Consider the following 72,089-nt stretch of genomic DNA (forward strand, 5'->3'; position numbering starts at 1 on the left):
GGATCTTTTTCCGACCACAATTCTTACGTCGTGTTTCGTGACCATGTGAGTTACACCCCTGCCTGCAGAGATGTTGAACACTCCACCACAAATCACCTACAGATCCAGCAACTTCACACAAACGTATGGCCATGCACATGACCAAACACGATTGCCCCTTTTGCCACTCTGTAACATCCTTGCATTTACCTATGTGTACATAGAATGTCCGCTTGAAACATAAATGGCCCTCTGATCTCTACTTCCTTATGCTTACGTAGGGGCAGTGCGCATGGAGTTGAGCATGTGACTCGATCTTTCATCTGTTAAGATTTGATGATTCATCTGTGCTTGAGTAATGGGGTGATTAATTTTTTTCCCAGTGAGCTTACGTACATATTTACTTTCACAGCAATTTGTCGTGTTTTTACTTTTTAATAAAAATAACTATGAAGCTTGTGCTAATGATGCTGATTGAAAACTTGCATGATCTTATGTGTGTCTGTGAAAACTGTTGCAAAAAAACTTAAAAACTTGTAAGCACAATGGGCGTGTGACCTGATGTTAATCAATTCGGAGAAGTGCTACAACAGAAATAAACAATTTTGCTTATTGTCATGATGTTCGGTTTCCACTACTATCGTTGACAGCGAGGTAGCTTGCGTTTGCTGATCGATCAGGAACATTATTTCCTCAAAGTACCTCATGGTGTAGTCATGAACAAGTTCCAGCCAAAGAGGTATGTTGTTGATATAGGTCAAGGGTTCCAGCTCAGTTTCTGATATTTGCCATTTACATTTTTCAGTTGTTTGCGGAAATTCGTTTGGAGCGAATATCTCTTTCTTTCTCGATGGGCTTGACATGTACTGAACAAGACTTGGAACAAACGTCAGTATTTTAAAGCTCTGCATTCTTTTCCACATATTGTGAAAACTGTTAACACTATATAATTTCAGATGGTCAATAATATTCCACAATTCTCATTACTGTGCAACAAGCATTGAGCGTGTGTGTGGGGGAGAGGAGGCTTAATACATTTTTCTCATTTTTTTTCAACAGAAGTATTTTTAAAAGCTGTGTTGTTATGCAAACGCAATTAGTTTATTTTTATATTTACCCTGACATGTTTCGACACCAATGTGTTATCTTCTGTGGGTCAATCATTTTATTTCTTAGAATTACATCTCTAACTGATCTGTATTATTATACACCGGTTTTAGTGCTCATTTTCGTCGTTTCTTTCATTTTTGACAGCATGTCACCTGCAAAGTTTTTTGGCCTGTTTCTTTTCTCTGGTTGGTGTCTAGATCAACTGCTATTTAGTGCATTGTTTTCACTCAGTTTTTCACAAATTTCTGCTCACTATTTCACCTCACATGCACTTTCACAAAATGTGGCGAAATGTGGTTTGAGCAGACACTTCTGACACCATAATCAGTGAGCACTGAGTATGGTTCAAATGGCACTGAGCACTATGGGACTTAACATCTGTGGTCATCAGTCCCCTAGAACTTAGAACTACTCAAACCTAACTAACCTAAGGACATCACACACATCCATGTCCAAGGCAGGATCCGAACCTGCGACCGTAGCAGTCGCACGGTTCCGGACTGAGCGCCTGAACCGCTAGACCACTGCGGCCGGCACTGAGTATGGTGTCAGAAGTCTGCCCGGTTAGCCGTGAGGCCTAACGCACTGCTTTCTGGGTGGGACGGCGTGCCGGTCTCCGTCACGAATCTGCCTGGCGGATTAGAGTCAATGTCTGGTGTGCCAGCCAGGTTGTGCAATGGTTTTTAATGCGGTTTTCCATCTGCCTCAGCGAATGTGGGCTGGTTCCCCTTTTTCCGCCTCAGTTACACTATGTCAGCGATTTCTGCACAGACACTGTCTCCACATACATGTACACCATAATTACTCTACCACGCAAACATTTGGGGTTACTCTCATCTGGTGTAGGACGTTCCCGGAGGTGGGTGAGGGGGTGGGGGGGGGGGGTGTCCACTGGGGATCAAACCGCACAATAACCCTGGGGTCGGTGTGGGGCGGCGGTGAGTGGACTGCTGTAGGCTGTTGTGGGGTTGTAAACCACTGAGGGCTACAATGGGGACAAAGCATCTCCACAGTTTCTAGGTCCCCAGTTCCATACTGTACAATACAATACAATACAATGATATCAGAAGTGTGTGCTTAGATCACATTTTGCCAAATTTTGTGAAAGTGCATGTGAGGTGAAGTAGTGAGCGGAAATTTGTGAAAAACTGAGTGAAAACAGTGCACTAAATAGTGCACTAATTAGTAGGTGCTCGAGATACCAACCAGAGACATGAAACAGTACACAGTATTTTGCATCTACATCTACATCTACATCCATACTCCGCAAGCCACCTGACGGTGTGTGGCGGAGGGTACCTTGAGTACCTATATCGGTTCTCCCTTCTATTCCAGTCTCGTATCGTTCGTGGAAAGAAGGATTGTCGGTATGCCTCCGTGTGGGCTATAATCTCTCTGATCTTATCCTCATGGTCTCTTCGCGAGATATATGTAGGAGAGAGCAAGATACTGCTTGACTCCTCGGTGAAGGTTTGTTCTCGAAACTTCAACAAAAGCCCGTACCGAGCTACTGAGCGTCTCTCCTGCAGTCTTCCACTGGAGTTTATCTATCATCTCCGTAATGCTTTCGTGATTACTAGATGATCCTGTAACGAAGCGTGCTGCTCTCTGTTGGATCTTCTCTAGCTCTTCTATCAACCATATCTGGTACGGATCCCACACTGCTGAGCAGTATTCAAGCAGTGGGCGAACAAGCGTACTGTAACCTACTTCCTTTGTTTTCGGATTGCATTTCCTTAGGATTCTTCCAGTGAATCTCAGTCTGGCATCTGCTTTACCGACGATCAACTTTACATGATCATTCCATTTTAAATCACTCCTAATTCGTACTCCCAGATAATTAATCACAATTAACTGCTTCCAGTTGCTGACCTGCTATATTGTAGCTAAATGATAAGGGATCTTTCTTTCTATGTATTCGCAGCACATTACACTTATCTACATTGAGATTCAATTGCCATTCCCTGCACCATGCGTCAATTCACTACAGATCCTCCTGCATTTCAGTACAATTTTCCATTGTTACAACCTCTCGATGTACCACAGCATCATCCGCAAAAAGCCTCAGTGAACTTCCGATGTCATCCACAAGGTCATTTATGTATAATGTGAATAGCAACGGTCATACAACACTCCCCTGCGGCACACCTGAAATCGCTCTTACTTCGGAAGATATAGGTCTATAGTTCTGCACATCTGTTCGACGTCCCTTCTTGAAAACGGGGATGACCTGTGCCCTTTTCCAATCCTTTGGAACGCTACACTCTTCTGGAGACCTATGGTACATCGCTGCAAGAAGGGAGGCAAGTTCCTTCGTGTACTCTGTGTAAAATCGAACTGGTATCCCATCAGGTCCAGTGGCCTTTCCTCTTTTGAGCGATTTTAATTATTTCTCTATCCCTCTGTCGTCTATTTCGATATCTACCATTGTGTCATCTCTGTGACGATCTAGAGAAGGAACTACAGTGCAGTCTTCCTCTGTGAAACAGCTTTGGAAAAAGACATTTAGTATTTCGGCCTTTAGTCTGTCATCCTCTGTTTCAGTACCATTTTGGTCACAGAGTGTCTGGACACTTTGTTTTGATCCACCTACCGCTTTGACATAAGATCAAAATTTCTTAGGATTTTCTGCCAAGTCAGTACTTAGAACTTTACTTTCGAATTCATTGAACGCCTCTCGCATAGCCCTCCTCACACTACATTTCGCTCCGCGTAATTTTTGTTTGTCTGCAAGGCTTTGACTATGTTTATGTTTGCTGTGAAGTTCCCTTTATTTCCGCAGCAGTTTTCTAACTCGGTTGTTGTACCACGGTGGCTCTTTTCTATCTCTTACGATCTTGCTTGGCACGTACTCATCTAAAACATATTGTACGATGGTTTTGAACTTTGTCCACTGATCCCTAACACTATCTGTACTTGAGACAAAACTTTTGTGTTGAGCCATCAGGTACTCTGAAATCTGCTTTTTGTCACTTTTGCTAAACAGAAACATCTTCCTACCTTTTTTAATATTTCTATTTAGGCTGAAATCATCGATGCAGTATCCGCTTTATGATCGCTGATTCCCTGTTCTGCGTTAACTGTTTGAAATAGTTTGGGTCTGTTTGTCACCAGAAGGTCTAATACGTTATTGCCACGAGTCGGTTCTATGTTTGACTGCTCAAGGTAGTTTTCAGATAAAGCACTTAAAAAAATTTCACTGGATTCTTTGTCCCTGCCACCTGTTATGAACGTTTGAGTCTCCCAGTCTATATTGGGCAAATTAGAATCTCCACCCATAACTATAACATGTTGGGGAAATCTACTCGAAATATTTTCCAAATTATCCTTCAGGTGCTCAGCCACAACAGCCGCTGAGTCAGGGACCCTATAGAGACATCCAATTACCATGTCTGAGCCTGTTTTAACTGTGACCTTCATCCAAATTATTTCACATTTCGGATCTCCGTCAATTTCCTTCGATACTATTGCACTTATTATCGCTATAAACACGCCTCCCCTTTCACTGTCCAGCCTGTCTCTGCGGTATACATTCCAATGTGAGTTTAGAATTTCATTACTGTTTACATCTGGTTTCAGCCAACTTTCTGTCCCTAGTACTATGTGGGCATTGTGACCGTTTATTAATGAGAGCAGTTCTGGGACCTTTCTATCGACGCTCCTGTAGTTTACTATTAGCAGATTAATATTGTTATTCCCTGTTGCATTTTGCATACTCCTACCTCGCCGCGTCTCTGGAGGCGTCTTGTCGGGCCTAGGAAGGGAATTCTCTAACCTAAAAAACCCACATGCTGTCAAAATAAAAGATTAAAACGAGCACTAAAACCGATGTATAATAATACAGTTTAGTTAACCATGTAATTTTAAGAAATAAAAAACTAGACCCACAGAATATCACACATTGGTGTCGAAACATGTCTGGGTAAATATAAAAATAAACTAATTGTGTTCGCATAAGGCTGATTTTCAAAACAACCCGTTTTTTAATCTCAAAAACGGAAGAACAAAAAGAGGAGCTTCAAACCTTAGTAAAATAAGTATTTTTTCCATAATGAGATCCTGTATAATTTAAATAATTTATGAGTTTGCGAGAGCGTATTCGCTTTACTGTGAAATTTATGTTCTAGACCAACAGATGTCGGGCCAGCAGCAGCTTGAAGTAATGTTGCTTGAACGCACCATGTTGCGGCGATTTTCTGTATACGTATTTTTGCGTAGTATATTGCGCAGATATTTCGTCGGTTTTAGTGTTACTCTGATAACTGGAACGAAATAAACAAAGCAGTAGATCTCTGGATTCAAACTTGTTGTTACAGAGATATTAGTAATCATGATACAGGCATGGCCGCGAATACGGTGAAATTTTTACGTGTCGTGCGAAATGTTGCGAATGGTTTGAAAGCTGTGTCTTCCGTACAAGTTTATACTCCATTGACGAGTAGATGCTGGACAAATGGTGACTTTAGAGTTGATACTTCTAGGTTCTACGCTTCAGAAGGTACAAGAAACCTCTGTTTACTTCGTTTAACCAGCCAACTCCATTCCTTTTTGCCGGTGGAATTTTGTGCTTACAAGTTTTTACTTACCTGTAGGAGTTGGAGTGGCGACGTCAGATAAAACAGAAACTGACGAAGATACGAAGAAGAGAGAAGCATCATGGAAGGCAATGAAATACGGATTTATAGCATTTGGAGTTTCGTTTGGTTTTTTGGGCTCCTATGCAATTTATGAATTAGGTAAGGTTATGAATAGTCGGTTTTGTTGCGTTAGCAGTAGTGAGTCATTTCAGTCATTTAATTTCCTCGCCATAAGATATTTCAAGGCTAATCAGTGTTGTACTTGCTCGGATCATAAGTCCAGTAGGCATTGTGGCCAAGCAATGCAATATAGTGAGTGGCATTTTCATGTCAGCAGTGAAGATAGTGTGAAATACTAACTGCTCACTGTTCACACATCAGTAATTCAGTCAAAGGCAAAATTTTCCGTCTTCAGAACTGTAGCCTAACAGGAGAAACACTTTCGTTAGGGAAAATGTTATACACTTCTAGACAATGTAACTTGTGTTAGTATTAGTGTTAGTATTACTTGAAAACTTTTATTTGCTTCATCCAGTGCTATTTTCCAGAGACATATCGATAAGCAAAACGTAATTGCAGGCAGTATAATTATGTATGCAATTAATATGGAGTATGATCCGCACCCCGAGAGGTGTGATTAAGGAAGCTGATACTGTTAATCTTTCACTTGCAGGTAGTCTTTAGTTGACGAACATGGGTTAGCCATGCCAGCTTTTTATCAGAGCTACAAAAATCGGTACTATCCAACAATGTCCGATGCCTTCAGTACAGAGAAAGTTGTTATTTAACATACCAAAAAAGCCATTCCCTTGGGAAGATATCAGTTATATAAAAACACTAATAATGAAAAGAACATCATGCAAAACAGTTTCAATAAGCAAATTATTAAGCACATGTTGCATAAGTAGTAACCATTAGGTTGCTCCTTGGTTTCATAGTCTTAAGTATATGGCTCCATGCTGCCTGTTTATTCTTCTTCATCCCCATCAGATAGCTAGTGACCTCTGTTGGACCAGTGGTCACCCCTGTTCGGTATGTCGATGACTTTTGCATTTTGTGTAGCTGTCAGTCTGTAGCCTTGGCTAAATATCAGCTCCAAGGAGCTTTCTGAAGGGTCACTGTTTGGACTCTTTCGTATGGATTCCAATCCTCTCCCATGAAAATGCAAGTCTTGTATCTGTCATATCGCTTTTCATTCTGTCTTCGAACTGTACGTTGGCACCCGGCACTTGGACATTGTCAGATAGTACTGATTTTTGGGACTCCTCTTTGATAAAAAGCTGATTTGGGCTGCTCTGTTTTCTCAGCTAAGGAGCTGCTGCAACCAAAAGGTTAACAATTTCCATTCCTCTCCCACACATCTGGGGATGCGGGTCATACTCCTTGTTCGCTTGGGCTTTGGTCTCATCCCGACTGGACTGTGGTCATCAAGTTTACGGCTCAGTAACATTTTTAGCTTTGAAATTATTAGGTCCAGTACATCATTATATGCGGAACTGGTCACTTTCCTGACTGGTCCTGTAGACAGTCTCCTTGCCAAAGTGGGATCTTACCTCTTCATTTTTGGCAGTACCAAATGTTCCTTATTTACACAGCCACCATACGGCAATCTCCTACTTATCCAATTTACTAAATTCGTTTTTCATACAAGGGACATCAATCTCCTGACTGTCACCCTCAGTTGTAACACATCTGGAGAACCTTGCCATCTACCCACTTAGAATGTGCTGTCGATATTTTCACACCCAACTCTCCTTGTTTAGTACCAAGACTTTTGATTAGGATTGACCTATTTCAACGATCTCAAGTTTTAGTTGCCCCCGTTACCTTTTGCCATCTGTTTGTATAAATTCTTCTGGAGTATCAGGCAGGGATGGTGGTTATTGCTGAAACAACTGGTTTTCAGTTATATTGGTTTTATTACATGCCGGTTTAACCTTGTTGTTAAAACAATTCAAAATAAATGTTTTCCAAAAAACCAATTTTTATTCTTGTTATTTCTGATGATAAAACGTAGAATTTGAACAAAAATTGCGAAAATTTTGGTCTCTTCGTTTCAAGACAGACAGAATGAAAATATTTGGCGTATATTAAATTGGCGAATAAAAGAAAACATAGTGTATTCACTGTTCACAGCTTTTCTCGAAAAGTTGTAAGTGGCTGAATACAACAAAACATTACCCATCTCCTATTGATTCCGATTTTTTGAAACTCTGCTCAAAATTATGTGGTAAACTGGGATCATACCACTATTTGGGAATTATGAATAGTGAGTGTAAGACTGAAAATTGAGGTTGAAGAACTGTTTTCTCGTGTTAATTTGACCATTTTAGAGGACTATAAGCGGATAAAGGCATATTATGCAGATACAATCAACAGGTCAGCTACTTTGTATTTTTGTCATATAGTACAAATTAATTGTTGTTAAGTTTTTAATTTATTGCTGTTTACAGGATTTCCTTGCTCTTTTATTATTCATAGAAATAGAAGACAATCTAGGTTGGTGCCATTCTGCAATATGATGGATGTGCAGTGATGACAGCGAGAAACTGCTGTATAGATCGGGTTGGGGCGAGTTTTGTGCACTGCACCTACACGCACACCTTAAGCCACAACACATGGCCATATGGACATTATTGTCTCAGCTTGATGCTAAACCATTTCTCATGCCATGTTTCTGTTGTTCCTTTCTGTCAGCATTGTTACTAAAATAGCACTGATCACTGTTGCCATATTCTGAAACAAAGCAATATTTCGAACCATTGCAAATTCCACAAACAAAAATTACTCTTAAAAAAAATAAATAAAAAAAAGTTTATTTAAAAACGAAAAATTCCACCACTGCTGCTGTGGCTAATTGATATTTCGGTTTTTTATTTGGTTAGTAGTAAAAAGTAAAGAATGCCTGTTGTAACAGAGACCAAACAAATACTGAAAAATACTGATTATTCAGAAGTAGTAAAACACCGGTATCAGTTTTAACTGGTCGGTTTTTCCCAACCCTAGTATCAGGGTAGTACCATCATTTACACTGTTGACTCTGAAACCTGATATAAGATGGGATATGTTTTTACATCTCTTGCTGGTTAATAACAACACTCATTGGTGGAATATGTAGTGCTTTTATGACAGAGCTGATAGCTATTAATAGAGCTCATTGTTTTCTTAAGTAGACCATCTTCAATTGCATTTTATTTTGCAGTGACCCAATGAGCAGTCTCCTGGCTATCGATCAGTGTTACTTTTGTCACCCTGTAATATCTGCTGTTGACTGTCTTCTATCTGACCTTAGTTGTACTGGCTGATGAGTTGTCCTGCTATGGGTCGCAAACCATGCAGTTATTCCTTGTAATGAACTGACTGGCCATTTGGCTAGAGGAACAGTTACTTGTTAACATTCAGTTTGATGATGCCAGATTTGGATTTGGTCCAAATAAGAGCTTTACTCAACAGGAAGTGGAACATCATCTGGTGGGCTAAAGAACTCTATGCTATCAAGGAGACCACCACTGCAGGATGATCCTCTTTCTGTTTCTCCAGATAGGAATCCAACTTCATATGCCACCTTTGCATTGACCATACCAGACTAACCCACATTTATATCTTTTGTAATCCGCATTTTGATTGTGGAGCTTTAGAGGCATTAGTCACTTGCAGTGGGAATGCCCCTTCTGCCCCTCCACACTAAGTTTGGTTTTCCAGATTCTTTCTCTACTGTTGGCAGATGATGTATGGCATTTCCTCTGAGAAAGTGGTTTTCATTCTCAACTGTAATCTTTTAAATTGTTTTTGAGGTCTAGAGAGGGTGGTTTGGGGCTTTGCTGGGCTCAGGGCCGCTCGTCCCTACTTTCTCTGCCAGCTGCCCTGGCCATCCCTCTTTTATTTTGTGTTACTCTTAGGTTTGGTTACCCATTATTTTTTCTGCTGCAATGTATTATACTTCTTAATAGGGCCCTTTCATTTTGTTCTCTTATGAAGACAAAGATTCTTTATCCTTGATACTAGCAGTTGATGATATAACGGTTGAGCAAGTTTTTACACTTTCTTTGAGTGTGCCCTCTAGATGCATCTTTAACATTTTGACCGTAATGGATTGAGGATGGGATGTTTGTGGGACGCTGTTGAGTCCTGGAGGCACTCACTCGCCCCCACTGACCTGATTATTATTTCTCTCACCTTCTTTTACTATTTTTCATTATGTTTTTAGCCTTTTCACTTTTACTGTTACAAACTTCCCAGTTACAAGGCATGATTTATTCCTATACTGTCTTAGACCTTTTCTTGGTTTGGTGAGAATTGAGATGTGGGCGAGATATCTGTAGCCACAGATGAGTCCTGTGGGAGCTCTTGTCTGCTCAGTGACTGGCATACTGGCCTGACCAATACACTTTTACTTCTCTTTAAATTGTGTCCCATCTCTGGCATTGATATTGCCTTCAGTGCCTTGATTTTACCACTCCTACATACAATCACAAATTGATTTGATTTGTGGCTGATATGATTAACTCCACAGGGCATATCTCTTGACTGATAAAGACTGATGACTTCACTGTTCAATCCCATAACCCTGCCAACCAACCACCCAACCAATATTCATCTGGCCCTCATTTAGGTTCCCCAGTTCTCATTGATCACTTTAGTGAATGGCAAGTTGGTTGCTTCAGTAAGCTGCATGCAGTTTGCTACCCATTCCTATAGCATTCTAAGACAGTGTTGCAAGTCTAATGACTGATGGAATATGGTACCATATATTTACTTCCTACCTTTTTGAATTGCACAGGAAGATAGCATACCCTCAACACATCCTCTAGTCTTTGCAGTCCATATGGCCTCAGTCTTCCCTAGTCATCTGTAATAATGACCGTTCCACTGACAAGATTAGTTCTTAGCTTTCTTCTCAATGTACCTCCTGCTCCCCTGCAGCAATTTGTGCCCCCCCCCCCCCCCCCCCCCACACACACACATACACACCTCTTTATTCATATGTGCAGCATGCAACCATCGCTCCGCACACCTCAGAGCATTTTTGCTTGCCTCCCTGTTCCTGTCTTTGGGTCGACAGAAGCGTCCGATCCAACGCGTCGGCTTTGACCCGTGACGTAAGGGTGTTGTCGTGTGTGACGTCATGATGGTGCGGAGTTTGGTTTGAGTGTGGCTGTCTCCAGTTCTATTTTATCTTATTTTACTTACTTTTCTGATCTGTTCGTTCTATCTCGTGAGATTTTTTTTAAAATTTAAAAACACTTATTACTTATTTTAATTATCTGTTTCCTTGAATTTCTGTTTTAGTTTATTATATTTATCTTTCTGATCTGTTCGTTCTATCCCGTGGGATTTTTTTTTTTTAAAAAGGCAAAAAACACTAATCAGCTACTGAAGCATCTTTATCTTCTATGGGTTGCAGGGGTTACGACCCCTGGGGAGGTGGGTGGGTATTCATGCATGGCTGTCTTCACTTGCACGTTGTAGCTACGCAAGGCGTCTAAATTTGTTTATATTTAGTTTGCCCCCCACCCAAAACTCCCCATTTCCCGCGCTTGTCCCGTTAGTGTCATTAGGCTTCTTGTGGAAAGTGTGTGTGTTTGTTTTTGTTTCCGCCATATTTGTGACGTCACGGGTCAAAGCAGACGGGTGGGATCGGACACTTCCGTATTTCCCTGTCTTTCACCACTGCATTCCCACCCTCTCAATATTTCTTGCTATTACCTGCTGTATTCTTCTTTCACACTGATCACACATACTGTGTCAGACACACTTACCTCATAGAAGAGCTGCAGAATCAGGTTACTCTCCCTCCCTCCCCACCAACTTCCAGTGTGTGTGTGTGTGTGTGTGTGTGTGTGTGTGAGAGAGAGAGAGAGAGAGAGAGAGTGAGTATCGTTAGTGAAGCTTGTTTGCTTCCTGTAAGTTTGTGGCTTACTCAGTGTGTTGAATAAGCATCCATTTTCTGTAAGTTTTGTGTGTGATTTAAAAATTCCTATTTTCAGGGTCACCTGAGACAGATGAGCAAGGAAATGTAGTTGAGGATGAATTTAGTAGTATGCCTCTCCCAATACAGTACCTCAGGAGGACATGGAGGCAAATGAATTATTTCAAAAAGGTAGGAATGTTATGCACACTCCATAACTTGGAACTTACAAATTTTTTGGGTAGTTTTCTTTTTTTTCTTTTGCCTGTCAGTTTTCTATTCAGTGAGGGCCTGCTTTAGTCCTAAATTATTTTTTGTTTCAGTTTTTGTGTGTTTCAAACATTTAAGCAATTGTTACCTCACGACTGTTATTTTATTTTTAGACACACAATTCGTGTTTTTGATAAATTGTAAGATGATAGTTTTCTAAACTATTTTTGTGTCAGAAATATTGGTTATGATATGTGTATAAATCCTGGGCACTTGATCACTAAGTCAGCTTTTGTGCATCACTATGCTACTACCATCAAGTAAGATGAAGTTACAAAGCATACTGTCCAGTTTTGTGTGTGACTTTCATTCTTTGTTATTGTAAAGTGAATGATGAAATGCAAACTGCACAGTGAGTTATGCAATGACATAGCAGTAGTATGCATGTTAATCACGAGTCTTACATAAGATCTGCTGAATGTTTTTGTTTCATGTAAAGCATTCACAGTACCTGTAACGAGAAGGTCTCCATTGAAACTTTGTAAAGAGTTTTTCACTTCCCAGAATTAGAAAATGGTGATTGTTATTGGTGCATTCTCAATTTGGAGTTAACGTTTTGGTAAGACTGCAGTGGCATTCCTCCATCCCCCCTTCTGCCCGTTCCTCCCACATGTTACTTCAATAGTAGTGCATCTGTTTATGCAGCTGTCCAGACCTGAGTTTTGTAGCATCTCCACAGGAAAGCAACAGCTGTGAAAGTATTGCCTGAAGCAGGCACATTCAGCAGCCACAATGTTTTGGTTTTGTGCATAAAGAAAATGAAAGTACAATATATTGAGGGGGGAAAAACCAACCTTTTTCTTTCCACTGGCACACAAGCTAACTTTCAGAACCAGGGAATGTGCCATCCAGAAAAAAGACAATAGAAAAAGTAGAAAAATTTATACCAAGACCAGGATTCAAACATGGGGCTCCAGCTCACAAGGCAGATGCACTAATCACTGTGCCATCCTGGCACATTGGCTTTGCACAACTGCACGGGCTATGCCGGCATGCCTCCCTCCTCAATCCAGAATCCAATTCACAACTTAGATTTAAGAGGGAGGCATGCTAGGGCAATCCACACACATGTACAAATCCACTGTGCCAGGATGGTGCAATGGTTAACTCATCTGCCTAGTGAGCAGGAGACCCGGATTCCAATCCCAGCCTTTGTATAAATTTTCATTCTTCAGTCTGTGTATGTATACATCAATACTTGATTGATAGATATAATTTCAGGAGGCAGAGTTCCACACAGCTAGCTCTTATAGGCAGCTGTAAGAGAGTAGTGAGGCTGTGACACTGCTACAATCATCCTGAGGGCCTAGTGCTTAAAGCCAAATTAGCTCCATTGGCCTAGCTCTAATGACTGTCTTCTTGGTTGAGGGAGAATGGCCTATTTCTGAACTGTGTTATAGGGTCAGCTTTCTTCAGAAGCATTGACACGGTTGTGTATGATTGATGCAGCTGGAACTCAGGCCAGTTTGGCAGTTTGCGCTTACAAGCAGTTAGTAACCACTACGTTTCCTCCGCTCTATGATGAAAAAATACAGGTGTAGCATCTGCACTCCATTTTCAACTTGCATAAATGTGAACACAGTTCATATTTACATTAACAGAATCCAAAAATACATTAGCTGCAATGAACTCTTTGTTATTATTGAATAGTGTGTTGTGGATTTTTGGATCACTGCCCCAGACACATGGTTTCTCTTTTTTGTTATTGAAGAGTGTGTTGTGGATTTTTTGATCACAGATCCAGACAAATGGTTTGGGTCGGTTGTCATTCTCAGTGTCACTGCACTCTCACCAAAGTTGTTCTGGCTGCCTGCTATAGCCTGTAACCATCTGAAAATGTTGAGCATATTGCGGGAGGAAATGTTACGGTATTCATACAGACCCTAGAGCCAAATGTTCAGCAGTTCTCCTAGAGAGCACAAAGTGTCACAGATGTTGATGTTCATTCCAGATTTAGACAAACATTAATTGATTAACATGGTGTGCATGCACTCACACTATATGTTGAGTGTAGGAATTCATATTTGACATTAGTTTAAATATATGATCTTAATGACTCACAAGCAAGGTGTTTTAGACTCACTCGTCATCTTTCATATACATAAAATGGTGGAGAAGTAGAATCTAGAGGGAGGAAATGATTGTAATGAATGTACTGGACACTCAGTTAACATATATGGCAAAATGTGTGGTCTCTCTCTACCAGTTATGGCTAGGGTGATGAGGGAAAGACTGTTTGTGCTCATAGTATTTTTGCATTTCTTTCCTAACAGTGGATGGAAATCCAGCCATCCTTGGCAGCCTTTAAGTAAGGCACTGCTTCATAACATGAAATTTTCTGCTTAAACAAGATTATCAGTTTGTGATTTTTGGAACCTGGTTTCTATTTTAAGTGAAGATTAAATAAATACAATGTACATTTCAATGCTTCATTGTCTCTGATCTCATTCCTCTATTAATAAACAGAAAGGGCCAAGAGAGACATTTAATGACTTACTCATTTTTTCCTGTTTTAGTTCCCAGTTGGTTTATGTTTAATTCTTGTAGCTATTATTTTGAACTCAGCTTGTTTGCCTTTTAATTCTTCAAACAGTAAAAACACCAAATTTACACTGGATATGCAATAATCTCATATTTTAGAACTTACCACTGTTATTTCAGACACATATATTTTCCCCCGTCACTTTTATGTTTTTATTGCTCGCTGGTTCCAATTGCCAGACTAAACACTTTCATTTTCCTGTAGATTACAGCAATTTTTGGGGGTAAGTGCAGTCATGTGGTTTCTTTTTATTATTCTTCATGTATGAAACAAAAAATACATTGTGTGCTTATAAAGATATTCTTTCAGCTGATAAGGGAGCCATCTCGAGAAAAACTTCTTCCGGATCCCCTGACATATCCCTACCAGCAACCTCCATACACGCTTGTTTTGGAAATGAAGGATGTACTAGTTCATCCTGATTGGACAGTAAGTATTACATAATTTCTCTGACATTTTTAATTCTTCTGTGGCTTACTAGTTGTGGGTCTAAGATTTTTGTTGGCTGAGGGTACCACAAAAGCTTACATGTACCCTTAGTTGCAGCATTGTGATATTAGAGTGACTGTTGTAAACACAAAGTAAACCAGGAAGAGTTGTTTGGTTTATTTAATGTCAAATGTAACCACTAATATTTGAAAGTGTGTTCTCTGTTCCCTTTCCTAATTCATATTTGTATATCAAACAATGGAAAATCTTGGACTGAATACTGAATAACAATATGAGCTACAGTAGACACTGCTGTTTACTGTGCCCACTTCCTGCCGCCACACACACACACACACACACACACACACACACACACACACACGTTCATGCAAAAACAACTCCTGCACTTGCCTGTTTTTTTTTCCCTCCACTGAGGCCCAACTGAAGGAAGTAACAATCTCATCTGGGGTGGATAATGGGGGATACAGAAAAGGCATTGGGCAGAGAAAGGAAAGGATACCATGTTAGGGGTGTGGGAGATGCAGTACTGCTGCTTGCGGAGTGTACAGGGTTGTGATAGAGACAGATTGGTGGCCTGTTAGTTACAGCATTGGGAGGCTATGCTATTGAGAGAAAAAAAAAAGGAGAGGAGAGAAGAGAAAGGGAAAGGACTATGCAGCTGTGCTTGGGGGAGTAGAAGGCATGTGAGAGATTAGAGCGGTAGCAGGGAAGAAGGTAGAAATAAGTATAGGACAGGGACTAGGGAAGGTTGAAACCAGGACCATAATGAGAATGAAGGATGTGTTGCAGGGAGTGTTTCCATTTGCCCAATTAAGAAAAATTATTGTTGGTGTCAAGAATTTAAAGGGCAGAGTTGTGGAGCAGTCGTTGAAGTCAAGCATGCTGTTGCGCGGCATGCTCACCAACTACATGGTCCAGTGGTCTCTGGGATGCATTTTGGTCGTGGCCATTCATCTGGGCAGACAGCTTGTTAGTGGTCATGCCCACGTGGAATTCCACATAGTGGTTGCAGCTAAGTTGGTAGACTGCATGACTATATTCAACTGTGGCCCTGCCTTTCATGGAATAGGAAATGACTGTGATAAGATGAGAGTAGGTGGTAATGGGAGAATGTATGAGACAGGTCTTAAAGCTAGGTCTGCTACAGGGGTAAAAGCCATGCAACAATGGCAACAGAGTAGGAGGAGGTTGGACAGTGGTATTGCATAGGCTGGGTGGGTGGTAGGATGGTAATGTAGGAGGATAGTTGGGGCGATATTTCTGATTTCTAGGCATGACAAAAGGTAGTTGAAGCCCTGGTAGAGAAACTGATTCAGTTTCTACTATCCTGGATCAGATTGAGTCATGAAGGGCCAAACAGTTGCCCTCCCCCCTCCCCCCCCCCCCTTTTACATATGGACTAACCACAAAGGAGTGCACTCTTCATGGCTCAGTATCAACCAGGACAGGAGCAACTGAATCACGTTCAACTCTTCTGTACAGCCACTAACCACCACACTTGAGGTCGCTACTCACCCATGTTGGGACTCAGTCCCTGAAGACAACAGTGGTCTTGTGTGTGTGAGTGTAAATGGCTACAGAAAACTACTATTTTTGTAACAATGTGAAATTTGCAGGGTTTAGGCACAAAGAAGTCTTCCATGAACTAGGCCTGTTGAAGATAAATGTGTGTATGTTCTCAGTGAAAGGTGAAGCAGAAGAGAATCAAAAATATAGCAGATTAGTCATTTTTACAGTGGCAGTAATGAGGAGGAAAGGCTGGCCGTCCATAAGGAGTGTAGAGGAGATATCATGTACAGGGAGGAAATTAATGTGAGAATTATGACTGTGAAAATCTCAAGATATGCCCATGGAATTATCTTTGTTGGAGTTTATGCACATGCAGATGATACTGACAGTAAAGCCAAAGGTACATTTCATGAAAAAAGGGTGTTATAAAGCATAAGCACCTACAAAGAAAAATTTTAATGGAAAAGTAGGAGTGGCTACCAATAGTGGAGTAGTGGAAGATTTGGAGATGACACAGTAAATGACAGTGGAGAAAGATTAGTTGACACATGTGAGACATTGTCCTTGAAGATTTAAAATGGTTTCTTTCCTCACCAAGAGATCCATATGTATCCATGGAAGGATCCTTCCATAAATATCTTCATCACAGCACTGCACTATATTTTTCATCATCACTGCACTGCACTGAACAGATATTTGGATTTTGTGCATGGGCAGTTGAATTTAGTGAAACTAAACTTCTAATTGTTGTTGTTTATAGGTCCACTAACTCTGACTTCAGAGCATTTCTGTTTGAGCTAGAGAGGGTTCTTGGTTCACTTTATAGGAAGTACCAGAAATTAGTTACATGTGGTGACTTCAGTATTAATTTCGTATATGATTGTGCAAGAAAAAGCATGTTGGTAGATCCCTAAACTTACATGATATGATGCAGACTGTGTCTTTTCCAATTAGAGTGCAGGGGAACAGTAGCATAGGCATAGACAAAAGTTTTATTCACTCTTCATTACTAGTGGCCATTCTGTTAGTAAAGGGGCTAATGGCCTTTCTACATCTACATGGATACTCTGTAAATCGCATTTCAGTGCCTGCAGAGGGTTCATCGAACCACCTTCACAATTCTCTATTATTTCAATCTCGTATAGTGCGCACGAAAGATTGAACACCTATATCGTTCCTTACGAGCTCTGATTTCCCTTATTTTATTGTGGTGATCGTTCCTCCCTATGTAGGTCGATGTCAACCATATATTTTCGCATTCGGAGGAGAAAGTTGGTGACTGGAATTTCGTAAGAAGATTCCGTCGCAACAAAAAACGCCTCCGTTTTAATGATGTCCAGCGTAAATCCTGTATCCTTTCTGTGACACTCTCTCCCATATTTCGTGATAATACAAAACATGCTGCCTTTTTTTGAACTTTTTCGATGTACTCCGTCAGTCCTATCTGGTAAGGATCCCACACTGCGTAGCAGTATTCTAAAAGAGGACGGACAAGCGTAGCGTATGCAGTCTCCTTAGTAGGTCTGTTACATTTTCTAAGTGCTCTGCCAATAAAATGCAGTCTTTCATTAGCCTTCCCCACAACAATTTCTGTGTGTTCCTTCCAATTTAAGTTGTTCGTAATTGTAATACTTAGGTATTTAGTTGAATTTACACTTTTAGATTAGACTGATTTATTGTGTAACTGAAGTTTAATGAGTTCCTTTTAGCACTCATGTGGATGGCCACACAATTTTCGTTATTTAGGGTCAACTGCCACTTTTCGCACCATTCAGATATCTTTCCTAAATCGTTTTGCAGTTTGTTTTGATCTTCTGATGACTTCATTAGTCAATAAGCTACAGCGTCATCTGCGAACAACCGAAGACTGCTGCTCAGATTGTCTCCCAAATCGTTTTTATAGATAAGGAACAGCAAAGGGCCTCTAACACTACCTTGGGGAATGCCAGAAATCACTTCTGTTTTACTCAATGACTTTCCGTCAATTACTACGAACTGTGACCCCTCTGACAGGAAATGACAAATCTAGTCACATAACTGAGACGACATTCTACATCTACATCTACATTTATACTCCAGAAGCCACACAACGGTGTATGGTGGAGGGCACTTTACGTGCCACTGTCATTACCTCCCTTTCCTGTTCCAGTTGCATATGGTTCGCGGGAAGAACGACTGCCGGAAAGCCTCCGTGCGTGCTCAAATCTCTCTAATTTTACATTTGTGATCTCCTCAGGAGGTATAATTAGGAGGAAGCAATATATTCATTACCTCATCCAGAAATGCACCCTCTCAAAACCTGGACAGCAAGCTGCTTCCATAAGCAGGCAATTGCACTATGAGCCGCTTGTGTGGTACAGTGTCAAAAGCCTTCCAGATATTCAGAAATACAGAATCGATCTGAGATCCCTTGTCAATAGCACTCAACGCTTCATGTAACTAAAGAGCTAGTTGTGTTTCACAGGAACGATGTTTGCTAAACCCATGTTGACTGTGTGTCAATAGACAGTTTTCTTCGAGGTAATCCATAATGTTCGAACACAATATATGTTCCAAAATCCTGCTGCAGATCGACGTTAACGATATGGGTCTGTAATTTAGTGGATTACTCCTACTACCTTTGTTGAATTGACCTGTGCGACTTTCCAGTCTTTGGGTACGGATCTTTTGTCGAGCGAACGGTTGTATATGATTGTTAAGTATGGAGCTAAAGTATCAACATACTCTGAAAGGAACCTAATTGGTATACGGTTGGCACCAGAAGACTTGCTTTTTATTAAGCGATTTAAGTTGCTTCACTACTACGAGGATATTTACTTATTCATGTTGGCAGCTGTCCTTGAATCGAACTCTGGAATATTTACTTCATCTTCTATTGTGAAGGCATTTCAGAAGGCTGTGTTCAGTAATTCTGCTTTATCAGCACTGTCTCCTATAGTACCTCTATTGCTATTGCATAGAGAAGGCATTGATTGTTTCTTGCCGCTAACATTCTTCACATACAACCAGATTCTCTCTGGATTTTCTGCCAGGTTTCGAGACAAAGTTTCATTGTGGAAACTGTTATAAGCATCTCGCATTGAAGTCTGCGCTAAATTTCAAGCTTCTGTAAAAGATTGCCAATCTTGGAGATTTTGTGTCTGTTTAAATTTGGCATGTTTGTTTCATTGTTTCTGCAACAGTGATCTAACCTGTTTTGTGTACCAAGGAGGATCAGCTCCGCCATTTGTTAATTTACTTGGTATAAATCTCTCAATTGATGCCGATACTATTTCTTTGAATTTAAGCCACATCCGGTCTAGACTTATATTATTAATGTGGAATGAGTGGAGATTGTCTCTCAGGAAGGCGTCAAGTGAACTTTTATCTGCTTTTTTGAATAGGTATATTTTTCGAGGATTTGGGGATTACAATATTCAGTCTCGCTACGACAACCCTGTGTTTACTAATCCCTTAATCGGTTTTGATGTTCATTATTAACTCAGGATTATTTGTTGCTAAGAGGTCAAGTGTGTTTTCTCAACTGTTTACTGCTCGAAATAATTTTCAGAGAATGCATTTAGCATGATTTCGAATGATATTTTATGCGTACCTCTGGAATTGAACATGTATTTTCGCCACCATATCGAGGGTAAATTAAGGTCACCACCAACTATAATAGTATGAGTTGTGTACGTGTTTGAAATCAAACTCAAGTTTTCTTTGAACCTTTCAGCAACTGTATCATCTGAATTAGGAGGCCAGTAAAAGGATCCAATTATTATTTTATTCCGATTGCCAACAATGACCTCTGCCCATACTAACTCACTGGAAGTATCTACTTCAATTTTCCGACAAGTTAAACTACTTCTGACAGCAACAAACACACCACCGCCAACCATATTTAGCCTATCCTTTTGAAACACTGTTAGGTTCTTTGCAAAAATTTTGGCTGAGCTTTTATCCGGCTTTAGCCAGCTTTCAGTGCCTATAATGATTTGAGCATCAGTGCTTTCTATTAGCACTTGGAGCCCTGGTATTTCCCAACACAGCTATGACAATTTACAACTGTTATACCAATGGTTCCTTTATCTATGTTCTTCCTGTGTTCCTGCACCCTTTGTGACTGACGCCCTTCTTGTGTTTTTCTGAGATCCTCTAACCTAAAAAACTGCCCAGTTCACACCACACAGCCCCTGCTACCCATGTAGCTGCCTCCTGCGTATAGTGGACACTTGAACTATTCAGCAGAACCTGAAACCCAACCACTCTTTGACGCAAATTGAGGAATCTGCAGCCTTCATGGTCGTAGAACCGTCTGAGCCTCTGATTCAGACCCTCCACTCAGCTCTGTACCAGAGGTCCGCAATCGGTCATGTCGACTATGCTGCAAATGGTCAGCTCTGTTTCATCTTGCAAGCAAGACTGGCAGCCTTTACCACTTCTGTTAGCTGCTCAAAACCAGAGAGAATCTTTTCTGATCCAAAGTGACACACATCATTGGTACTGACGTGAGCAACCACCTACAGTTAGCTGCACCCTGTGCTCTTCATGGCATTCGGGAGGGCTCCACCCGGTATGCACACGGAGTGCACATTGGTTTTCTTACCCTCCTCGTCAACCAAGTCCCTAAGGGGCCCCATAATGCGCGTAATGTTGAAGCTTCCAACTACCAATAATCCCACCCTCTGTGATTGCCCGGATCTTGCAGGCTGAGTGGTTTTCTCTGAAACAAGGCAGGTGACAGCATTTGGCTCAGCGACGGTGTCAGCCACAGACAGACCTGGAACCTGTTTGTCAGACAAACTGGGGAGGCGTTACGTGCGACCGCCTGGGAAGTCTTTCGCCACCTGCTTTGCCCCGATGCAACCTCCCACTCGACCACAGGTGAGGGATCAGCCTCAGTGCGAGTAGTAACTTGGTTGGCCACCAGTGAGGACCGATCGGAGGACTCGGGTGTGCTGGACATCCGTTGGATCCTCATGGCTGGCCCACAACAGTGGTGCCCATCCACTGCAGCCTCGAGCTGTGTAACCGAAGCCATCACAGCCTGAAGCTGAGAGCGAAGTGTCACCAACTCTGCTCACATCTGCACACAACAATCGCAGTCCCTGTCCATACTAAAGACCGTGGAAAACTAAACTATGCAGATAAACGGACTATCAGCACAAGCTATGCAACTCTGCTGTAGACCCTGACGAAAACACAGGAAATGTGTCTAGTGATACGCAGATATTCAAAAACCTAACTACCGAAGCACTCAGATGAAACTAAATAATTCGCCCCTGATTAGGAACTTGCAGTATGTCACAAAATCAGTTTACTTTCTGATGCAAATGAAAGCACGAGAACTGTGGCTATCTTCTCACATTAAACACCTATCATCATTCCACAACCGCAATACTAGATCGGATATGTCTAGCATCTTGGCTGTACCTTTACATAACACAAAATCTTTCTCCGTGTCATTCTCCATCTCAGCCATACGACTATGGAACACGCTCCCCTGTGATCTGCGTCATATCCAGAACCACTCAACATTAAAGAGGGAACTCAAAACTTACATATTAGGAATGGTATAGCCACAATTGTTGTGCCCCTCTCATCTCTTTCTTTCTCCTCTCCATCATAGCTTCGAATTTTACCATTCTATTTGTCTTCCTCTAACCTATCTACCTCTTCTATATCTCTTTCATCCCATTCTATCGTCTTTCCCTCTCCTTCCCTCTTTCCTGATGGAGCAGCCGTTTGTTGCGAAAGCTTGAATTTTGTGTGTGTATTTGTATTTGTTTGTGTGTCTATCGACGTGCCAGTGCTTTCGTTTGGTAAGTCACATCATCGTTGTTTTTGGATGTATTTTTCCCACGTGGTATGTTTCCCTCTATTATATTCATATCATCAATTTGAACCCAACAATTACGTTTATTATTGTCGCTGTTGCATTTCGAAATCTTTTCTGTCGTCTTATTTTCTCTTTCTGTTTTTGCCAGTAGTTTCACTTTGTATTCACCTTCTCCTTTTTACCGTAATCTACTATACATTTTTATCCCGCCTATATATACTCAATAATACGTCACCCACTTCCAAACCATAACCAAAAAATTTTTTTCCGCTTTCAACACTACCGCTGCTATAAAATCCACTGTTTCTGGTTCACAAACAGTTCCTTTCACCTATTAAACAACCATATCGGCTAGTTCTGATAACTTTTGCTTTATTTCCATTTCCGTTTTTCCCACATCACTGATAATTTTTAGCCACTTCCCACAGGTTTTAACGTCATTATTTCTTCACCAGACAATTGTTAGCCTCATTTTCATAATCTACCACCACAAAACCACTCCTTTTAATACATTTACACGCAGTTTTTTCGAAATTTTCCCGAATTTCTCCATCCTTTAACGTGTTTTGGCGGCAACACAACCACCTAACCTTTGTGCACATCGTTTTCTACCAACCCAAGTTCACCACAGGATCAACATACCCCAGCTTTAACCAACACTTTTTCGTCTTTTTTCACAACAGATCTCCAGTTACTTTCTATTTCACCTTTATCTCTCCCCATATATTTTATTTTCACTTTCATTTCAGCCTCATGTTACACTTTCCACCTTCTAATACCATGTCACCCTCACAACACCCCCACAACGATCCCATTAAGTTTTATTTACATTCCCTCCGCAAACATGCCTTCACCCTAGCCAGATTACGCTCGCATATTTTATTTTCTCAGGCTTGTCTGACATTTGGCATTGCCCCCAAAGGCCTCACACTTAAAGTTCCCATCTCTGGCTGCAACCCTTCTTTCTATCAGTCCCTATACCAGTTCCAAACTGAACAATCCATTGCCCTCACCCACCTAATCCTTCTCCTACACATCAACTCAGCCAATGAACACACCCGTCAACTCCTATCCTTAATAAAAGTCCTCAATCTTTCCTCTCCCACATCCACACCGGCTGTTCAGAGCAAACTCCTACAGGCCAACCGCAAATTAGAACAGCATGCCACCCTTCACCTCAAAAAACTATCCAATCTCCTGGTTTCCCACCTCCGGAAAGGCAACTCACTCACCCTTCACAACCTTTCCAGCAAACCTCAACCTCCTCTCATTGCACACAAACCCAGTCTCTCCCATCTACTCAATCTCCCACTTCCAGCTCCACTCCCCCCAAAACCTCAAAATTCCAATCAACACAATCTGGAACCACAACACCCTAATTCAGTAGTTAACCTTTCCTCCAAACCTCTCTCCCAATCCGAAACCTCTGTCCTATCCAAAGGCCTCACCTTCAGCCCCACTCCCAGATTCAACCAAACAGCCCTCGTCAATGATTTACTGTCCTACACTTGTACTCTCTGCTGGAAATATCACTTTGCCATGAAGAAAAATGATCCTAATCCTACTCCTAATGATCCAACTCCCCAAGACACTATCCAAATTGAATCCTGCCTGGAACAGTTCCGTCCTCCGTCACAGCGGGACCCACCTCCTCTTCCTCAAAATCACCCTCTCCAAACCTTCCAGGAATTTCTGACTTCCAGCCTTGCCTCTCAATCCTTCTTAACAAAACCTTAATCCTACTCCCAACATCACCACTGCTGAAGCCCAGGCTATCCGTGATCTGAAGGCTGACCCATCCATCGTCTTTCTTCCGGCGGACAAGGGTTCCACGACCGTGGTACTTGATCGTCGGGAGTATGTGGCTGAGGGACTGCGTCAGCTTTCAGACAACACCACATACAAAGTTTGCCAAGGTAATCCCATTCCTGATGTCCAGGCGGAGCTTCAAGGAATCCTCAGAACCTTAGGCCCCCTACAAAACCTTTCACCTGACTCCATCAACCTCCTGAACCCACCGACACCCCACACTCCTACCTTCTACCTAAAATTCACAAACCCAATCATCCCGGCTGCCCCATTGTAGCTGGTTACCAAGCCCCCACAGAACGTATCTCTGCCTACGTAGATCAACACCTTCAACCCATTACATGCAGTCTCCCATCCTTCATTAAAGACACCAACCACTTACTCGAACGCCTGGAATCCTTACCCAATCTGTTACCCCCGGAAACCATCCTTGTAACCATTGATGCCACTTCCTTATACACAAATATCCCGCACGTCCAGGGCCTCGCTGCGATGGAGCATTCCTTTCACGCCGATCACCTGCCACCCTACTAAAACCTCTTTCCTCATTATCTTAGCCAGCTTCATCCTGACCCACAACTTCTTCACTTTTGAAGGCCAGACATACCAGCAATTAAAGGGAACAGCCATGGGTACCAGGATGGCCCCCTCGTACGCCAACCTATTCATGGGTCGCTTAGAGGAAGCCTTCTTGGTTACCCAGGCGTGCCAACCCAAAGTTTGGTACAGATTTATTGATGACATCTTCATGATCTGGACTCACAGTGAAGAACAACTCCAGAATTTCCTCTCCAACCTCAACTCCTTTGGTTCCATCAGATTCACCTGGTCCTACTCCAAATCCCATGCCACTTTCCTTGACGTTGACCTCCACCTATCCAATGGCCAGCTTCACACGTCTGTCCACATCAAACTCACCAACAAGCAACAGTACCTCCATTATGACAGCTGCCACCCATTCCACATCAAACGGTCCCTTCCCTACAGCCTAGGTCTTCGTGGCAAACGAATCTGCTCCAGTCCGGAATCCCTGAACCATTACACCAACAACCTGACAACAGCTTTCACATCCCGCAACTACCCTCCCGACCTGGTACAGAAGCAAATAACCAGAGCCACTTCCTCATCCTCTCAAACCCAGAAACTCCCACAGAAGAACCACAAAAGTGCCCCACTTGTGACAGGATACTTTCCGGGACTGGATCAGACTCTGAATGTGGCTCTCCAGCAGGGATAAGACTTCCTCAAATCCTGCCCTGAAATGAGATCCATCCCTCATGAAATCCTCCCCACTCCACCAAGAGTGTCTTTCCGCCGTCCACCTAACCTTCGTAACCTCTTAGTTCATCCCTATGAAATCCCCAAACCTTCTTCCCTACCCTCTGGCTCCTACCCCTGTAACCGCCCCCGGTGTAAAACCTGTCCCATGCACCCTCCCACCACCACCTACTCCAGTCCTGTAACCCGGAAGGTGTACACGATCAAAGGCAGAGCCACGTGTGAAAGCACCCACGTGATTTACCAACTGACCTGCCTACACTGTGACACATTCTATGTGGGAATGACCAGCAACAAACTGTTCATTTGCATGAATGGACACAGGCAGACAGTGTTTGTTGGTAATGAGGATCACCCTGTGGCTAAACATGTCTTGGTGCACGGCCAGCAAATCTTGGCACAGTGTTACACCGTCCAGGTTATCTGGATACTTCCCACTAACACCAACCTATCTGAACTCCGGGGATGGGAACTTGCTCTTCGATATATCCTCTCTTCCCGTTATCTACCAGGCCTCAATCTCCGCTAATTTCAAGTTGCTGCTACTCATACCGCACCTGTCATCCAACAACATCTTTGCCTCTGCACTTCCGCCTCGACTGACATCTCTGCCCAAACTCTTTGCCTTTTAATATGTCTGCTTGTGTCTGTGTGTGTGAGTGGGTGGATGCGTGTGCGTGTGCGCGTGCGCGTGCGTATGTGCGCGTGCGTGCGCGCGCGCCAGAGTGTGCCTGTCCTTTTTTCCCCCTAGGGTGGGTCTTTCCGCTCCCGGGATTGGAGTGACTCCTTGCCCTCTCCTTTGGAACCCGCATCCTTTCGTCTTTCCCTCTCCTTCTCTCTTTCCTGGCGGGGCGGCCGTTGGTTGCGAAGGCTGGGATTTTGTGTGTGTGTTTGTGTTTGTTTGTGTGTCTATCGACGTGCCGGCGCTTTCGTTTGGTGGTGTCTATCGACGTGCCGGCGCTTTCGTTTGGTGAGTCACATCATCTTTGGTTTTAGATGTATTTTTCCCATGTGGTATGTTTCCCTCTTTTTATATATATATATATATATATATATATATATATATATATATAAAAAAAACAAAGATGATGTGACTTACCAAACGAAAGCGCTGGCACGTCGATAGACACACAAACAAACACAAACATACACACAAAATTCAAGCTTTCGCAACAAACTGTTGCCTCATCAGGAAAGAGGGAAGGAGAGGGAAAGACGAAAGGATGTGGGTTTTAAGGGATAGGGTAAGGAGTCATTCCAATCCCGGGAGCGGAAAGACTTACCTTAGGGGGAAAAAAGGACGGGTATACACTCGCACACACACACGTATCCATCCACACATATACCTACGTGGATGGATGTGTGTGTGTGTGTGTGTGTGTGTGTGTGTGTGTGTGTGTGTGCGCGCGCGCGAGTGTATACCTGTCCTTTTTTCCCCCTAAGGTAAGTCTTTCCACTCCCGGGATGTGTCCATCGACCCGCCAGCGCCCCCGCCTGGCAAGCCTCATCATCCTTTCGTCTTTCCCTCTCCTTCCCTCTTTCCTGATGAAGCAACCGTTTGTTGCGAAAGGTTGAATTTTGTGTGTATATTTGTGTTTGTTTGTGTGTTTATCGACGTGCCAGCGCTTTCGTTTGGTAAGTCACATCATCTTTGTTTTTAGATATAATTACGGATTTCTGTAGCTGTATATATAAGTTTGGATGTAGCTGTATTGCATTGATGTACTGGTGGATATTGTGTGGTATGACTCCTGTAGTTCATAGTATAATTGGTATAATGTCAACTTTATCCTGATGCCACATGTCCTTGACTTCCTCAGCCAGTTGGATGTATTTTTCAATTTTTACTCCTGTTTTCTTTTGTATATTTGTTGTATTGGGTATGGATATTTCGATTAGTTGTGTTAATTTCTTCTTTTTATTGGTGAGTATGATGTCAGGTTTGTTATGTGGTGTTGTTTTATCTGTTATAATGGTTCTGTTCCAGTATAATTTGTATTCATCATTCTCCAGTACATTTTGTGGTGCATACTTGTATGTGGGAACATGTTGTTTTTATTATTATTATTATTATTATTATTATTATTGATTGTTATAATTATTTTTTTGATTGTTATAATTATCATTGTACTACTGTTATAATCTCTCTTTTTTTTCTTTAACATCAATACTGTATAACACGTTATATGTCCTTAATGTTCTGTAGAAACTGTAATTCGTTCAATCTGAGTATGCCTGGTTAGGTGTAAGAGAGGGCCTGAAGGCCCTAATCTTACCAGGTAAAATAAATGCATAAATAAAATAAATAAATATTATATTTACATGCAGAAACTCAAGAATCTAAACTATTAAAGCACACAGATGATATAATAAAATTCGCTCCTGGTTAGGAACTCATAAATGTCACAATAGCAGTTACTTCCCTGTTGCTGCGTCTGTCTCGCTCGGCTACTACTGCCTGACTTTCAGACCATGATGCACAAATTTTGACATTAAAAGGCTTCTGTACTCAAGCAAATGTCACATACAATTGCAAACTATTATAATGAATTCTACTCTGCTTTTGTAAATGATGAAAGTCTATGTGAATGCAGCTTGCCGCTAACTTGGTGTAATGTTTTGTCTGTACAGAAGTGTATCTGTCGCCTTTATCGCTCTTTCCCTCTCACACATAAATCGGTACAATAAAGTCAGGGCTTCGTGTTTTCTAGTTAGGCTGATCCGTGAAAAGACAGAGAAACAATTATGCTAATGGAGGATTCTCTCTCTCTCTCTCTCTCTGTCCTTTATCTGTGTACAGTTTAAATATATTATTTACGTGAAATCAGCCTAGTAGAATCTCTGGTGGAGCCCTTCGTCTTAATATTCAGCGGCTGGCTTGCTAGAAAAGATCTTTACATTTGTTATTATTATTAAGCGCTGCATTCAGTTGGGAAAATCGATCGTTTGAACAATTCGTTCAGTTTACGACAGATCTTTAAATTTCAGATGTGGACGAAGCCTTTTTGGACGATTTCAAAAAACTCGGAGATTGCAGGCTCTCTTCGTCACAGCTGAAACTTCCCAATTAATTACAGGGCCCAGACAATCATCAATGGTTCAGACAGAGAACTCATTCGTCATTCACTCTAGAATAAAATGGTCACAAACCTTATTTCTGAGGAAAATTGTATATTGAATCCATTTCCGTACATGTTCCGTTTTCTGTTGGTTCCAAGTCTCATGTAATTTTCTTTTACAGGTTTTTCTTTCTCTTTATCTATCACGCTAGCGGCACAAACTTTCCTAGCTCGCTTTAGCGCGAAGAAGAGTAAATAAATCTCCTTTAGCAATCCGACAATCTTCCAACCGATACTTCTGAAGCTGTTCCTCTCTCTCTCTATAATAACCATGGAGCATACATTTCTGTACCTCTGTTGTTCCAAAGAATAAACGTACTAGAAAAATACCTTGGCGTCGACGAGCTGTCGGCGCATATATTACTAGAAAATCTGATCAGATACTTTTCAAACGTAAATACATGTGTATGATTTGGTTGACCATTATTAATTATTGCGTGGTAGAGGGTAATTTTCCGTGGGGAGATTACACTATGTAGGAAAGCTAATGCAGTGGCAATAGACAGTTTTGTAAACCTCGTTAAGGAACAAGAGTGGCAGGATGTTTGTAGTGTTAATAACATAGATGACAAATACAATGCTTTCCTTAACACATTTTCTCATGCTCTTTGAGAGTTGCTTTCCATCAGAGCATTCTAAATGGGGTGCTAGCAGTAAAAGGCAGATTGGGTGGCTGACTAGTGGGATAAGGACATCATGCAGAACATAGCAGGAATTATATCGAAATGTTAGAAGTAGTCACAATCAAGCTGCAGTAGTCCATTACAAACAGTACTGTAAGGTGTTTAAAATGTTATTAGGAAGTCAAAGAGTATGTGGTATACAAATAGAGTAGCTAATTCACATGGTCAGTTGTGAAGGAAGTGTCTGGTCAGCAGCACAAGGTTGTCGATACAAAGTCAGTTTGTAGTAAAAATGTTTCTGTTACTGATAAATCCGATGTATGTACAGTATTTAACAATCATTTTGTGAGCATTACTGGTGAATTAAATAAAAATTTAGTTTCTTCAGGAAATCGTATACACCTCTTTGCAAATGAACTTCCGAGATTGATGTCTGAAATACTCCTCTGTGGTACAGACAAGGGGAGATTGAGTCAATAATTAAATCACCAAAGGCTAAGGACTCTCATGGATATGACGGAGTGCCTATCAGAATATTAAACTACTGTGCTGGGCATGTTAACCCTGTATTTAGCCATTTTTGTAATTTTTCCTTCAGGAATGGTTGGTTTCCTGAACAATTAAAGTAATCAGTAGAAAAGCCGCTTTATAAAAAGGGAGAAATGGACAATGTAGACAATTTTAGACCTATTTCTGTGCCATCAGTGCTTGCTAAAGCATTTGAAAAGGCTGTTTATGTAAGGATAATTGATCATTTTATATCACATAATTTGCTATCAAATGTACAGTTCGGCTTTAGAAGTCATATTTTTTTAATTTAAGTAAGGCGTTTTATTGTGTTGATCACAAAATATTGCTCCAGAAGTTGGACCATTACGGAATAAGGGGAGTAGCTCACAATTGGTTCACCTCTTACTTTAATTCACAGTGTTGAGAATGGCTGTGATGTGGGGTTCTGAGTGGGGTACAGTCAATTGGGGGGTGCCCCAGGGATCAGTGTTGAGGCCATTTCTATTCCTTATTTATATAAATGATATGCCCTTTAGTATTAATGGTAATTCTTAAGTATTTCTGGTTGCTGATGATACTAACTTGGTAGTAAACGACGATGTGTGCAACATTGGCTCTGTTTCAAATAGTGCAGATCATAACATGTAGAAAATAAACTACAACAAAACCCGACATTTTAATTTCACAGAATGGGAATATGATTAGTGGAACTAAACAGTTCAAATTTTATTTATTTATTTATTTACATTTTCTTTGCATGGAGCGATCGTAATGTTGGCCTTTGCAAACGTCAGACTTAATACTATGGTTATATTTACACTTTTAAAATGTACTATATTCTGTAGCTGTTGCTTCTTATGTCTATTTTTTATATTTACTACATTACAACTGATATGCTAATGCCTTATGTTACAATCACTATCTTAAAATTCGTTGAAAGAATATAAACATTTTTCTATTAGAAAAGATTTAAATTTTGTTTTAAAAACATTTCCCATGTACATTCTTAGAGCATTTGGTAGTGATATATGGACTTCTATCAGTCATTTTTAACGTTGTTCTGTTGGTTGACTAATAAAAAATACAACTATTTTTAAGATGTTTAGAGAATATATTGTCAGGTATTTGTGCTGCACAAACACTTCATGACATGAATCTGTATGTCCCATTCCATGTACATGTCTTATTGCTCTTTTCTGTAGTAGTAGTATTCTTTTTAAATGTACAGTAGCTGCACAGCCTCATAGTTCAATTCCGTTATAGAGAAAGGGGTAAAGTGTTCGATAATATACTAATTTCAGTGCTTGGCTAGGAACTATCTTTGCAAGCTGGCTGAGGAAATATGTGGCACTACTGACTTTTCCGCATACAAAATTAATGTGATATGTCCACTGCAAATTTTCATCAACATACACACCCAGGAATTTACAGTTACCATTTTCTGTTGCAGAGATATTACGCACACTGTTCATGTTGTTGTGGTGAGAACTGCCTGTTTTAAATGTCAGTAGTTGAGATTTGGTGACATTCACCTTGAGTCCCTGATCATTGAAGTATTTTGTTACTTCTGTTACACCACTAGTAGTAAGAGATTCTAGCTCGTTAGATTCACTCCCATAGAATAAGATTGACGTGTCATCTGCATAGCTTACAATATGGGAGTTAATGGGTTGTGCAATGTCGTTAATATATAAAAGGAAGAGAAAGGGTCTAAGGATTGAGCCCTGTGGTACACCTTGTAATACAGGTTCACTGGTGGACTGGGAGTTCATGATTTTATTATCTAGTTTGTATGACAGTTTAGTGCTTTGCTATGATTCAGCAGGTATGTAGTTAGAAGATTCATGGTTTGATCCAATAATATAAGATTTTAGCTTTTTAAGAAGTGCCCTATGGTTTACTGTATCAAATGCTCTTGTCAGGTCCAAAAATATACCTGCAGTCTGCATCTTCTGGTACAATAGACAGTAAACTTCATGGATGAACTGTGTAACTGCTGTGATTGTACTTAACTCTTTTCTGAAACCATGCTGCGAATCTACAAGCAGTTTATGTCTTGTGAAAAAGGCACTTAGCTGAGAAAGGATAATGCTTTCAAATATCTTTCTAAAGTGGGAACTAATGATATTGGTCTATAGTTGAAGACATCTTCCTTACTTCCATTTTCATACACTGGTTTCACTACACTAATTTCTTAATGTTTAGATAGATAGTAAACTGACATGGAAATGGCCACTTGAGGATATTGTTCAAAGACTTAATGCTGTCATTTTTACTGTTCGAATGGGTTCTGAAGTAACTGATAGTTTGACACGAAAATTAGTCAACTTTGCTTATTTTTGTTTGCTTATATCATATGGTGTTATATTTTGGGGTAACTCCTCCCATTCTAAAAAGATATTTTGGCTCAGAAATGGGCGGTTCAGGCAGTAAGTGGTTTAAGTTCGTGAACCTCTTGTTAACCCCTCGTCAATAGGTTGGGTATTTTGACATTGCTCTCTCAGTATATATATTCTTTACTATGATTTCTTATTAACAATATCAGTTTATTCCCAAGAATTAGCAGCTTTCACTCAGTTAATACTTGGCAGAAATCCAATCTGCATTTGAATCACACTTCCTTAACTCTTGTGCAAAAAGGTGTGCAGTATACTGATGCATCCATTTTCAATAAGCTACCACAAGAATTCAAAAATCTTAGCAGTAATCCATGTGTTTTCAAATCAAAACTGAAGAGTTCCCTCGTGAGTCACTCCTTCTATTCTGTTGAGGAGTTCCTTGAAAAATTATGCTGATTCTTATGTTATGTTGTGGATTGCGTTTACTCAAACTTATGGCTTGACTTTTTTTGGGTTCATAAACATTTCATACTATCTGTTATTACTTTTATGTTGTAATTTCGTGTACTGACACATTCCATGACCTTGGAGATTTGCTCCTCAATTTGGTCCTACAGAACTAGATGTGTAAATAAAATAAAATATCACCACCACCTTACTATTTGTTTGAAACTGTTTGAAACTCGCAGATGAAATCATTGCCATCTTTTTCAAACCCTCACAATATATGTGACTGGAGTAGATGTAATAAATGCTGAACTAGTTAAATATGGAGGTTTACTACTAGGTAAAAGACTTATGAAATTAATAATTTTGGAGGGACTGCAAGATCCCAGACCCTTGGTATACAGCAGAAGTAATCCCTTTCTTTTGAAGAATGGGAAACACAAAGATTGTAAAAAGTATAGTGGTGTCAGTCTGCTAAACATTGGCCACACATTTTGCTTGAAGATAATCAGTAACCCTGAAGACTATATTATTCAAAATAAAAATTCCAACATAAGAACAGATGATATTAGAGTCCACAGGAGTGCAGAATGTGGTTCAGATCACTTCTTGTTAGGTGCGAAGATGGTGATAACATCTAAGAGGAAAAACAAATTAAAGAGGCAAATTTTCCCGTGAGGACGGGACATTATGAAATACAACTTACATAGTTCGAAACAAGAGTCTGTATGATAACTATATAAATTACGGTTAGCAAACAGAAGCACCTAAAAGAAGGAATGTCGGAGCATATGTACCAAGGAACTAAAAAGTGCATACACATAGCAACATTTGAAGCACTGGGACAGCGAAAAGGAGGAGGAAAATGATCACGATGATGGTGGACTCAAATTATTGAAGAAAAAGGAGACCTAAAAAAGATACTGTGTAATAATTGGTTGAGAAAAAGGGAGCAACAAGATAGAGCACTATGTGATAGAATGAATAGAGAAGTAAAAAAGAAAAGAACATGTGTACAAGGAAAAATGAAATCTGGGAATATAAATGGGAGGCACAAGAGTGGTGGCAGCATGGAAAATGGTTGCAGGCTGAGGAACAGGTTAAAGGAAGGAGCGAACCTGCCGATTATCAGTCTGATAGAGCAGGGGAAGCATTGTAAAGGCTTGCAGACAGAAGAACGGCTAGAGTACAAGGAAATAAAGGGGAAGATGAGAGAGAACCAGTAGGGTAAAGACGTAGAGAAAAAACCACGAAAGAGGTACATAAGGTAGTTACAGAAATAAAAATGGGGATATCACAATTGTCCTGAAAATGTACCTTTATAATTAATAAGGCACGGGCCAAGTATTCTGTATGAATATCTAAACAAGTTATTCACTAAATGTTTGTGGTCTGGCAAGGACATTCCAGCAGTGTGCAACATAGTGTATTGAGCCCCATACATGAAAGTCGAAGCAGAAAAGTATGTAGCAGTTATCAAAACGTGTCACAAGTACAATCAGTAGGTTGTACAGAATGATTTCAAAATCAAGAATGGTAAAGAAAGAATGGAAAAGATTGTAACTGGAATGTAAGAAGAAAGTGGCTTTTGAAGGGGCAGGTTGTGTGTAGATAACAACTTTACCCTAAGATGGACCATGGTGAAGATATTGGAAAGGAATGTAGTCATTTGGTCTTCATAGATCTTGAGAAAGCATATGACACAGTGCCACTAAAGCTATTGTCTGAGGTGTCATGTTCAATGTAATTGCCATAATAGCCCAAAATCAGTTAATTACACATTTTTGAATACAATTAATACATATAAGCTTTTATCGTGGCTGACTATACACGTCCAGTCCACCTACTCTCAACAGCAGCTAAACGTCTACTAAACAGTCACTATTTCGAGTCTCTCCATTTGTTTTTCAACAATACAAAGCTACATTACTCTTTGCAGCCGGCCACGGAGCTTCCGGGCCATATTTGCTTATTCTTGGCAGGTTGCGCTGAACACTTGACAGTGCCGACTAGTTATCTCCCTTCCAGTTTCGCCTGCACAAACAATAAATGGGTGCAGTATCCCATGCTCATCCTTACGCCCTGCTTTAAAATAACACGTGTTTGAAACAGCTGGAACACAAGTGTCTCCTGACTTTTGTAAAATTCTGGGGGCACTACATATCCCTCCTCTTAGCTCGAACACTCCTTATTTTGCACACAACATATATTTTAATAATTTTTTTTTTCCTTAACACTTATCTTGTTACTTTGTACTACATAAAAACATTAGGTACAAAAACTCTCTTCCATCTCCGGTATTTCATTAAGCTGTTGGTAATATCTTCCCTAGACACAGTAGTATGATAAACTAATAGTACAACAAGTATTAGCTATTTCCAATAGATTTATCTACGCTTGTTTCCAGGATTGAGCCAAAATAATTTTTTTAGAAGCTGTTGCAATGATAACCCCCAGTTTTCCGGGCCTGAAAAAAATTTGTTGTACTGTGGGGCTTTCTCTTTTTTCTATCTGCTTGCGCAGGACTCGTCTTTTCTATTTAAAAAAATTTAGAATTCAAATTTACCAGATGAAACTTTCCACTACAATCTCAGGTCACTACACCACCCTTTCCTTTTGGGTTCCAATCTACGTAAAGGTTGATACTGTGGAAACATCTTCTTCCTCATCCTTGGGTAGGTACGCCCCTTCCGTTTATACTAAACTATGCTACAGGCCAATCCCCTTTTTTGGTGCCCCTGCCCACACAGTATAGGTCAGCCTCCTCTGGGTGTGCCTACCTGCCTCTCTTTCTCTCATTTCATCTATATCGGATGTGCCCTCCCTATCTTCTCTAACAATTATTCATAGTCTTGCCTCTTTCGTACTCCTTTGCACACTATATTATTTAAAATTTCCTGGTAAAATTTCTGTTTACCTCTCCTTTCCTCCTCCTAAGTCCTTCAGCCTATCTGCTTAAATTCTTCGCTTGTTCATTGCTTACAGCGCACTTATATAGCCTTAATAACTAAATATGTTTCATCCATGATTGTAACTTTATTTCTTTTCGTCGGGCTATTCGGTCTGCACAATCCTATTATTCATCAGAAACTTATTTGACTTGATACTTCTGGCTTAATATCTATTTCTTTTTATCTCCATTCATATTACTTTGTACTATTATAGCTATGAACACAGGTGGATATACACTTCGTCCCCCCTTGTTCCTTTAGCTTAAGCTCAATATACCATTTCACTTGAGATGTGCAACCGTCATTACTTAGCACATGTGCTCTAGCCCTTCCTGAGCACTACCATCCCCCTTATCTGTGATGGTTGTTACATCTCCCTGTGTATTACTTGTTTGCGTCTTTGTATTTAATTGTCTGAGTGTGGAAGTGTGATCGTGTGTTCTGACTCTTCGGCCCACTAAGGTTCTTAGTTGAAGATTTATAGAAATCACGGAAAAGGGAAGGACTTCAGCGATAGAAGTATATGAATGTGGACAGAGGAAAAGATAGGTTGGTACTCTTAAGAGAAGTAAGAAAGGAAATAAAAGAATTGGTTGCTACGACCGAAGGAAAAAATAAGACAGCCCCAAAGACAGGAAACCCTTCCCACGCCCCTTTCCCAGGATCCCCACTTCGCCGGTACTTAAGTGAGAAGCCGGAGGAGGTGTGATGTTCTCACCGTCACCTTTAAAGTCCCCGAAGAAAAGATCTTGGCAACTCCTATGGAACGGCAAATGATGAAGAACCAGTCACACTTGTTTGCAAGGGTTGCATGAAGGGCGTGGTGTGTAGGTCGTGTCTGTGCCTATGCTACCCACCCCTTCCAAAATTAGATATAAACCCTCCCCAATCACATCACACTTTACAAAAAATGTAAAACATTCTGTAAAAATAGAAATTATATACACTATAATCAAATAGTTATTCAGTTAGTCACTTCACTTTAAATTTCATACACATGTTCAGTTTATGTCATGTAGGTATCATTCTTCCTAAACAGTACCATCATATCTCCTGTTAGAATGTTACCCTGTTAGTTTTATCTCATGCTTAGAGGTTACTGTTTATTATGACTGCTTAAAATAGTCATAATCGTGTAGTCATAATTGGTCTCTTTTAATACCAAAATGATAGGATAGCTTAAGGGCTATAAATAGATTACAGGATAGTCGAAGATTTGAAGGGAGGTCGGTGTAGGAAAACTAATGTGGAAGCAACACCGAACCCAACTAGGGAACCGGCGGACGTCACTCCGCCCATTGACACAGAACGTCAATGTCCCTGGGGGTTTTGTACATATCGTTTTATATCCTTTCCCTTTTCCTCTCCTGTCACAGGATCTACTAAATATAGTTTTTTTTGTGTACTATTGATTGAATACGATAAGGTCCTATGTATTTCAGAAAAAAATTGTGTGTTTCTTTTTTCAGTGCTGAACTTCGAAGGTGTTGTTTTACTAATGCTTTAGGTATGGCTTGGTTAAACAGTTTTAAGAAATGGGTGATCATGCGTCCTGATTCTTCGGCCCACTAAGGTTCTTAGTTGAAGATTTTTAGAAATCACGGAAAAGAGAAGGACTTCAGCGATAGATGTATATGAATGTGGACAGAGGGAAAGATAGATTGGTACTCTTAGAGAAGTAAGAAAGGAAATAAAAGAATTGGTTGCTAAGACTGAAGAAAGAAAGAAAGAAAGAAGACAGCCCCAAAGACAGGAAACCCTTCCCACACCCCTTCCCCAGGATCCCGCCTGGTTTGAATTTAGGAAACTGTCTCAACAAGCCTGAATTCGATCCCCATTGCAAATCAGTTATCATGTCCTTATTTAATATCATATTTTGAGAAACTGTGCCCTTCTCTAGTTTCTCCTGCATAAGCTTGAATTCTTTCCTCAACGTTTCTAAGTCTTTCTTGGTGTTATCTAAATCGGAAGTTACTATAGGTGAAGAGATATCAACACTTAGTTTCTCTTCAACCTTTCGTCCTATTAATTCTTCTACTTGTTCCTCTAAGCCATTCAAATTTATAAGCTCTGCAGTCATTAACTTTTCTTTTAACTTCTGTTCTACGGTTTCCACCCGTGATTTGACGCCTAAAATTTGCACCTGTACTAGGGGAAGCAACTTATCTTGTTTCTGGACATTGGTTTTCAGCATAGTTTATTCTCGTTCGACCACATCAAATGTAACATTACGTACATTTTTCAGAGAGTCGTATTTTTCATTAAATTGTGTTTCCAAATTACTACATTTACAGTCTACATCATATTCTAATTTTTGAACTAAACCTTTTAGATTAGCTTCATTTCTTTGTTCTAAATCCTTAAATAAAATATTTGTCTGTTCATTCATGGAATCGGACAATTCTTTTTTCCATTCTTGCATCTGATTACTTAGGATATTAACTTGAGCCTCTAGTTTTGTGTTTTGCAAATATAACTTAGAATTTAATTCTGCCTTCAGTTCGTCTTGTTTTGTGTTCTGTGATTCAAACTGCACTTCGATAAACCTCATTAATTCGCCTGAATCTGGCCCCTGTATTACAATTCCCATAGCCCCAACAGACTCTACAGATTGATGTGCCTGCTCCATTGTGTTTTGTTTTGCCTTTAATCTAGTTATCATTAAAAGTACACTTGCTTATTTCCACAACACCCCACACTTCACAAACAATCAAAGGTCAGTAGTAGCTCACCCGGCGTCAGTGGAAGGTGGCATCGGCACCGGTGTAAGGCAGTGTCAGCATCGATGGACGGCAGCGTCGGCTTTTGTGGATGGCGGGGTCGGCATTGGTGTGATGCGACGTTGGCGTTGGTGTATGGCGGCGTCGGCATTGGTAGACAGCGGTGTCAGCAATTTGAGACTAACTGCAGCGTTGTGCAATTTTCTTGATTCCGTTAATCATTTCACCATTTATCAACATGATATTTCTGGATAAGTATCGTGGAATCGCTCTTCAGCCTCGCTGTTATCAGTTGCTATGGCAACTCCCAACCTTTTTGTTTTCTTTTTTTTTTCTTTTTTTTCTTTTTCTTATAACTTCTTCTTTAATATTTCCCCTTCTTTCTCAGGTCCTTTCTTTACGGTCGCCATATTCTTGCGGTGGCCCGGTGTAATGTTAAGCTCTCTCTATACAGCTTAAGCGTTTTTGTGGACTTACTTGTTGAAGAATGCAGGTTCTGCTTTCTTGCAGCGCCGATGTCTTCTGCTGTCACCGGACGCTTCTCCAAAGATTTCGCTGCAAGGAAGGGGAAATTTTCATTCTCTCGCTCTCTCTCTTCTTATTTCAAAAATGCGCTACTCTTGGAATATCATCAATGCACCAGAACATATTTATTTCCACTTTGTACAAAAAAACAACTAAACTTTATGACGTAAGCCCACACGTTACCGGGCACCCAGAATCAGTTAATTACACATTTTTCAACACAATTAATACATAAGCTTTTATCGTGGCTGACTATCCACGTCCAGTCCACGTACTTTCAACAGCAGCTCAATGTCTGCTAAACAGTCACTATTTCGTCTCTCCATTTGTTTTTCAACAATACAAAGCTACATTACTCTTTGCAGCCGGCCACGGAGCTTCCGGGCCGTATTTGATTATTCTTGGCAGGTCGCGCTGAACACTTGCCAGCACCAACAAATTATCTCCCTTCCAGTTTTGTCTGCACAAACAATAAATGGGTGCCGTACCCCATGCTCATCCTTACGCCCTGCTTTAAAATAACGCGTGTTCAAAACGGCTGGAACACAAGTGTTTCCAGACTTTCGTATAATTCTGGGGGCACTACAATGTATGTGATGTGAGACTTTCCCCTTGCCCAGTAATGAATGTTTTGAGTGTTATAAAGGCCATCCTGATGGAAGGTGCACTCGTCAGTAAACAACACAATGGCGGGGAAGTCGGGATCTCGCACAACACGTCCCAGAAACCACCGGGAAAACCCTAGCCTGTGTTCATAGTCCGCCACAGGATATAGGTCTTGGACAGCGTGGAAACTAAATGGATGCTGGTCGTTATCCCTCAAAACCTCCGAAGACTAACTGATGAGTGACCCCTGTGTTGTGTCCAACCGCTCAAATACTTGTCATAGGTGCTTCTTTGAAGTGCTTGAGAACAGTCTCTTCAAATGCAACATCCCATTGTGAGGTCTTCCAGCATCATGATGATATCCTGTTAATGAACCTGTTTTTCCAAGTCACCGGTGAATTGCTGTAAACATTTGCGAGTGTGGGTGGCATCTTGCTGGGTACCGATCCTCTTATAACCATCAAGATTCATGTGCATTACCGTCGGCTAGTCCATAAACAAAAACCATATGTAGTTGTTCCTCAAATGAAAAAAAAAGCTTACATGTGAATGCCTCTGATGTGAGATGGAGACAAGCAGTAAGACCTATGCGACACGTGTGTATCATGTTGGGGCAGTGACGGGGTGAGGGACGTTTGTATCTCTGAACTGACAAACACAGCACTGCCCATCAACCGATGAACAGCAACAGGGCAATCCCGCGGCCAGTCGGAGTGCATGGCGCCAAGTTTCTGTAGTTTAACAATGGTTCATTGTCAACCTACACAACATTAGTAATTTTGGTTCCTGCTGGCATTAGCTGTCAAGGGTTAAAATTTTCGACACAATTTTTCTCTACTCTGTATGTGTTCTGGAGAAAAGGGAAGTAACTTGGACATTAGCAGATGTCAGATTAAAGTGTGTAAGGAGTGTAAGTACACGTGATGGAAGATACGACAGAGGTATCCAACAAGAGCCAGGCAGGGAAGTGTGGCAGTGCAAAAATTAAATAGTGTACTTTTTGCTGTAGTAAAGTTCTTGTACAGTGTAAATACTTACAGATTAAAGGAGACTACACACCAAAAAGCAGAAGCTTTGGATTGTCGATATGCCCACACTAAAGAAAGAAAATTTGCTAGCTTTTGGTGTTACCCTTTCACAAGGCTCCCCCCCCCCCCCCCCCTCCACACACACACACACACACACACACACACACACACACACACACACACACACACTTTTGTCCCTACATGGTGCCAGCTAGGTGGATTGGTTGTGGTTGGTGTCGTGTCAATTAGGGTGGGGAAGGGTGGCCAGTGGCCTAGAGGGAGGCAGCCAGTGTGCTACTTAGGAATAGGGTAGGGAGGGGTGGCAAGTATATGGGCCAGTATGATTGTTGTGGCTGGTGGGAAGCAGCACACACTGAAGGCAATTTGAATTGTGAAGGGTTGACAGGTTGGACTAAGGGGAAACTGTTGGGTGGATGGTGCGGGGACAGTAGGTTATCTGAGATTGAGGCCAAGATGTTTACAAGGGCAGAGGATATGTTGTAAGGACAACTCCCATCTGCATAGTTTAGAGAAGCTGATGGTGGAGGGAAGGATCTAGATGGCTCAGATTGTGAAGCAGCCATTGAAATTGAGCATGTTGTGCCAGCTGGTGGACAACTTTGTTCTTGACAACAGTTTGGTGGTGACCATTCTTTCTGGCAGACAGCTGGTTGGTAGTGATACCAATAAACAGGCAGTGCAGAGTTTGCAGCAGAGTTGGTATATGACATGGCTACTTTCACAGGTGGCCTGGCCTCTGATGGGGTAAGGTAAGCCTGTGACAGGACTAGAGCAGAAGATGCTTGGCGGGTGGATTTGGCAGTTCTTGCACCTTATTATGCCTCAGGGATTGGGAATGGGAGTGACAAAGGAATCAACTAGGAAGTTATGTAGAGGATAACTCCAAAAGCTAGTGGTTTTTCTTTCTTTTGTGTGTGCATATCAACAACTCATTGCTTCTGCTTTTGGGTAAGTGTCTGCTTTAATCCTAAAGTATTGATATTCTATAAGTACTTTCCTATAACATTTATACTGCCTAGTGGCCCTCTTCCTTTTAAACCTTGTGTCATCCCTCTTTTGTTACTATCCATAATCATTATCCTTTTTGTTTCCTCTGTATTGTCCGTCCACATCTTTACCTGTGTTTTCCTTACCACCTTTATTATGCTTACACTTTACTGTGCCAACTAACGTGGTTGTGCATGACTTTTGTGACACCCTGTAGCACCAGTCATAACCATTACAACTGTGCCACACACTGTTCATTTAACACCTGTCCACCAGAATACAGTTATAACACCTTTGAGCAACCAACCACTATATTTAACGTCCAAATCCACTCATTCTACCTCACACATTCCTCCTATCAGAACTTTACATATTTCCTCCTTCATTCTGGTGCGTGATGACAACTTAGACGTGAGCAAATATCATTACAACACAAAACCATTGTATTGCTCCCAACATAACTTCTTCCATTTCTTCACTCAATGAACTCATGCTATATTATCCAGTTCTCCATATAACCACCTAATGCTTTCACTTGCCCATTTCCAACATCATTTACTGTTTCCTAACATCATCACTATCCCAATGAATCTCTGCTCCATCTTGCTGCACCAATTCTGAAAAATATACCTTTCCTTGCCTAAAACCCAGTTCCACATCATGTTTCTTAAATGCTGTGCAAACCAAAATTCCTTCCGAACACCCCACAAAACCCAGAACTCAAGCGAACCTCTCATCAAAAAGCCTCATTGCCACAGAAGTTTCAGTCATATCCAAAGGCCTAACCTTTAGCCCCGCACCCCAAAATTTATCCATGTTAGACTTGTCAAAGACCTTCTCTCCTGTTCCCTGTTCCTACAGTCGAAGTTTGCTGGAGATGTGATGAGATGTTGTTCAAGCATTTGTCAAGCTTGTATACTTCAGGGAATCTGTAAGAGGATATGGATTATGAGAGTTTCACACAAGTGCAGTGAAGTAAATATATAACGGACTGTCAAGTGAAAAGAGGACAGATGGAAAAAAAGTAAATACACTGTTTATTTTTCAAAATTCTTCACCAAATCTATTAATATATTTATCCCATTGTGAGACAAGGTGATCTGTATCTTCATGGAAAAATATTTGTGGTGTCTATGAAACCATGATTGTACCCAGCTGTTCATCCAAAGCAAATCGAAGGTGACAAATGTCTTTCTTCAGGGCTCCACAAATATGGAAATCACATGGGCAGATATCAGGACTCTGTGAAGGAAGTGTAAAGGCTTCCCAGCAAAACTTTTGCAGTATTCTCAAAACAACTTTGGCAACATGTAGGCGGTCACACATGTTGTCAAGGTTGTTTTGATTACTCTGCTGAAGTTCCTGTGGGAAGCCCTTACGTATCCTCCATACAGTCGTGATATGGCCCCATGTGATTTCCATATCTTGCGTGCCCAAAAGAAAGACGTTTGTGGCCATCAATTTGCTTCAAAGAGGTGCGTGCCTGGGTACAATCATGGTACTGTAGGCAACCACAAAAATTTTTCTATGAAGGCGTTGACTGCCTTGTCTCACAGTGGGATAAATGTATTAACAGTTATGGCAATTACTTATGAGATAACAGTTTCCTTGCTTTTTATCCACCTGTCTCATTTTCATTTGAGTACCTCTTACATCATAATTGAATGTGATTCTCCTGGAACGCCATACCGTTAAAATCTGAAGAAGCAGTCTTTAAATTCGTATAGTACCTCTGTTTTATTTTGTGCAGTAAGGTTCATAACACAATGTATTGTCAATGATGTGTAGAGCAGAGATTTAATTTATTCCCTGGGTGTTCAGTTGTCTCCCTCTTTATGAAGGTGGAGACCACACCAGAGGCAATACCGTAGATGCTCAGTTTTAGTAGTAGAACCAGTCAGTCGCACTTGTAACGATTTTCACCATTTATCATTATCCACAATTACATGAAGCTTACTAACCATTGTTACTATTGATGGTGTGGCCCAAAGGCTTGAAATGAGTTTATATATTATTGTAAGAAGCTTGCATGCTTGGAGTATCATAAAATATTATGCTCAGAGTGAAGAGTAATGAATAAAAGCTAAATAAGATATTAGTTCTGTCTCCTGTATGTGTTTCACTAATGAAATAGACGTTTATGTTCCATGAATATTACCCACAGAGGATGAAAGGTAAAATAAATTGTTTGATATCATACCTTTGCCCATAGTTAAAAGGCATTGGTCAATTATTAAAATATTTATTGTGTAACCTTAGGGAAGGATAAAAATAAACCATTTCATTATATTTAAAATACAAATATACTTCCAAAAGGTGAGGGGATGCTATAATCTGGAAGAAAAGTAAGATTGCTGTTACTATCTGCCTCTCATCCTCAGATGAGGACAGATTGGTCAGATCTTGTACATCAGAAGATGTTCCGAAGTAGGGGTTTCCAGGGAATTGTGGTGGTACCAGAGGTGTCACAGCTTTTGCCACAATCACCTGAACCTTGCTGCAGCTTAGCACAGCAACCTGAACCCTGTTGTCCTCGGCCAACAAAGTGTCAGGTCATTTCTGGACCGAGGGCAGTTCCCATTGTATCTTCGCAGAACAAGCAGAGTCCCTGTACATTTCCTACGATCTAAAACTATGTAATATAATGAAAAATGTATTAACCATAATAGTCAATCTAGTTTAGAATCTACAGGTCAAGCCAAAATTCAAATTATCACCGACTTTGGCTCTGTAGATGGCATAAAATCTACACTAGTAAAATTACTGTACATACAGAATATGAAAAAAAAAGAAAAAATAAATGCTCTGTAGCTGACGAAGTCAGTATTACTTAACACTGTCACAAAAGTCAAATGTGGCTGTGTTAGGAGTACTACTAAAGTTTTAATTCTTACTAAAAAAAAAAGTTTCGTAATTAATGTTTCATTTGTTGGCAAGTACATGTCTACAGTCCACTGAAATCACCATACTGCTAGAGGAGCAAAAATAAAATGGTACAGCTGATTGATAAAGAGGAATATAATGCAGTAAATTGTGTGGTAATTCATTTGTGCAGCTGTCAAAAAATATTACTGTGTGATGCTCCTCACCCCATTTTATCAGTGTGCTGTGCCATTTCACTTTGGCACCTGTAGCACTAGACTACAGTGCTGTGAGTGAGAATTTAGTATGTGCCAAGATTGCAAACACGTACCTGGAGGGAAAAAAAAAAAAAAAATTACTGCAAAACTTCAGTTTTTAGGATGATACGTCAAAACTATAAGTACCCTCATGTGAGCTCTGACTCATCAAACACTATTTCACACCACACAGAAGGACAACAGCTCTGGGGAATTAAACATCTCTCACTGGCTTAGCCAACCTCCTCTCGACTCTCTCGCCACAAGGAGATCATTTTATCTGGGCTGTGTACTGGGCACTGTCTTTTTAGCTATCACCATTTGTTAAGTGGTGATCCCCCAACACTTTGTGCTCATTGTCCTCAACCATTGACAGTTCGCCATTTCTTTGCACAGTGCCGCTTTTTTTAACCATTTATGTTCTCATTTATGTTTGCCGTCTGAGTTATCGCCCATTTTAGCAAAATACATGAGGGCTGTCAATTGCGTTTCACTTTTTATCGTTGTAGCAATGTGGCGAATAACATTTAATCTTTAGTTCAGGACCTCCATTGTCTCTATGGCATATGTTATGGACCTTTCTCGAAGTCCTTGTTTTTAGCTGTTTTTCCTTCCATTGATTGGGCTTAACGCACAGAGGCTCTTTAATACCTTTTTCGCCTTTGTGTTCTATGGGTCTGACATGGGCGCACATGACCCTTGTTGTTTTTGCACCCTGAAACAAAACAAACAACCAAACAAACAGGAGGACAACAAACATCCATTGAAAAAGTTCACTGTGTGGCTTGTATTACACTCCCAAACATCCAGTGAAAGGTGGCCGCAAAGTAGGAAAAGAGGAAACTAAGAGCTCAGTGAGACCCCCCCCCCCCCCCCCCCCCAATCCCCCTGTCTTGATATATACTTACATCTAGGAGACTCAAGTCCTGGAAATGTATTTTTTATATATCAGTGCCCTGGATAAATAGCCGACAACATGGCGTGGAGACCTGCAGTAAGTCTGAATAAGACATTTCACAGAGTGAGTGAAGTTTTCCAACTCTGCACTTCGAAAATGTGGAAAACACTGAAATGCTTGACATGTGGCATTGGCAAATCCAAGAAAGACCTCAAGAAGTGGGGCTGTCTGGAAGACCAATTGGACGATTGAGAAAGGGGAATATAAACTACCTTACATTTGAATCTGCCAGGTGTGCTCTTCCTGATGAACATTTCAAAATATGAATCAAGCCACTGAGTAGACTGATGTTCATTTCCCATTTGACCCTCTGTTAATTATATTCCTTATGTAAGATATATTTTATCTTTGTAGCCATGACCAGCACTGTCTCAAAATAATAACAAGGAGGCATGACACACAGAAAATAAGGCTGATCCAAAATAATCCCATTGACACAGTTGCATGCACAAGATTTGTTGTTTGATATTGAGCTCGGCTGGCAAGCATTTGGGAAGTATTCAAAAGTATTCAGATCAAAAATGCCAGTAAATCTGAAGAAAGCAGTATTTGATCAATGCATTCTTCCTGTGATGACGAACGGATGCGAGACATGGACACTGAACTCATTCACAAAAGGGAAACTTAGGACAGCACAGAGAGCCATGGAGAGATCAATGCTGGGCTATACAAGAAAGGACAGGAAAAGGGCAGATGACATCCGGTGTGTGATGAAGGTTAATGACATCTTAGAGAGAGTAGGTTCCTTGAAATGGCAGTGGGCTGGCCACGTCGCAAGAAGAAAAGACAACAGATGGACGAAGTTAGTACTGGAGTGGAGTCCGAGAGAGCACCGGAGGCCTAGAGGAAGACCACCAGACATATGGGACAAAGACATCAAGAAGGTCGCTGGTAACACCTGGCAGAGAACTGCCCAAGACCGTCCCACTTGGAGAAGACTTCTGAAAGCCTACCTGAATCCACGACTCTAAGAGGCCACATCATCTAATGATTGAATTGGCTGATGATGATGATGATGATTGAGCTCTACTAGTCTTTTATTTCATATTAATCTTTGCTGGTACTGTTTGCACAGCAGATGCATACTATTGTGCAAGGGCGTTTTGCATATGTTTTGTGATGTATCCACAAAAATATTTATGTACTTACACAGCTTTTGTTTTGCAGTACAAAACTGGTTGGAGATTCAAGAAGCGCCCTGGTGTTGACCAGTTTCTGGAACAAGTGTCTTTCCCACTCTTTGAAGTAGTAATTTTTACAGCAGAACAGGGAATGGTTTGTAAATCACATATGGTTGAAGTATTTTACCTGTCATATATTTTCTGTATTTTTAATTTGTGAGATTTTATTGTTCATTTCTGTTTTTCAGACTGTTTTTCCAATATTGGATGCACTAGATCCTAATGGATACATCATGTATCGGCTAGTGAGGGATGCTACCCATTTTGTAGATGGACACCATGTAAAGAATCTGGACTGTTTGAACAGAGATCTTAGTAAGGTTAGAGCACAACATCAATACTGTCTGGAAGTGCAGAATATCCAATTGTATGTTCATGAACTGTAGATCTGATTGTTTATGAGAGATTGATGATACTATACTAATTTTTTAACCATTCTCCTTAATGACTATCTGTTTTGTGTTGTTGTTCTCTCATATCTTATTAATACCATAATTGCAGTAGTTCTAATTGCTTCTTGATTCATTTTGGATACAACCTTCTGTTTTAGTGCTTTATTTGATGTGGTTCTCTTCTCATACAGCTCCTTATTTCTGCCAGCTAAGTGAGTTGCTACAGTGGTACAGATGTAACATATTATGCTGCACTTTGCACGTCTCTGGTTCAGATATTAGTTTTTGTATTCTTAAGTGGATGTACTACAGCTGCCTTGGACTGCACCAAGCAGGCACTGAGATGATACCTTGGCTGATTCTGCTTGTATGATTTAAACAGATAACTAGACATTTTTTTCTTTAGCAACTTCATGTACACATTTAGCACCTCTCTTCCTGTTATTCATCTTTTAATTAGGCAATTTGTTATTTCTTAAGGAGTTTGCTGGGACAGTAATGAATCCAGTGGTTGCTTGTCTTTATTCACTTGCTGTAAGAAGAATGAGAGCTAGGAAAACTTGAGGGAGAGGAGAGGAGAGAGAACATTGAAAACATTATGAAGGGTAACATGAGAGGACAACAGCTTTGTTAACCACATTATTTCCCTTAATCCTGTGTTTGAATCCATTTATTTGCACGTGCATCTCCATACATTTCCATTATGAAGAAGGATCTTTAGGCGTGTATGAAAATTCAGACAGCATCTATAAAATGGCAAGAGTCATCACTGGTTATATTTATAAAAGAGGGTAAGTAATATAAACTGTTGCTGTGTGGTGGTATAACATGTTCAAGCTTTAGGTTTTTTATTAGTTGTTGTCATTATTGCAGTTGCTGTAATCATTAACAGGTTTTATAACTAGTCCAGGCTTCTTACATCTTACAGTATACCACGATGTTCCTCAATTCATTCCATTAGATTCTCTGTGAAAATGTCTAGCCACTAGTTTTTCCTCTTACTTTCATTCTGCTTATCGGAACATAGTGATTTTCAGCTCTTATGGTATTTCCAGAGTCTTCTAATTTTGTCTCCAATGGTTTGCTCATAAAGTAATTTCAGTTTCCGTGGGAGGAATGCCATGAAATACAATTTGCCACCATTCATGATTTATATGCATTGGTTCTGTAGATGGAAAAGGAGGGTAGGTGGAGAATGATGTTCAAGCTGTTTTGAAACTTAAAGGTGGCTTTGAACCACATTAAATAAGAGTTCATATTATTTTACTCAACCACCTTGCTTTACTATAGTTGGAGTCACAAATGATGGCAGTCGACTTTAGGCTTGTCCTGTGTACTTAGGTTAGTGCTCTGAGCGCACTGTTGTGAATGTTTGTACGCAATGTGAGCATTATGTGTGATCTCAGCGAGTTGCTTAGTGAATTTTTATTACATCTGTTGCGATTTGTCATGGCTGATGGTGGTGGTAAGTGCCATATTCTACACAAGAAAGTGAGAGGCATAATTTTCAGGATACAAGCTGACATCAGGTGCAAAGCACTTGTATGAGCTTGCCACAAATGTCACCCTTAGAACTGGAAACAGTGTGATCCCCGCCTGTTTCTCGACCTGTGTGAACCGCCATCGTTTGTGAATTGGACTGTAATACAGTTAATATTATCTGTCTACAAGTAATCTACAAAGTGTGCTGCTGTCAGTATTTTCATTTTTTTCTTCTTTTTTTAAGCACACAAGTAATTGTGACATGATGTTTTCTTTTCATCCTTCCACCCAGCCAATGTTTTTTTTAACTGCATCCCAGATTAAATCTTATTTGCAGTATTGAATTCTATGCCATCTTTTCTTTTCCTCTTTGAAGCAGACACTAGTAATAGTGTAATGTCATTGCTTGTAACTGCATAACAATTTCCACTCTTGTTCTTATTTCATTTTCCACAAAGTTTCTTTAAATTACCAAATTTTGAAATTTATGAAGTGTATTTTTATGGCAAAATTTTATATGCTGTTTAAATTTTGAAAATTATCTTTGTAAGTTCAAAAAATATTGTTTTCTCTCACTTTCTTTGCAGGTGATCGTGGTTGACTGGGATGGTGAATCTGTAAAGTTTCACAAAAGAAATACACTGATTTTGCCTAGGTGGAAAGGAAATGATGATGACAAAACATTACTGGATCTTGCAGCTTTCTTGCGAAGTATGTATTAATGACTAGGGGTGATAAGTTGTGATTATTTTCAGAGTTACTATGTTTTGCTTATTACTGTGTTTTCTACTGCAGCTATTGCACTAGCAAAGGTAGAAGATGTCCGTGATGTTCTAGACTATTACCATCAGTTTGATGATCCAATAGAAGCTTTCAAGGAAAATCAAAGGAAACTTCTGGTAATTATAGAACTACTTTTTACAAGATATTTTTCTTGTAGTATTCTGTTACTGGTGTATGCCATGAATAGGAAAGAACTAGTTTAAAGTCCACTTACATATTTTACAATTTCTTTTTCTTTCTTCATTTACTTCCAACCTGTTGATTGGTCAGCAGCAATTCTTGTTCATAATTTTTCCTTATCCTCCACACACACTTCACTTCAGAGTATGTTGTCAATTTCTGATCATGTCTTATCTGCCTGATGTACTGAGGTATTTGTCTGCTTTGTGCATTCTTCCCAGATATTTTTCCTTTCATTATTTTCACAGCGAAGGGCTTATGTCTACATACATCTCCAACCAGTTAGTCCCTCTGTTCCTTATTCACCCTGCATAAAAAATCTTTTTTATTTAGTATTGTTGAAGCCTTTCTCACTCTCCCTGTTCATTAAATCTTTATGGCTCTTCCCTAGTATCGTGTCTCAAAAGCCTGAGGTCTTTGCCATTCTCAGCCCCCTACTGGCCATGTCCTTGATTCATAAGGGCTACTCTCCAAACAAATGTTTTGACATACTATTTTTGCATTTAATCTACAGGCATGATCTATGATCTCTTTTCGTTGCCTAGCTACTTGCAGCTAGTGACCTACTTTAGGTTCATACATCTTAGTATTAATTAGCAAAATGTATCGTTCATTAGATAAATTTTAGGTTACTTGCTAGGACAGCTCCACGTTAAGAAATTGAAAACTTTTCTATGATAGAGCCACTTGGGGTGTAATTAACATTGTTCACATTCATATAGTAGTTCACATCCATATAGTAACTGTGTTCTGTATTTATGCAGAATATGATGATTAGCATTTAATTATGCACACTTCCATTTTAGTGAATGTTCTGTGATGATAGTGGTTAGTCATTGTGATATGTGTACATGATCATTTGCTTGTGAAACATGATGGCAGTCACCATATTATGCTCCCTGTCATTGCACTTTAAAATTTCTTATACAAGAACCATGTAGTTTCATATGCTTAAACTTTCTGCCACTGGTGTGCCTCAATGTTTACAACTTATGCCTTCAGGCGATGTCTTCCCATCCTACGATGTCCAATGATGGTGGTGCCACTGTCATGCTAATATTGATTCCATGTAATGTCAGGTAGTAAGGAGAAGATGGCTTGATTGTTGATATGAGGGTTGCAACTTAGTGGCAACTATTTGTTTATAACTAATACCACATAGATACATGTTTTGAAATTTTGCTGTCCATCACAATAGTAACAGAATTGTGTATAGCCATTGCCTTTGATGTTGAAATCAGAAGCTTGCACTGTATGTGCCTGAGCTTTGTGCTGCGAAACAGTGTGTTTTCTGCAGAAAGTGTTGCCATTTTTATCTCAAAGCTGGTTATTTGATGTGTTATAAAAACAGTAATGATGCACATATACAATCTTAAAATTGGGGAAAGGTATGCATTAGGATAACACCATCACCATTGCCCAGACAGTTGACTAATGATTTTTAGTGATGCCGTTCATTTGATCATGCGGAAACCATCATGATGCATTTTTTCTCATACCCAGTCATTCCTACAGAATGTGCAGAACACTTCTGTGCACTAATTCTGTATCTCAGGACAACTCATGTCTTGTTCATTGTTATCACTGTCCAGTAATGTGGTACGAACAACACTTCTTTTTCACTACCACAGGAATGACCAGGAAGGTGAATGCCATGCCGGCCCTTATTGAAAGCTTTTACCCACTTTTGCCACTATTCTGTAAAGTAATACTCATCCCCCCCCCCCCCTCCCAAAAACCTCTTGGAGATCTTGATACCAGTTTCGTCCTGCCCATCATCTGGCACATCCAGTATTTATCAAATTGGATTCTTGTTTCAGAAAAATTGTGATAGCAGTCAATCATACCATTTGTTACACTAGGCAGTGTACTCGTAACTTTGCTTGCTGTGGTATGGCGGTGTGTATTCACTACGTAGGTTTATGTAGCTAACATGTGATGTAAGAGACATCACTTGATTGCACCTCTATGCAGTGTTGTCACTATTGAAGTTCCAACCCTCATGCAACACAAAATTTGCAAATGATCCTCTGTACTGTGGCTTGTTTTCCTGTCTGATACTGCTCTATAAACTGACTGACTAACTCTTGTGATCTAGTCATTAATATATGTTGTAGTTTACACCAGTGGCATCAGTCTTATTAAAATTACAATAGAAAATGTTGGTGGTTAACACATGGACCTGTGATATCTTCATAAATGGTTGAAATCTCTGTGATGTTCCAGCCAAGACCAATTGGACTGAAGTGTCTCACCTACACCTGTGTGCCTTTGCCATTATGGTACAATGTTTGATGACATCATGGCCATATTCCATAGAGAACTTTTTGTGTTTATTGCATGATATAACAATACAAATGTGACATATGTCTGAAATTAATTCATTTGTCAGTCCAAACTGTGTATCATTGATAAGAAATAAAATAAAAGGATGTGTGCATTTTAAAACAAGCAAAGAAATATGGTATCAGTAAAGACCCTGCAAGAAAGCAAAAAATGACAAAAGCCTGTGACTTACACTCGTAAGCCAAAACATTATGACCGTCGCCCACCTTGACATTGCATGCCACCTAGTGGCGATGCAGGCACATGACATGGTAACAAAAGTGTGTAAATAAGTCACCCTAGCGAAGATGTGGTCTGCAAATGGGGAAATCCATTGAGATAAACAACTTCGACAAAGGGCAGTTTATTCTAAAGCGGAGCCTGTGAATGAGTATCTCGAAAATTGGTAGGTTGGTCCAGTTTTCACGTGATACTGTCATGAGCATCTAAGGAAAGAGGTAGAAGGACAAAGAAACTATCACTAGGTGCTGAATGGTTGGATTTCATGACTTCACAGAATTTGGCGTTCAGAGGCTTGTCTGCTCTGTAAAATAGGATAGATGCTGATCCGTACATCTCTGCCGAAAGAGCACGATGCTGGTGCTTGCACAAGTGTTTTGGAGCACACAATTCATCGTACAGTGTTGAACATGAAGCTCTACAGCAGATGACCACCCCAGTGTGTTCACATGTTGACCCAGCGATATGATCAACTGTGATTGCTGTGGGCATGGCATCATCAGGATTCAAACTTACATCAATGGAAACATTCTGGCTCATTATATGTGTGGTGTCTAAGAAACCTGCATACTTGGTTTCCTAGACGAACATTCAAACAAATCGTATTAATGAGTTTTATTAAAAAAAGTAAATGGCAATACTTAAGTCTGCAATTACGCAGATCTGTCACTAGCAAAGGGCAACATACAACATAAGCTGTCTTATTTATTAAAAAAAGTAAATGGCAATACTTAAGTCTGCAATTACGCAGATCTGTCACTAGCAAAGGGCAACATACAACATAAGCTGTCTTCTTCAGTATAAACAATTCCAACTCTATGCTACATAGAGACTACAAGCAAAGTAAATACAGTTAATGCTTCTATAGAAGTGACTAATATTGAAGCTGCTATTCAAGTGGCTATCATGAGTTGGTCGCAGCGCTTATGTGCTCCTCACATAGGGGTTGCTGCTGTAGCTTTGTTGTCCTGGAGGGGGATCAGTGTGATTGGCTGACATGTTCTCACAGCCATTTCTTCTCTGTTGTTCCCAGCTCGCGTGCTGGTACTTGACTTTACACCGTAACAAGGTGAATTACGTTTTTGCTACACTAGGTCAGTGGTTGTCTCCACAGACATCATCATCAAGGTGAACGATGGCTTGGAACATGCTGCGCACCACAAATGCAGGCTGGTGGGAGCAGTATTATGCCGTGGGAGACATTCTCTTGTGCTTGCATGGCACATGCGGTAGTAATTGAAGACATGCTGATAGCTGTGAACGATGTACGTTTCTTTATGTATGATGTCTTCACTGATGGCGATAGGTATGATGTCTCCACCGATGGCGATGTCATCTTTCAGCAGTATAATTGTTCATGTCTTGAAGCCAGACGCGTGCTATAGTGTTTTGAGAAACATTATAGTGAACTCACATTGCTGTCTCAGTGATCAAATTCACCTTATGTAAATCCTCTGGAACCCATGTGGGTCACTATCGAGTGCTTCACTCCATATGCAAATCAGCGACCCATTATTTATGTGAATTACGTGACCTGTGCATAGACATCTAATGCCATGTACCTCCACAAACCTATCAACAAACTATTAGATCCTTGGTATGCAGAATCAGTGATGTATAAGGGGTGTTCAAAAAGAAACGAGCCGGAGGCATAATTACCTGTATGTTAGAAGTATTCAACCTGGCTGTTGAGACACTTGTCCCAATGTGACACAAGGTGGTGAATGGCAGTCTCATAAAATTTCTGGGGCTGCAATGTTAACCAGCTGGACGTCGTCCGAGGTGAATCGTTTGCCCCTCAGAGCCGATTTAAGTGGACCAAAAATGGTGTAATCACAGGGAGAGAGATCCGGACTGTATGGAGGGTGGCCAAGAACCTCCCATTTGAATTTCTGTAGGAGTGCCGGGACTGTGTTGGCCATATAAGGCTTTGCATTGTCGTGGAGCAGAATGACCCCACGGGTGAGATTGCCTCGTCGTTTTGATTTGATCGCTTGATGAAAGGTGGTTCAAGCTTTGCAAGTAATGCTGAGCATTCACTGTTGTCCCATGCTGCAGGAAGTGAATCAGAAGTGGGCCATCTTGGTCAAAGAAGAACATCAGCACAACCTTTCCTGCACTCTTGTGGATGGCCTTGGCTTTTTTTGGTGGTGGTGGTGACCCTGGATGCTTCCTCTGGAGGAGACTGTCATTTTGATTCTGGTTTGAAGTGATGATACCATGACTCACCTCCAACCACCACCTGTGCCAGGAACTCGTTCCCTTCCTGAGCAAAGCGCTACAGATGAGCAAGACAGTGGGCCATTCAGCATACTTCCTGGTGTGGTTGAAGACTGTGGGGCACCCATCAGGCACACACTTTGTGCATGTGCAGTCATTCCTTCATGATGGTGTGAACACTTCCAGTGCTCAACCCGACTACAGCGGCTACGGATTTCACTGTCACTTGGCGGTCCTAGGTAATTAGTGCATCCACCAAATGTGTGTGAGTTCTTAAGGGACCAAACTGCAGAGGTCTTCGGTCGCTAGACTTGCACACTATTTAAACTAACTTAATTTATTCTATGCTAAGAACAACACACATACCTATGCCCAAGGGAGGAATTGAACCTCTGGGGGGAGGGGCGCGCAATCAGTGACATGGCGCCTCTAACTGTGCGGCCACTCCACGCTGGTAGTGCATCCACCAGCTGGACGGTGTCATTGGTAATGCAGTGTGGTGCTCCAGACTGTGCATCATCGGCTAACGACACCCGTCTTTCCCTGAAACACTTGTTCCATGCCTGGACCCTTACAAGTGTCATGTAGTGTTCGCCGTACACCTGTGACATTCGTAGATGAATGTCTGTTCCTCCTACTCCTACGCTGACAGAAAACGAACAACACCTCTTTGCTTTCCATTTGACGACTCCATGTCACTGTTTTCAATGTGACTGGCAGTGTTGGATGATTGATTGCAAGCTGCTGCTAGCTCTGTATAGTCACGTGACGTGCATGCATACCCTCTAGTGACGGGCTGTAAACTTCCACGCTCTGGTCGGAACCCCACATCGTTACACATGTCATGTTATTACCCGCCTGTCACCAGTTTGTGCATTGCAGATTCCGGCTCGTTTCTTTTTGAATGCCCCTTATATTTCATTCCAAAGAAGGACAAACAAGCTGTTAAGCAGGTTGTCGTAATGTTTTGGCTCACCACTTTAACGTTACCATTGTGGCAGCACTAGCCCATTGTGTATGTTAACCCTTTAATTCACATTTGTTGAACAATTGCAGTAGAATGGTTTTGTAGTGCATTGATCAGTAAAGAAAATCAGAGGAGTGGGAAATCAAAATTCAAAATAGTTCATGGGTGAATGGTTGTATGTCAGTGCCCAGTGGATGTTGCCATCATCAGGTGTGCTGATGAACTGGAAATCTGGGGTCTATCAGATATTTTGCCAATATGGCAAGACATGTATAGGACAGTTGATGCATACTGTTGAAGATCATTGCTGAAAACACCAGTGGCATTATGTGATGTGCTATATTCATAAATAAATTTACAATCACCATTGATTAATAGTTTTGACCTCTTCTGTTTAAACTGCCATGTCAGTTCTATTGCCATCTTCAGATCACCGGATAGGTGAATTTGATTTTATAATTTGCATATCCGATGACCTGGAGATGGCAATATAACTTTAGGTAAACTAGTAATCAGGATATGTATCAACTGTGACCTGGGCAATAAAACTTATTTGACATTCATTCTTACTCAAATGACAGCCAGCAGAAAAGTGACAGCCAAACTGCTACTGCTGTTCTCTGACATCATTGCGATTGTCATGGCATTTCTTCATCCATGGTGTGCAACATATCTCCGAGGTAGGATCTGATGACATGGAACAAACTGACCAAATAGCAAGTACCTCAAAACATAGTAAGAGTACTATCGTTATCCTGGTCTGTAGGTATGCTGTGTCCACCCAGACCAGAATACATGCATTTAAAGAAGACAAACTTCTGAACAGCATACTGTACTAACTCATTTTTAAATAAAACATTTACTGTGGCAAACATCGTTCGTTGGCTCAGTAGATGCCGTGCAACACATCATTTCACTAAAGTGATGTGTTACACTTCAGGCTCACCAGATTGCAGCAATCTAACAAGTTGACAGCCACAGAGCATTCATTGCCTATTATAATTAAATGGAATGGAGTACGACCCTACTAAGTTTCTGACAGAGATGTCTAGCTTTTGGGATTGTATGATTAAGGAATCTATCACAATTTGAATAAGGGAACTGCTGATGAGTCATGAAAGTGGCTATAGCCTTAGTAATGCCTGGACACCTGCATTTAGTCTGGTTAAGAAGAGGGAGGAGATATCCCACTACAAACTGACTTGGGGGATAGATGGGGGACAGCAGAGATGCCGTCAGCATTCAAATCTGGGCTCGAACTTAGGGCAGAGCAACATATTGGTGGGAGGAGTGGTGAATGAGATGCCTGGGCATGGATGGTGGATGGTGTGACAGATTGGAGAGAGATGGGGGAGAGAGAAATGCACTGCACTGGTCCCTTAAGTGGTCAGTTTATCAACACATCTGATGATGGCTGAATGCTTGCCTGACAAAATATTGTGTCCGTTGGACTCTGACTTCTGGCTGTGCGTCATCTTTAAATACCCTGTGAAAATTGGAAGAATCACAAAACGGGATTTGTTCTACAAACTGCAATGTCATATGACTCTAAGAATGTGCAACATATATAGAGTGAGTCATTAAATTTGCGAGGTAGCTTGTTATTAAAATTTTGTTGATTTGTAGGAGGTGGAAGGTCATCATAGGAACATGAAATGACTCCGTTACTGAAAGTGGATGCCGGCCACACAAAACAATGATTGCAATGATTGTTGTTGGTCAATATGAGTGTATGGTATCAAATCAATTCTGAGCAAATGTCATTGTTGCCAGTGCACAATTTGTTCTGCAATGTGTTTTTGTAGGTGACTTGTGTGTAGGATGAGCAGATTGTATATAGTTTACCCAAAAATCACAGAAGACGGCTTCCACACATAAATAAGAGTATGTGAGAAATGGGCCCATATGTACTAGGAGTCATTTACCTATTCAGATGGATAATTTCCATGAGGCAATATGCTTCATAGGGCAGCAAATTTGAGAGAAGCAGGGTCATATCACTACTCATCCAATAAAGAGTGCAATTTAGAGGTGTCCATGTTGTTGTCTGGTGTACTAACTTCCTTAAGGAATAACTAGGCGTTGTTCATAGATGCAAGGTCATCGCTGCTGAAGTCTAGAGATGAATCCTGGCTCCAGAGTTATACAGTCTGCAGAAGCATTAGGAGGAGAAAGGCCACACACAACATTAGAGTTTGCCCAGTTCCTGGAGGAAGATTATTAAACAAAGTAATGACCAGCAGTCAGGTTTACACACACACACACACACACACACACACACACACACACACACACACGAAATTCTTGACAGCTCTCTTCTTCAGCTCAGCTTCCCTATATGAGCTGTAAAATGCTACCCAGATGTAGTCAACATAGAATCTGTTAAATAGGTTTGAAAGCATGTTGTCAGCAAACATTACTGTAAAACTTGAATTACTGTTTAAGAGGATGATATTTTGTTAAAACTTGGTTGTAACTTTTTTATTTTGCTGTAATGATGTTGCTTTTAACGAATTATTGTTTGCCTTTAATGCTTTTAATGCTCATTCAGCTACAAACAAACCAAGCCAGAGAAAATTTTTGACATTTATTATGCATCCCGCTTTTTTTTTTTTTTTTGTGATATTCTGTCCGCTCCTCCTGAAACAAAATTACTGGCAGATGAAATATTTCAGTGCCACCACATTTTATTGATTTTACTGATTTTTATTTTACTCGAATATGTTATAATTGTTACTGCTTCCATTCTGTCCCAGGAACAAATGGAAGAACAGAAGAAACAAGAAGAGAAAAATCGCAACAGTGCTTTGACAAAGAACTGGGTTTCAAGCCTTGTACAACAACGAAGGCTGTGATGTAATAGTTTGTCTCAACTGAAATTTCTGATATGGACTTTTTTTTTTTTTGAAGAGAGATATATATTATATAAATTGGAGAGTAGATGTTAGTTATTTTTGTTGCATGCGTGTATGTGGAACTGTGTTCTGACCACTTACCTCCAATTGTGTGCTCTTGTATTTCCTCCAGGAACTTTTTGTGTAAGTTTCTAGACTGATTATGTACAGTTAATTCTGATATATTCTTTCAGAGCAGTGCAGACTTTATGTAGTCAAGTTCCCTACTTTGTTATAGTATGTAGTAATACATATTATAAAACTTCAATTTTTATTTTGTTATTTTTAACGTAACTTTAATGAAATAAAGCCGTTGATTGTAGACATTATTAAGAAGTTGCAGGTTCTTGCAATATTTTGACTTAGCATAGCCTTTATTGTGCTAAGGAATAACATAAAAAGTAATGAGAGAAAAAGTGTCTTACTGGTGTCACCACATAGACCAAAGTTTTTTTTTTTTTTAAATTTGGGGTCATGTTAGTGATGGCAGTTTTGTATTTTTCAGTTTTTATGTGCAACTTGGTTTATTCAAATTACATTAAAAATGAAACAAATTGAACACAGAACAAAATATAAAAGCCACTATAAGTAGAACTTTAGCAACATTTTTTTTTCCTGTGGTACAGACTGAATGAGAATGTTTACTTACGAACTGCAAGATTGGAAACTGTGAATAACATAGATAAAAAATAAGATTATGAGGTACATCTGCAGATATGAAAAAATTGGGGCCTTTGCTGTCATTGAATTTTTTACTTCTCTTTGGTGTACATTTGGGGTTCCTCTGTCAGAAGCTATTTAGATAATTTTCTACCACTTCTAATGTAACCAGAGTGAGTGGCTGGCATTTTTGAAATCTGTCATCCTTCATTTACTGAATCAAACTTGAATTTGAAGTCATTGCTTTATGTTAAGTGTTGTCAGGGAATTATCTTGGAATCTCCGTATGTCTTTCACTATTGTGTCTTGACAGCTGTAACTGGTTAGTATAAATAGGAAAGTGATGCTTCATTCCTCTTGATACAATTTCCATGGTATAATTTAAATGGATAGATAGATAAAAAATCTACTCGCCAAGCGGCGGCAGAACGCACACATAAAAGGTTGTAATTAGGCAAACTTTCAGAGCCAGTGGCTCCTCCTTCAGGCAAAAGGGTTGAAGAGGAAGGAATAGAGATGAAGGAAAATGACTGGAGAGGTATAGGAAAAGTGGCAGACTTTGGGAAAGTCACCCAGAACCGCAGGTTAGGGGAGACTTACTGCATGGGATGAGAAGGAAACACTGATTGTTGGGGACTGCATCGAATAAGATTTGAAAACCTGAGAGCTTAGAGATGGAAGACAGGATAATATGCAAGACAAAGGTTACTGTTTAAACATCATGCATGATTTAATAATAGTGAAATGCTAAGTGGATTGAACATAACAGTGGTGGCAGCGGGTGGTAAAAAATAGAAGATAAAGATAATGAAAGATGTAGCAAACTAAAACAGAGTGAAGAAAAGAGCAGTTACTTTGAAGAAATGCTGAGACGGAAGAAACTAACATAAATTAAGGCCAGGCGGTTGGCGAAAACCAAGGACACATTGTAGTGCTAGTTCCCACCTGCAGAGTTCTGAGAAACTGATGTCTGGGGGAAGAATCCAGATGGCACGTGTGGTGAAACAGGCACCGAGGTCACAGTTGCCATGAACATGCTCTGCAACAAGATATTGTGTTGCCAGTATACGTCCTCTGCTTATGCCCATTCACTGTAATTGATAATTTGGTGGGAGTCATGCCGACGTAAAAGGCCAAACAGTGTTTACATGACAGCTGGCATATGACGTGTTGTTTCACAGGTGGCTATCCCTTTGATAGTATATGTTTTGTACATGTATATGGAGTGTCTATATTTACAGAAATTCAGTTTCAAGACATTTATATTAAAGGAAGTCAGAATGTTATTGCAGATGCCTTGTCTGCATTACCACAAGGTTTAGAGGAATTTAGTGAATTAACAGAGCAACATGCAGAAATCAAAGTGTTATTAATTCAAGGTACAACACAACAGTCTGATTACCATAAGTTTTGTAAGCAGATGAAAATCGTACAACAGCAAGATCGCAGATGGAGTAAAGTCATGCAAAATCTTAAGCAGGATGAAGGGGGAAAGGTAAGTAAATAGTATCAGGAGTACAAGGACATTTTGTTTCATAGAAAGTATGAAAAATCTGATCAGTGGTGTGTGTGTATTCCTGAAGATTATATCGACAAATTTATAAGACAAACGCATGAAGTATGGGTACATTATGGAGTAGGCAAACATATTGAAAAAATTGCAACACTTTGTTATTTTCCAAATTTAAGAAAGTGAGTCCTATAGGTTTTAAGAAAGTGTGCAATATGTCTAAAATCAAAACAGTCTGGTCCATATCCAAGAAGTAAAGGAGGAGTAAGATACATAGTAGCACTATATGATATTTTCTTGAAACATATCGAAATGAATGCCTTTAAAAATACAACAGCCACAAATATCAGAAAAAGAATTGAGGGAGACTATTTGAGAAGAGTAAGTAAACCAAAGGTACTACTAACTTATAATGCTTCATATTTCATTTGGGCAAAAGTGGAAAAAATTTATGATCTCACAGGGCATAAAACATGTATTAATAAGCGTTTTTTATTGAGAAGAGAGCCCAGTAGAACGAGTCTTTAAGGAAATATAACCATTTTATTAGGACATACACCCCTCTCAAGCACACCCAATGGGTAGAATACATAACTCCTTTCCTGCAAGTTGTCAATAACCTTCCACATTCTTCAGTAGGTTTCACACTTAACGATTTGATGTTCTGGACAAGACAAACGAATGAGTGGGTGTCGCCCATACCAAAGGTACCCAATACAGAAATGACACTACAGGACAAAATCGAACAAGCTATGGTTACACTAGAAAACAGGGCCAAGCATAGCAAGAAGATTTATAATAGGAAACTGAAATGTGTTACACAATTTTTTGAAGGGCAACAAGTCCTCTTACGGACGCACCCTAAAGTGATGAGATTTGGCAAACTGAATAAGAAGTGGCAATTACTCTATTCAGGACCACACGTAATTGCCAAAATACCATAGTCCGGGATATACAGATTAGCCTATGAGAAAACAGGGAGAGACAAGGGTCTCCATCCTCACAAAGATATAAAAGCTTTTATAGAATGATGAAGTAGGTAGCATTTTTCTTTCTATCACAGGATGATTGTACATAGTGTACACAACTGTAAAGTGTAATTTTTCTTCTGGAGTGTATTTTAAGATAAAGTAATGTGTATAGATATAAGTAAATTTTTTGATTTTTACACTTAAATGTAAAATCAACAGCATGAGAAGCGAACGTATAAACAAAATTAGCTTATGGCTCAGCTTTTCGCTCTCAACAATACCCGCTGACATCACTAGTAGGAGAGGAGACATTGACCTGTGCGCATGCGCGACAGCCTGGCAGAAGGCACAACCAAATAGGAATGCAATATGTATGTATACCTAAGTTAAATACAAAGCAAATGGAAATATTACCGGTAAGCAATTGCATCTACTGTCTAAGAACTGAGGAACCTATTGATATATGTACACAAAGATTTAATTAACTGCTAAGCTATATACAACATATTTACAAGCAAAAGGAAGCATATGAGACGTGTAAGCTAAGGAGAAAACGACAAAATACTGTGAGAAATGTTAATTTTCTTTGCAGGGTAAATGATCATAATGGATAACAGGATAAACGAATGTCTACGAATTTAAACAAAGTATGGAAATATCTGCAGGCAGATGTAATGACCAAATGTATCAGTGGCCACCGAGCTATGTAATGCAATTAGTTTCAAGGTTTTTTCTTTCAGCAACCAGTGCACCGTCATGGCGCAGAAGGAGAGAGTTACGTTGAGAGTAGCAGGTACCAAATGAAGAATGGGCCGCACCTTGCGTCAACAATTTAGTTATGTGGATATTTATACAAAGGTCATAAGGCAATCAAAAATAAAAATATACATCATCGCAGTATACTTCCGTGACATTTATCGGTACCTATTTGCTGCAGAGTACACACAAACATTTAAGCATGTGATTTTACAAAAACCAATTAAATTTTTATTGTGTCACATGATAGCTTGTATAATGACATTTCCAGGTATTCAAGAAAGATGAGTCTATGATGGTTGAAAGTTCTTCATATTTCACTCTAAGCTACACTTGAATTGAAGTAAACAGCACTAATACATGAAGAAACAACATGATACTACATGAATGATTGGTGAGTACACATTATTTCCATGAAAAAAAACTTCCTTGTCAACTAGTCCTCATAAATCCTTGAACAAGTAGATGAGTATTTCCTTTCTCCCCTCCAAAACAAAGCATAGTTAGACCAGCAATGTGTAGTATTTTAGTCCCTCCTCTACCTAAGGAAGAAATGAGCTCCCATAAGTGACAAAAGCCTACCTATAAAATGAAGTATAAATGTATCATATGCTAATGTGATACATAATCAATTTGTACATGCGGTGTGAACAAAGATCAGTTAAAAACTAACAAACAACTCCAGTAACAGAACCCAGTTCATGACGTTTTAACAATTAAGAAATTTATGTTCGTGGTATAAGTGATGGGTGGAATGCCAGCCATAGGTATAAGCTATCACATTATGTATATTGTTGTAACTCAATACTTGTATGAATTTTCATTGGAAACCAAACTCCATGTGAAGGAATGACCTTCAAAGACAAGCTGTTTATACAATGTTTTGGACAGCTATATGTGTCTTTCAGCAAGTGGATGGTCAAGTGTGGTGACATTAACATGCGTGTGGAATGAAATAATTTCTGAGTATTGTGGCTCACAACGCTTGATACATTAAGTGAACTACAGTTGTTTGAGCCAGTACTTATCTCGTCAACCGATGCTGTTGGCCAGGCTTCTCTCCGCTGAAATTGTGAGTGCAACGGGTAATAACGATGCCAGGGTCGTAAAAATGGAGATCTGCCACAGCATCTTATTTTGAACAATATGCACACACCCACTACACCCAGAATGAAAACAAATGCCACAGAAATTCTTCAATATGCCGTACTCTGGTGAAAGTGTGACACTCAATGTGAAATCAACACTAAGAAAACGAGTGCACACACATGTGACAGTAGCAGCTAACATGTTGACCATTAGTGATTAGGGCTCAGCCACCAAACCTGCAAGTGTGAAACCCGGTAATGATGCTGGAGCAAACTGAACGTTATTGTCATTGCGCCAAATTCAAATATGTAATGGACTGTGGTATAATGTATATAATCTTTTAATTTCTTGTAGAACTCTAACATACATAGGATAAGCTGACATATCCATTCCATTAAATAAAAGAGAAGCCGACAAATAAAGGGCGTTGACCCCTATTGGCAAATGTAAATATGTACATGCAAAAAACACTTATGTCTCCATATCCTGTCAAAGTACAGTATGAGGGCAATTGTGTAGGTACATGGTGAAAGACCCCCAGGATATCATAAAGTTAAAATTTATTAAAAACAAAAATGAAACACTGATTGACCATAAGGATTGGCAAAGACATTAATTATGAATGTGCAGTAAGGCACAGACAAATGAAAAAATACTTTCTTTCATTTTTCTTTGTACATGACTTTGTTTCTCACTCTCATTTGTAGAATTATGATGAAGATGTACAGTATTAAGTATTATGTATCACATGTGTGCCTGAATGATAGTATATTTAACAACAGTGTTAAGTATTTGTTATTGAAGTGAAGTGGAACCATGTAAGGAGTGTTTTCTTATTTTTGACACGCACTGGTGTCCTTGAAGTCGGCTGCTTGCACCAACAGTTTAAATGTAAGAGAGGAAGTCCAAATAGACAAAATTTGTACAAGCAGAACATTTCTAATAACACAATTGTATTATCCTATCAAATCCTTTTCCATTCAAATATGTATATGTATTTTTTATTATTATAACACACAGGAAATGTTCAGCAGCAGACCGGCCATGTATGTGGGGGATGTTGGTATAGAGGGAGGTGGTATCAATGGTGACAACAAGGTGTGTGGTGGGAGTGGGACGGGACAGATTTCAGACAATCTAGGAAATGGTTGGTATCCCTGTTATAGAAGGGGAGGGTTTGTACTATGGCTTGCAGGTGCTGATCAACTAAGGCAGATATACGTTTGGTGTGTTCTTGGAAGCCAGCAACTGTAGGACGTCCAGGATGATTGGGTTTGTGGATCTTAAGGAGAAGGTAAAAGGTAGAATTTGTCGACCTGAAAACAGCGTTCAATAATGTAAAATGGTGCAAGATGTTTGAAAAAGAGGAGGGTGGTAAGCTATAGGGAGAGACGGGTGATATACAATACGTAAAACAGCCAAGAGGGAATAATAAGAGTGGATGACCAAGAACGAACGAAGAGCATGTATTAAAAAGGGTGTAAGAAAAGGATGTATAGCCTTTGCCCCTACTGTTCAATCTGTACATCTAGGAAGCAATGATGGAAATAAAAGAAAGGTTCGGGAGTGGAATTAAAATTCAAGGTGATAATATCGCTGCCTTGAGTGAAAGTGAAGAAGAATCACATGACCTGCTGAACAGAATGAAGAGTCTAATGAGTACAGAGTATGCATTGAGAGTAAATCAAATAAATATGAAGGTAATGAGAAGTAGTAGAAATGAGAACAGTGAGGAACTTAACATCAGGATTGATGGTCACGAAGTAGATGAAGTTAAGGAATTCTGCTACCTAGGCAGTAAAATAACAAATGACGGATGGAGCAAGGAGGACATCAAAAGCAGACTAGTAATGGCAGAAAGGGCATTCCTGGCCAAGAGAAGTCTACTAATATCAAATATTAGCCTCAATTCGAGGAAGAAATTTCTGAGAATGTACGTCTGGGGTACAGCATTGTATGGTAGTGAAACATGGACTGTGGGCAAACCGGAACGGAAAAGAATCAAAGCATTTGAGATGTGGTGCTACAGACGAATGTTGAAAATTAGGTGGACTGATAAGGTAAGGGATGAGGAGTTTATGCACAGAATCGGAGAGGAAAGGAACATATGGAAAACATTGATAAGATGAAGGGACCGGATGATAGGACATCTGTTAAGCCATAAGGCAATGACTTCCATGGTACTAGAGGGAGCTTCCACGGCAAAAACTGTAGGAGAAGGTAGAGACAGGAATACATCCAGCAAATAATTGAGGATGTAGGTTGCAACAAGTGCTACTCTGAGATGATGAGATTAGGACAGGAGAGGAATTTGTGGCGGGCTGCTTCAAACCAGTCAGAAGACTGATGACAAAAAAAAAGGTCTTAATCCTTGTGAGGGGATTGAGGTTTTAAGGAGAGACTGCAGGGCAGTTCGAATCACAGGAATGGGAACTTGATGGCAGATGCAGTGTGTAGAGGCATCGGACAGCTGGCGTAGACCTTCACTCGCATACTCATTTTGGTCAAATACTACAGTGGAAGGTCCTTTGTCTGCTGGAAGGCTAATGCTGAAGTCGTCAGCTTTTAGGGAACTTTGAGCCTGGAGTTCTGCAGAGAACAGGTTAAGAGTTATGTTGTAGGGACTTGAGGAAGAGTTGTGAAGCAATGCTGGATGTAAGGAATTCTTGGAAGGCTTGTAAGGGATGATTTTGAGGTAGTGGTGGTGGACCAAGTTGGGGTTGTGTCTGAACTGTTCAAGGCAGGATTCAATGGAGGTTTAGGGCTGAAAGTAAGGCACTTAGATAATTCAGGAGCAGAGAGTGCTTTAGATGAGAGGTTAAGGACACTATACTGCTGTGACTGGTTCTTGTGATTATGGGAGGCAGTGGTGAAGGCTGTGGGATGTAAAGGAGGTAGGCCAAGCTCGGTTTGTAGGAGAGGACTTTTTAATGATGTGTCTGTTTAGGTAGCTGCAGAGGGAGGGGAATGGGAAACACCACTGTTTAGATAGTTGAGAAGAAAGTGGGATAGCATTTTGAGATGAAGTCTGAAATGTTGTTGCAGTTTGAAGTTGGCTTGGCGGATGATACCATCCAAGGAAACATGAGGGGCAGACAACTGCAGGACTTTCTAGAAAGGAAGAAGTCTGTTGGAGTGGAAACTGGTTGATGAGGCATTTAGGTCACAGATTAGTCGGGTAAGAGCAAGAGATCGCTGTATTTGAAACTGTAAAAGAGAAGGATTACATCCAGAAACAGGGAGTTTCGGTGTTAGGCCTTTTGGAGGAACTCCAAGGCACAAGCAGGTTTCAAGAAACAGAATTTGGGAACTTAATATTTTTAGTGCAAAAGCATTACTTTTTTAAAAAGAACGGAAGTAATATGAGGTGGGATTCATCATGGCAAGAGACGACAGTTTGGAGAGTTAGAAATCGAGGGAGTGGCAAAATAATAATAACAGTATAATAATAATGATAATAATAAAAAAAATAATAAAAAAATAACAGGATACCCCAGTCAGAATTAGAAAACATCAAACAACAAGTACAACAAACACTGGAACAAAATAATGTGCAATCAGAAGAAGAAGAAAATACAGTAATGGACTCAAAAATTCCAGAGCAAACAAACAAAGAACAACACGCGTCAATTAAACAATCAGAGGAAAACGAAATCTTAAGACAGCCACCAGAACAAGCACAAATAGAACATGAAGTGACACACATGTTAGATATAGAAGAAAAATTTCAGTTGACATATATAGAATACAAAGACACAAATACAGACATTAGACCATTCTTGCATAGACCACCAAATAACCCACAAGTTGAAACAACAATAACAACTATCAACACAATCATACACAACAAAATAAATGAAAATACAACTATGGAAGAGTTACAACTACTGGTTTATGTAGGAGCACTCACTACACTAAATAAACGCACTAGGCAGAGATCAGAACCAAACAACACACAGAAGAAACCCACAAAACCAGCATGGCAACACAGGCTACAGATCAGAATAGAAAAACTGAGAAAAGACATCGGACAGCTAACACAATTTATAAGAAATGAAATATCAGACAAAAAACGAAAAAGGTTAGGTAAAATCTCAAAACAAGAAGCAATAGAGCAATTAGATGAAAAGAAGCAGAAATTACAAGCATTGGCCAAACGACTTAGAAGATACAAAAAAAGTGAAAATAGAAGGAAACAAAACCAAACATTCAACACAAACCAAAAGAAATTTTACCAGACAATAGGTAACACACACATTAAAATAGACAATCCACCGAACATAACAGACATGGAACACTTCTGGAGCAACATATGGTCAAACCCAGTACAACATAACAGGCATGCACGGTGGATACAAGCAGAAACAGACTCATACAAGATGATACCACAAATGCCTGAAGTGATAATTTTGCAACATGAAGTTACCCGAGCAATTAATTCTACGCACAATTGGAAAGCCCCTGGAAATGATAAAACAGCAAATTTCTGGCTAAAGAAGTTCACGTCAACATATTCACATCTAACTAAACTATTTAACATGTGGGAAAAATTATATATAAAAACAAAGATGAGGTGACTTACCGAACAAAAGCGCTGGCAGGTCGATAGACACACAAACAAACACAAACATACACACAAAATTCAAGCTTTCGCAACAAACTGTTGCCTCATCAGGAAAGAGGGAAGGAGAGGGGAAGACGAAAGGAAGTGGGTTTTAAGGGAGACGGTAAGGAGTCATTCCAATCCCGGGAGCGGAAAGACTTACCTTAGGGGGAAAAAAGGACAGATATACACTCGTACACACGCACATATCCATCCACACATACAGACACAAGCAGACATATTTAAAGGTCTTTAAATATGTCTGCTTGTGTCTGTATGTGTGGATGGATATGTGCGTGTGTACGAGTGTATACCTGTCCTTTTTTCCCCCTAAGGTAAGTCTTTCCGCTCCCGGGATTGGAATGACTCCTTACCCTCTCCCTTAAAACCCACTTCCTTTCGTCTTCCCCTCTCCTTCCCTCTTTCCTGATGAGGCAACAGTTTGTTGCGAAAGCTTGAATTTTGTGTGTATGTTTGTGTTTGTTTGTGTGTCTATCGACCTGCCAGCGCTTTTGTTCGGTAAGTCACCTCATCTTTGTTTTTATATATAATTTTTCCCACATGGAATGTTTCCTTCCATTATATTAAACTATTTAACAATTACAATGCATACCCATACATAGTCCCTGATACACTTACACAAGGATAACTTATCTAAAACCTAAAGATCAAGCAGACACAGCAAACCCAGCAAAATATCACCCCATAACATGCCTACCAGCAATCTACAAAATATTAACTTCAGTCATTACACAGAAATTAATGGCACATACAACACAGAACAAAATTATAAATGAAGAACAAAAAGGCTGCTGCAAAGGAGCACGAGGATGTAAATAGCAACTGATAATAGATACAGAGGTCACATATGAAGCTAAAACTAAACAAAGGTCGCTGCACTATGCATACATTGACTAACAAAAAGCTTTTGATAGTATACCCCACTCATGGTTACTACAGATACTGGAAATAAACAAAGTAGATCCTAAATTGATACAGTTCCTAAACATAGTAATGAAAAATTGGAAAACCACACTTAATATCAAAACAAATTCAGATAATATCACATAACAGCCAATACAGATTAAGCGTGGAATATACCAAGGAGACTCATTAAGTCCTTTCTGGTTCTGCCTTGCTCTGAACCCACTATCCAACATGCTAAATAATACAAATTATGGCTATAATATTACTGGAACATACCCACACAAAACCACACATTTGCTATACATGGATGATCTAAAACTACTGGCAGCAACAAATCAACAACTCAACCAATTACTAAAGATAACAGAAGAATTCAGCAATGATATAAATATGGCTTTTGGAACAGGCAAATGTAAAAAAAAGCATAGTCGAGGGAAAACACACTAAACAAGAAGATTACATATTGGATAACCACAGCGACTGCATAGAAGCGATGAAAAACAGATTCCTATAAACATCTAGGATTTATTTTTATTATTTTGAGCTTTTCCTCATTACAGAGGCTTATCTCCAACATAATAATTTACCTGGAAATGACAATACAAACAATAAACGTTCGTAAACTATACTCTCAAAATATTTCTCCAGGTGTTTCGATCTTGCGTGTCCTCTTCCTCTGCGCCCATTCTCCTCATTGTGTGCTGTACATTTTGGAGCCAGGTGGTCACAGGTCGTCCTCTTCTTCTTCTCCCCTCTGGTTCCCACTCCAGTATCAATTTTGGTATTCTGGCTTCCTCCATTCGTTGTACATGCCCGTACCACTGTAATTTCTTCCTATCCATTATGTCGTATATTCTTTCTTTTATTTCCATTCTCCTTATTACTTCGGTGTTCCTTATCTTTTCTTTCCTGGAGATTCTTGCCGATCTTCTCCAAAAGTCCATCTCTAGAGCTTGTAATTTTTTAATGTGCTTCATGTTAATTGTCCAGGTCTCCGTTCCATACAGAACCACACTCTCTAATATGGATTTGTATATTAATTTTTTAGTTCTGCTCATTACATTCCTGCTCCATAAGACTGAGTTAAGCATCCCAATGACCCTCCGTCCGCTACTAATTCTTTTATTGATTTCTGACTCTGATTTTCCCTCGATTTCTAAAATGGATCCCAAATAACAGAAAGTGTTTATCTTTTTGATTTTCTTTCCTTCAATGTATAGCTCATCTTAATCATTAGTCAAGTATTCTGTTTTTTGCTAATTAATCTTCAAACCCCAAGTTTTGTATGCTACTGCTAGTTGTTTGCACATATAGTTAGCATCCTCCCCATCTTGTGCTACGACTACTTGATCATCAGCAAATAATAAATGATGTAGGTAAACTACATCTCTTATTTCTAATCCCATACTATTACATTTACGAGACCATGTTCTAAGGCTAATATCTATATAGATTTTAAATAATGATGGTGACATGGGACAGCCCTGTAAAAGGCCTTTGCTTGTTCTAAATTTCTGTGAAAGTTTATTATCAACTTTCACTTGGCAAATGTTATCTTTATACATCTGTTGTATTATTTTAATCAAGGAAGGGTTTATGTTTGCCATATGTAGTGCTCTCCAAAGTAATTTTCTTGGAACAGTATCATACGCTTTTTCTAGATCTATGAAAATTAATCCTATACTTTTTGATTTTTCCCTACGTTTCTCCAAAATCTGTCGTAATGTGAAAATATGGTCTACACATGATCTCCCAGCCGTGAATCCACATTGTTCTTCTTGGGTTCTAAAATTTTTTCCAGTTTGTTTTTAATTACTTTCGCAAAAATTCTCATTAATGTGTTTGTAACACAAATTCCTCGATAGTTTGAACAAATTTTGCGATCCCCTTTCTTAAATATTGTATTAATGTAACCTAGCTTCATTTCGTTGGGTATTGAATCTCCATGTATCATTTTGTTGAAGAGCTGTGTTATCAGTTTCACAATTTTGTCACCACCATATTTCAGACACTCCAGATTGATATTGCCTGGTCCCAGTGATTTACCATTCTTTCCTGATCTCAACGCCTGAAGTACTTCACTTTCTAAAATATGGATCTCATCATCTTCATGTCCTTTATCTTCCCCTGTTCCTTCTTCTAGATATTCTTCTCTGGCCTCATTTAATAATTTTTGGAAATACTCTTCCCATTCCTTTTGTGTTATCAGTTGGAGATTAGTTTTGCTTTTTGTATCCTGTCGAAGCCCTTTCAATACTGACCATGCTTCTTTTGCTCTCCCAAATCCTAATTTGCTATTCACCTTGGCACATGTTCTTTCCCATGCTTCATTTTTTGCCATCCTTATTTTTTTCGTCACTTCATTCTTCTTTTCCTTGTATATTGACCTTGTTTCTTCTGATTTATCATTGAACCACTGAAGGAACGCATTTCGTTTTTCTCTAACGATGACCTCTAGTTCCTCTGACCACCACTCTGCTGCACGGTTGTGGTTGCTATCTTTTTTACCCAACACCTCTGTTGCTATGATTTTCACATTAGCTTTTATATAGTCATATATTTCCTCTGTACTTCCTTCAAATGATTCAACCAGTTTCCTTTCCATCCTGGCCGCAAAGAGTGTTCTGATACTTTCGTCTTGTAGGCTGTCAATATTAAAAGGTAAATTTTCATCTTTCTCAGTCTGGTTCGTTTTATTTATGTTACTTGTATCACTCCTTGCATTCTTCCATGGCCAGAAAGACTTCATTTTAACTAGATAGTGGTCTGATCCACACTGGGCTCCTCTATAAGATCTGACGTCTACTGCCTTGAAACTACTTGTTTGCCTAATGATAATATAATCTATTATAGAACGAAGTTCTTTGGTGTTCTGTTGCCAAGTATATTTATGAATGTCCTTATGTTTGAAAAATGTGTTGGTAATTTTTAGATCAAATTGTTCACAAATTGCAATCAATCGTTCTCCATTGTCATTATATTCGTCCTCTCCATGTTTTCCTACTATTCTACAAGATTCTCTAATTCCTACCCTTCCATTCAGATCTCCCATGATAATCAGTTCCTTTCTTCTTGGGATTTTTTCAATAGTCTCCCTGAGGGTGTCCCAAAATGTATCTTTCTCCTTATCTTTTGTGTCGTTCGTGGGTGCATATACGCCAATAATCACAACTTCCCTAGCAAATAATGTCATTTCAACAGTTATTATACATTGATTGATGAATGTCCAATTTGTGATTCTTTCTTTCCATGATTTTTTTATCATAATGGAGACTCCTGCTTTGGCTCTTACTGCTTTTGATACCCCACTCCAGATATGAACATAATTATCCAGTTCTTCTTCTCCTTGGCCTTTCTTCTTTGTTTCAGAGAGTACGACAACATCCATGTTGTACATGTCAAGTTCTGCGGGGAGTAAATTTATTTTAGTGGAAATACCTTGCACATTCCAGCATCCAAACATAATTTTCCGTTTCTCATTGCCAGTTCGTCGTCCAAAGTTCCAATTTTTCCGAGGCATATTATTAGGTTTTTTAGCATTTTTATGTTTTTATGTGAGTGAGGAGCTGGCCCACTGCACAACCCCCAACCTGGAGGACCAGGTAATTTTTACTCAAGGTTTTCTTCCTTTAGCCTTTGATAAGCCAATATCATACTACAAGGCAGCAGTTGCTAGTTTTGGTCCATCCCGGGTATTTTATTT

General features: G+C 39.9%; 1 protein-coding gene across 1 annotated transcript; it reads left to right on the forward strand.

Annotated features, from left to right (window-relative positions):
* The first annotated feature begins 5,397 nt into the window (after positions 1-5,397).
* On the forward strand, positions 5,398-58,206 carry LOC126412731 (mitochondrial import inner membrane translocase subunit TIM50-C-like). Its single transcript, XM_050082462.1, has 9 exons — positions 5,398-5,587; positions 5,682-5,825; positions 11,654-11,766; positions 14,696-14,815; positions 46,374-46,481; positions 46,576-46,707; positions 48,849-48,972; positions 49,057-49,160; positions 57,733-58,206. Exons 1-9 carry the CDS (start codon positions 5,431-5,433, stop codon positions 57,829-57,831), a joined length of 1,101 nt encoding a protein of 366 aa, XP_049938419.1. The 5' UTR covers positions 5,398-5,430; the 3' UTR covers positions 57,832-58,206.
* Positions 58,207-72,089: the final 13,883 nt, after the last annotated feature.

The sequence above is a fragment of the Schistocerca serialis genome, chromosome 7 (assembly GCF_023864345.2).
Source record: "Schistocerca serialis cubense isolate TAMUIC-IGC-003099 chromosome 7, iqSchSeri2.2, whole genome shotgun sequence".
NCBI classification, from domain to species: domain Eukaryota; kingdom Metazoa; phylum Arthropoda; class Insecta; order Orthoptera; family Acrididae; genus Schistocerca; species Schistocerca serialis.

Coding starts and splice junctions, on each gene's coding strand:
- LOC126412731 (XM_050082462.1), top strand. CDS start 5,431: ATGGCCGCGAATACGGTGAAATTTTTACGTGTCGTGCGAAATGTTGCG. Junction 46,482..46,575: donor TTACAGCAGAACAGGGAATG/GTTTGTAAATCA, acceptor TCTGTTTTTCAG/ACTGTTTTTCCAATATTGGA. Junction 48,973..49,056: donor TCTTGCAGCTTTCTTGCGAA/GTATGTATTAAT, acceptor TTTCTACTGCAG/CTATTGCACTAGCAAAGGTA.